This window comes from Haemaphysalis longicornis, unplaced genomic scaffold (genome assembly GCF_048455015.1).
Source record: "Haemaphysalis longicornis isolate Haplotype H1 unplaced genomic scaffold, Haemaphysalis longicornis Haplotype H1 scaffold_2, whole genome shotgun sequence".
In the NCBI taxonomy this organism is placed as follows: domain Eukaryota; kingdom Metazoa; phylum Arthropoda; class Arachnida; order Ixodida; family Ixodidae; genus Haemaphysalis; species Haemaphysalis longicornis.
In genome coordinates, this window is record NW_027526295.1 from 60,648,475 (window position 1) to 60,719,978 (window position 71,504).

Genomic DNA, 71,504 nt, shown 5'->3' on the forward strand with positions numbered 1-71,504 from the left:
TGTCGTCACAGCCTTTAGTTGGTTCGGCCGCGGCAAACCGTGCACAGTAGTTTTTCTTCTTTCGCGATTTATACAATAATTACAGACTTATCAACCGGACAAACGATGAAAAGTGCGTTAATTTGAGCCAGTCTACGCAGTGCAAGCAAAACTGGGAGCTTGACAAATTCACTTCAGTGTCCCTTTCAATAGCGACGCCTTCAAACTACGTCACGAAGGAAATTGACCAGGAATAAACAAGAATAACCAGATGCGAATCCCCCCGTGAAGGTCAAGCGAAATCCGCACGCTGTCCATTGTTTTGAAGCCGGTCGGCGCACTTCTCGAAATGGGTTCCGCGCGAGATCTGTGAGAGTATAACTTTTTCGCAAGCACGTGCTGTGGGAAAGTTGAAAAACCCTTGCCGGAAACGACATGTTAAGGGGTGCCATTTCTTCTTATATTTTGGCGCACACTCGTTACCTCCGCTTTTACTCACCCCCTGTCTCCGCGTCGGCGAATTATTGAATACGAGTTGTGCCGCGCTGAGTAGACACCACGGAGTAGTGGTAAGGACGCCGTTGCTTAGACTACACTGCCAGTTGTGTCCTGACAGCGTAAAAAAGCGGTGCCATTTCTGCCAAACTTCCCAACACGCGGAGGACTATCGGGCCCTCCTCTAAGCTTTCCGTGACAGCCGAGATATGACCCTGGTGACATTCGGAGACTTGGTGTGCTGTATAGGTAAACTATAAAAATAAAATCTATCCTCCGTAGAAGGCACGGTTTAATTCCGTAACGAAAATGTAATTAACAATGATGACTGCGAGTAAAATAATTCCTTGGAACAGAGAGCAGTCAAAGAGGAAAAGAAAATACAGGTGCGGTTTGTTCTGAGGCCATGCAAAGCCGCGCAGATGAATATATAACGAAAATGGGCAGCCTTCCGAATGCCCCCACCCCATTCAGTTAGATGCCTCCCAGAAACGGCACACGCTTGTGGGAGCCATCGGTGAGCCCTTGGAACAGTTGAAGGCGTCTGCAAACTGCGGCATGTGCCTCAGCGGGACGTTGCAGCGGAACTTGGCGGTGGACGTCGCTTCCAGGAGGTTCACTTGCGGCCCGCTCTTGTCGCACAGCTGGTAACAGAAGGCCACGAAGAAGAGCTGCTCCTCGTTCAGCCAATCCAGGCCCTGGAGCTGCTGTCCGGAGGCGCCAGAGACGAAGGCCCGGTAGGCCGGGAACAGGCCCATGAAGTCGCGAAGAGCGGCCCACGTGTCAAGCCGGTCTTCGGTGGACGCCGCCATTGGTTTGCGGTAGGCGTCCTTGATACACTCCTGTGCATTGTGGGTCGAGGCAAGGCAGTCACATTCCTCAATCAACATCATCACGTGACGCGTAACTGTCCGTAACCTGATGCGAGCTTCAAGCATTGAGGGCAGGGGACGCCCGAAGTGTCCTTTCAAAGCGGTGCTTTATGCGGCTACGGTTCTGTGCATTTAGATGGCATTTTTTTTTAATTTTTATTTCTTGGCAAAAACCAAGGGGAGGCTGAGACTAAAGGCGAACGTGTCCTGACAGAGGTCTCAGCCACCCGATTTACAACGTGCATAACAATACGTCTGTTCACAAAATAGCCGTTTACGTGCACACTTCACTGCAAATATCGCCGATAGACGATAGTCCTCTACCGCCCCTGCCCCGTGAATGCCTTTCTTCTCTGCCCCTACTTCTTCTCGATGCTTCCCCTCCCGTATCAACCCTCACACGGTAAACACGGAGGACGTTAGCTCAAGTCGATTGAATTTCCCTTGATTTCACTTCATGAGCGCCATGTATTGGAATCTTTTATTACTGCTGAACTTGGACTGTCGCCACGACGTCTAAGCTCGAGTGGGCGCTTTTCTGTATTTTTGGGTGGAAACATGTCTTTCAACACCTTTCTTTATGTGCTAACGCAAAACTCAAGCACACATTTTTTAAACTGAAAGTACACTACACTCATGTAATAATGTTACGCCGCAATATTGTCACGTAGCCAAGGATGTCCCAGATTTTCTGAACAAAAGTTTATTGGAACGAAGTTGTGCTCCTTTGTGAACTCAGAATACGCGAAAGCGACGAATGAGCCCTCAACAAAATGACATGTACGGGCAAGTGTCGCCGAATCGAATGTCGCAGCTTTTGCCATGCGCGCATTTATCTTTCGGTGTGAATCCTTTGAAGAGCATGGAATCGGATCTAGAATATCGGTGATCAAAGGCGAACGTTATATTCTCGTGACGACAGGCGATACACTCTTAATATAAAATTATATAGCCTACGCGGCACACAAAAGAGACAGAAACGCGTACCATTACTTTTAACTAGATAAAACAGCTGGACTTGGCCAGGCGCTGGCAACAAAATACATGAATAAACACATCAGAGGGTATATATAGTTCGGGGCATTACCATGCCCCTCCCCCTCCAGGAGTGGATCGAACTGATGCTACAATTAAAACGGTTGTCAACACATAAAGAGCCCGTCATATTTCGTAGTAGGGCTTCAGGCGAACCACCTGGACGAGTTGGGGCCGCGCGTGTCGTAGTGAGGCAAACTTGTAGATAAGGCGACCAACAGGTCGCTAAATTTCGTAGGTTCCGAAATGCAATCGCAGGAGCTTCTTTCTGAGTCCGCGTTGACAAATGAGTTTCCAAACACACAAGTTTTCATGTGTGATACTCGGCGTCTCGATGTCGGATGTTATAGCGTACGGCATCGACCAGCTACGGGTTTGTTGTACGAACTCAAGCCAGCTGACAAGCCTCCTCCGCACGTTGTAGGTCTGATTTAAGTCGGCGTGGAAGTCATTGTCTCCTTCGTGCAGCAGAATGGCGTAGACCATCATAGTCGGCCGTCTTCCGTAAGCAAGATGGAACTGTGTCATCTGTGCAGTTCCCTGCATAGCTGTTTTGTGCGCGAACATGAGATAACGAAGGGCTTCGCCTCCCGTGTTGTGTTCAACGTCAACATACGTTGGTAGCATGTCCGGGATTGTCTTGTTCAGGCGTTCCTTTAACTCGTTCGTTTCGGGGTGGTATGACGCCGTTCTTCGGTGATCCGTGTTGCTGTAGCGTAAGCTTCCTTACACCGCAGTAAAGACCGTTCGGCGGTACGTGATTACGACTTCAGAGCCTCTATCCCGCATAACAATTTGGTGAATGAGAACTCTTCGGCTTTTTGTACAGTCCACTTCGTTAAAGCGACGGTCTGGGCGTAGCGCGTCATGTCGTCTGTCGCTACGACAATCCACTTGTTCTCAGATCTCGTGACACAAGGAAGCGGCCCAGCAGGTCTATTCCCATCTTTCGGAAGGGACTTGATTCGACGGCGATAAACTGCAGAATTCGGACAGGTCTCGTTGGCAGCGTTTCTCGTCTTGATTTTTTTTTCAATAGTCCATGCTGTGTCGAGATGTCCGCGAGAAGGGTTGTCGTGGCACGCTTGCAAAATTTTGCCACGAACGTCTACGGGGATGACATAAATAATTTGTGCCGTAGCGGATTTGAAGTTTTAGGGGCGAAGCTCGGCGTCGCCTATCGTCGTCGTCCTAATCGTCGTCTGATGTAGTCACGGTACTAAAACATCGGGACACTCGTTTACGCTTCGTGCTGGAGCTCTTCGTAACGCGTTCTATGAAAAACACCGGACACTCGTTTACGCCTCGCGCTAGATAGCTTCGTGCTTCAAAAACGAGAGACGAGAATAGTGCAGCAAAGGGTACGAGAATGGTACAGCAAAATGGTACGCAGTTCGCAAAAGGTAGCATTTCTCTAGTGTCCAGATGTCTGTATGTGGTCTCTACATTTTGTTTCCACCCTGCGAACCAATCCTGGCGGTATCTTCGCCCTACGACCACTTCATTTCGTGAGGTAGCGGTTACCCAGGAGGTGTTGTGAACGTGCTCATCAGCCCGGGCGTAGTAGTCTGAAACGGACGCTCAGCTGCGTCAAAACAGGCCCAAAACAACCGCCGCTGACGCAGACGACAAAGCCGACGGATTGGGTTCCGCCATCGCGCCCGCCTGGCTGATCGTTTCCACGCGGCGAAGGCTGGTTAGCAGCGCCCATTCGCCCCGCCATCCACACTGTGCTTCGCGAGTGAGGGACATTAAGGTCCCATCGCAGAGAGCGAAGTCTGCGCTGCTCCGTGGTAAAAGACTATGTTCGCCGCTAACCAAAACCACGTGACATTTTCCAGGGATGTTAAAACCCCATTTGCAACCACATGCTCTCTGCTTCCCTTCCGTGGCTAATCTGAACCGCGTGACATTTGCGCGGGAGGTTCAAACGTTATTTGCAACGACACGCTGGCCGCCGGCGGAGACGCGCTGCGCGATACCAGCAGAGTAGCGCGCGCCGCACAGTGTTCGCTGACCGCGCAATCACCCCCTTAGACGCAGCTGATATGCGCCGGGACCGAGGAGACTGCAGCTCGCGGTGAGCATTCGTTGTGAGCACTCATTGCGCAGAACATCAATGCGCAATGAGTGCTCACAGCGTTCTTGTAATTGAGAATACGAGGAGGCTTGATAGCTGCGACAACAAATGAAATAATACGCCTTCAAAAAAGCACTACAAAAAGATTTCTGTAGTCTTCGGTCAAAACGCTGCGCGGCCTGGTGCCGGCATTCCAAGAAGTCTAACAGTAAAAAAAGGTTTCAGTGGATGATGCGCGAGCAGTAGAACGCGGTAAAATTGAAATGGGTTAAGTGAACCTCCACTGTGTTTGTAGTTGGAGGAGCGCGATGGAAGGGTGAGAGGTGGATGGGAAAGAGAAGAAAGTCATTTACGTGGCAGGCGGGGCAGAAGACTGTGGATACGGTAAGCACGAAGTTAGCGCTTATGGAGGTTACGTCTTTCTGAGGTTGCCTCCTTTTGTACCCTACACCAAGCCATGTATTGAGCAAGTCTTCTTTTTGATAGCATCACGTCGAATAAAAAATGTTGCAGTTCCGCTAAAGGCGCAAATGAAGCGAACAGAGCACAGAAATAGATATATTTGAGAAATACCACGAAATTCTGTTATCTTAAGCTCACATATACACGTTGTGTTCTCCAGCCCCCACAAAATGGCTACTAACCCACTGCACGCATCGAAATTGCAGCCTTGCCACGGTAGGATCTTCCCTCGATTGAAGAGACCCTAGAATAAAATGTTTGTACGCAATGAAGCGTGGGCAAGTGACGTAATGACCGGAATGTCATGTCACCTAGGGGTAACTAAACCACGAAACGTGGACGTTCACGTTCGACTCTCAGTGGCTGCTAGCTGCATGCGCGTCCGGTTGGAAGCGGGGCTCACCAGTCGCTTGGTGGCCTCGTCGTGCACTTCCTCCTTCCGGAAGTATAGCTGCAGCAGGCCCACGAACGCGCTGGACACGGCGGAGCCGTGAGCCCCGTAGTTGATTCCGGGGAGGCCGTGGGAGCCGAAGAACGGGGTCATCAGTAGCGCGGCCGGAACCGAGAGTGAGTGCTCGTCCGAGCTGAACGCCAGCTGGGTGCTAATTGGGTGGACCAGGGGCTCTTGCATATTCGGCTCGCCCAGCTGGCACGACCTGACCGTGGACGCGGCAAGGGCCCAGGCCTGGAGAGCGTTGTCGGCAGACACGGGCTCCGTGAAGTTCCTCAGAGAGTCTGCGGGCCAACAAGTAGAAGTATGGCTTCGACTACTTCCTCGGACTGAGGGGTCCCTCAGCCCGCGCTATATTTTCTTTTTCAAAGCGGAGGCAGTACAATCAACTGTGTCGGCATGTATGCCACGTCGATGCCACGCCGAGCTTTCCGACTGACCCGTGCGGCACTCCCCTAGTTGGCAGTCACGGGTGGACGTGGAATAGCAGCGGATACAAGCGTGGTCCATTAAAAAATACCTAGTCCCGATAATAAAGTTATACCAATTTTCTCGAAAACGCCAAACAAATAATCAAGATAATGTAAAAAACAGGCGAAGCAGTGGCGACATCCTGGAGAGGTCTCTATGGCCTCACAAGATATCACCATTCTGCTATTGGGGACCATCCAACAAAGCCATTCCTAAGAACCATGACTGGCGATAGAATTGGGCCTCTTTTCCGCTGCGAACGCTCAGTTATTACGCCGACAACTATGATTTTGTGCTGGCCTCTAGGGCACTCTGTAGCCCGAAATTTTAAAGTTTAAAGTTCCCTCCCTTTAAGCCTTCTCTGTATTTAAACTGGAATACAGCTAAATCAGTTACGTAAGGCTGATTCTTTTAGACTGAGCAATGTTGTGTTTTTTTACTGATGGCTCCTTTACGGCTTAGCATGTATAAAATTCAAATTTTATCGGTTTTGCGGGCCGAAACTACGCATGGCATGTATGAGGCGCGCTGTCGTGGAGGGCTCCGAAGGAATTTAGACCCCTTGAACATCATTAGTGGGCGTCGAAATCTCGACACACGGGCGTTTTCCCTTTTCGCCTCCAGAGACGCAGCCACCGATCAAACCCACGCAGCTGCGACGGTGGAGGAAGGGATATTTCCTTTGGTGCTTGATTTCTTAAGCCTCCAAAATGTTGCAGCAAGGGTGTCGTTGTAATACCCCACCCCCATTCCCCTGTCTTACGCCAGTCTGCCTTTAATAAAGGTGTTTAACATTGGCGTCACCAATGTTAGATGGTGACGTCTCATTCAAGTGCATTGCGAATGTTCTGACTGTCGATATCGTCCTGATTGGTGCGCTCCAGGACACGCCGTGGTGAAGTGAATAGAAGGGTGCACCCGAACAAGTTTATTTATTCCGGCACACCCGAGAGCGCCCGCCCTGCTCACTGAGACTCAAACCATGCAGCATACATGCTTAAATTCCTTTCGTCATCCTGCTTTACACAAATGCTTGCCCCGACTCGAAGCCAACGCAAGAGTCGTGACCATCGGCCACGCACCAAGAGTCGTAAAAGCGTTCTAACAAGCGTTCTAAGCAGCCCATCCGCATTAAGAGAATGACGTCTACACTCGTGGCTACTACACTTAATCGCCCAGTCGCTCACCGGGCTCGTTGTACGCCGGGTAGCCAATGAGCTGGACGTTATCGCCAAGCTGCCGCCGGATGCGCAGCTTCTGCCCGGCCGTCAGCCAGCTGGTGGTGTCGACGAAGAAGAGCAACGAGCGCATGATGGCCTTGGACATGGCGGCCGCCTCGCGCGTCGCGCGCCCTTTCGGCGGCACCACAGTGTCCAGGTAGCGCCGCGTGAGGCTGTAGTGCATCAGCCGCTCCAGCAGGGGGAAGCAGTAGTAGTGCCGCAGGGACTCGGGCTGCACCAGCGACGCGTCGGCCATGGGAGCCGCCCGACGCAGAAAAGTCCAACTTACGTACCTGCAACAACGCCAGAACAAAGAGCCAGGCGGAAGAATCATTGCTGCACGTTCACGCCACCTGCCCCCCCCCCCCCCCCCCCCCACCTTAAGATCTCGCATGCGTTACTATTGCGTGCACTTATTTGCCCGAAAACTGGAGAGGTATCAGACCGAATCCAACGCACCCTATGTTACCGCAGTTTTTTGAATACCTTTGTAAGTTGCGCTTAAGCCTAAACATCGGCGAAGACACTATGTAACACGCCTAGACCGAACGAATAAATCTGGCAGCATGCAGAGAATTGTCTAGTATTGCAGAGCATTCGTACGCCGCTTGCCTACACTGTTAGGCGCTTTAGGAATTTGGTATGAGTACGCAGATACGGGGAGTCATTTCATTATTTGTGTGTTATATTTCTTTTCGCCAAAGATGTAAATTTACACATTGATAGCGATCAAGTGATTGTACTTCGCCAATTATCTATGTTACCGCTGACGCAAGACGTAGTGCATGGTTGGTCGTTATCCTTAATTTCTATTTCTTTTCGTATTTCGTATGCCTAGAAAGTCAACGTCTCTCTACTCATTAATATGAAGGGGCGGCATTGCGCTGTCCCCTCATCCAGCAAAGGCAGGGAAGCAATCCCGACGTACGCGCGTGCCGGCGGGATTGCTTGCGTGTGTGTTGCAAAATCTTCCGCAAGAGAAACAAAGGAGGAATGCCGTTGTGTCTTTATTATAGTGTTATTTAGATGTTCAGCTGTGGTAACTGTATAGTTTATGACCTGGTGTATGACCGTGGTTATAAGGTGGCGCAGACTGAGGAGAGTTGGTAAAAAAGGTTTGAATTGACAATAAAGAAACCGCGAAAGTTAAGCTTTCATATGTTTGTAAATAAATATCGATTATCAATTCTGATTTACATTTTGCAAAACGAGCACAGATTGTTTCCTCTGTTGCGGAACCGTTACAGCATTGGAGAGATAACACAGCTTTTCGTTAGCGGGATAATGAGTAATATACTGTTGCACGTTTCAGTCGTTCTGTGACAGCAGCAGAACCATTTCCGTACCCCTAAAGGATCCTTATGACGGATACGCACGAGTTTAGTTGAGTTTACTTATGTTATCGTGTAACGGCGAAAATATGCGATGTGGCTTCCAGCGTGTTTGATCCGCAACCATCCGCAACCACATACAAAAGAATCCTCGCTATAACGAAGTTCGTTTTGTTCCGATTATCCCTTTATCAAAAATGATCCTCGGACACAACCGAACCTATGTGTGCTGGCCCCACATGCTTTCTTCGCTCAGATAACCTCATCCAAGAAGGTTCATTGCCAGAGCAAAGATTTCCTTGTAAAATAAAATAGTGCCACACGTGTTGTTTCACATTCTTTGCTTGTTCGCAAACAATCTGAGGCTGCAGACGGCACAGAGTGCTCACCTGTTAAGCTGTAACGTACTAAACTTGGCGAATATCTCATCGAGAAGCTTTATGACGTCGTCGGACGCCACTATAATACAGTCATCTTCTTCAAACTGCACAGCCAAGGCCTTGCCGAGGTAAAGGAACACGTCGGCCACCGACACCTTCCCTGCAAAGGGTCCACCGTGCCTTAGCACGAATTCTTTTTTCCTGGGCAACCACTGCAGGCCACGGATCGAAGTCGTCACGAACGAGTCCACGTTGACGATGTCTGAACGATTGCCTCTGAAACATTTTTCCCTGTGGCAATGGCCAGTTCTTTTCTGACGTACTCGATGCTGGAGAACAGCTTCTCGATGTAGGGTGCATACGAATTGAAGTCGATCTTCTCGAAGACGAACACGTTCTTTCCACGGAAGGAACCGGGATGTCCTCAACGAACGTGGAAGAGCGTATCGACGCCGTAGCGAACGTTGAAGTGCACTACCTGTCTCAGTGGATGTTCGCCCGGGTCTTCGTCGAAGGTCACGCCCTCCATTCGCAGAATTTCTCTCAGCGCTTCTACGTCCCATCGCGGCGTTAGGCAGGCCTTGTACAGCGCCAACACCTTCGCTTCAGAGGCGTTCGAGGCCAGGGCGTGCGGCAGAACACTAAGCACATTTCGCATGAGGCCGATGATCCTTTTTCGGTGTTCGGACTTGACGCTCAACTCCTGGGGCCGTGCGAGAATCCAGCGCTTGCAGACGAAGTTGTAGAAGTCCGAGCAGGGATAGTCGTCGTATGAGATAGAGCTCTGAAACATGCTGGAAAACTGCTGGCAGCTGGTAGAGTCGCAGAAATTGGACGGTGCAAACGAATTCGTCCAGCCACCACCGTCGGCAGACACACGTGTGGTCCTCTCTTCTTCCGCCTGTACCAGGGCACCGGCCTTGTTTCGGTAGGACACCTCGAGCACGTGCCACAGGCCGTACATGACGATCGACAGGACCGCGCCGGCAACCAGCGACAGTATCATGCCCCGCTTGACCCTGCCCTGCGAGAAGTGAGAGGGTGAGGCTGAAGTTTATCATTTGCAGCTGGCTGGCTGCGCGCGATTAGTACGTATAATCGCCGTCAGTTCGACTTAGTGAACTTTTTGGTTTAAAAGCTGGTAGCGCAGTTTTCAACGTGCAGGTCGCGCTAACTTGGCGCAGGCGATGAAGTGACTTCAAGCTCACTGCAAGAGCATTGAAGGCGTTTGCAGATGTCAGCCGTCTCCGAAGCATCGGATAATTCTCGCGCCGAGAATTCTCGCACCGAGTGCCCGGAGCACGATGCACTTGAAACCACAACGGGCTCCCAGTTTTCTCAGTTAATTAAACGTCTTTTTTTAAATCCTTAAACCCCACTTTCTTCCACTCAATATGAGCCACGACCAAGCTTACACAGATTAAAAGGGCCATGCAGACAATATGCAAGTTTGGTTCATTCAAACGATTGCCTCGTTAGAAAAACACTGGTGCAACTTTAAACACAACCGTCACTCAAACCAGCTATATAATGCGAAAAAAGAGAATGGTCATGCGACCCACTATAGCTAATTTTTCCCGCAGTAGAACCTATGACGTATTTGGGGAGCTGTGCGATTGGCTGCGGCCGGCAAAATCGAACGAAAATTAAGCAGGGGTTATCAGCTTGCAGAACGAACTTTTTTCACTTAAATTTAAATGCATATTATTTTTATAGCAATACTACAGCTTATGGTAAACTATAAAAGTTACAAATGCACACATAAACATACTGCTGGCTTTATGCCGTATGTGCGTACTGTGTATAATATGCCGGTTGTAGCTGCACAGCCGTCCCCCGCATTGAGCTTACACTGGTCAAGTCGCATAAGCGACATAGTATTCTGTGACATTGTCGAGCATACCCAATGTTTTACGAAACGAGTACTGTCAACTGTAACAAAAATTTTCCAGCCACAAAGGCGGTCAAAGACAAGCGAGGGTGGGCCGCGGTTCCGTGTGGTATGGTGGCGCCACGTATACTCGGGGACAACTTAAGACCGACAACAGTAGTTGCTACTGCACCTCATCACTGCAGCCGGCAGTTTCTCCACGCGCCGCAAACCGTACCTTACTGCGGGCATTTTGAACGAGACGCGAGTCTTTTTTGTAATTTCTCGCACTTATTCTGCTTTGAAATTCTTGCAGCGACTCTAAAAAGACCACATAGTTGCAAAAAAGAAGACGATGTTACGCATTAAGCGCAATCTCGTTTCAAAATGCACGTTGACATCCTCGTTCACATCGGGTTCGTCACTTCGACGGAGTGCTACAAATATTGCCGGTAAGTTGTTCCTGAGTATAGGAAGACTGCCAGCAAATAAGGCGTTCCACAGTTTGCCGCAGCTGTAGTCCGGATACTGTACTTCCCTGGGTACGACATCGCAGAAGTCACGAAATACACGATTCAGCTGGAGATTCATGACTCATAAGTATGGTTTGAATTGTTCAATTTCGCGGTGAATCGTTCGGTGCCAGGAAAGCGCCGGGGCTATAAAAAACACCCAACCTTTCGAATAAAAAAAAACTTGTATTTTGTCTGCACGGCCCTTGAACTAGTCCGGGAAATGTTATTTATAGATGCCCAATTATTCTTTCTGTCTTGCACGTAAGTAAGCATTCTTTCGACCTCTCCCATTAGTAGATGCGTATGTATATTGTAAATCGTGCATTAGAAGAGCTTGTAACAGGAATTTTAAAGACATTACTCGCGTTTGTTGGCGTCTTGACGCCGTGTCCAACGACTCCCTACACTATATACTATTGTTGGACCTCCTTCCTTTTAGCTGTAGCAAACGACGCGGCACCATCATCAGTCTCATCAGCACCGACGGAGCGGTGACATGGCCTCGCGCTTTAACAGCGCCACCTCCATTAAAGCCCTCATTCTAACATGACGTGTGGTTTTCTCTCTCCAACGACGGCTTTGCAGCCGAGGAATATCGGGGTTCATCACAGTTATATGCAACACATCGAGCGTTTCGAAAATTTAAACAGTGTTTATGAGCACGGCGTTTAGAAACAAATTTACGAGCCTCTAAAAATGGCGTGTAGAAGATTAATAAATACCCTGACTGCCATAAACAACTGTGTTTCAATGTGTAAGACACTGCTTTATGGGCCCTTCGTTTGGCAACTAGTACATCACCTAAAGTTACGGAATGACAAAGGCTACGTCTAATCTCACGGCAGCCGTGAGAATTACCTCCGGGAATATCTCACGGCAGTGTTCATAAAAGCTAGCTGGCCTACAATTTGCTGAATAATATTACGTTGCAATGTAACGAAACACAACATACTCTCACCGAACCTAGCAGAACGTAACCGAACACGTCATAAGCTAACCAAATCCAGCCGAACTGCAACAAACCTAATCAAACCCAGCCCAACGACATTCCTTATACCTCTCAACTCATACTAAACGTAATTGAACCCATTCTAGAAGCCCTGTGCGTTAATCTCTTGATATAGTTAAAACCAGAGTAATAAAGAAGTATTAACAAAATCACGATGACCCAAAAAACTGAAAGTTAAAAAAATCGCAGCAATGACGGACTGGAACATGAGCCTTCTCGTTTAAAACCCCTACTATACCACACGCCGCAGGGGGAGCGCTGTGACAGGGCTTTTTGAAGAATACTTATCCCATAGAATCTCCGCATAGCGGGCTTAGCCAATGAGAGACGACTGCCGTTATAAATTTCTGAAGGTAATTCTCAAGGTTGCCGAGACAATAGACACTACCAATGAAAAACGGCAGCGGTGTGATAGTTTCACCCTTAAACACAGTCAACATTGCAACATTGCATGCGGGCTGTATTTTTTTTGGCGCGCCCACGCTATTTGAGCACACCACACCTGCCCGTAGTGCTGCCCAGTTTCCATACCTAGAAAAACTTACATATCAAAGCATGCCCTGAAAACTGCAGCGGTCACAAAATTTACGTCATTTCTGAACGATGCAGGGTTGGGTGGTATCTGACATGGTATAATGTATTACGTAGGACCGAGTTGGCGTGGGTCGATAACCATAACCCAAATCGCTTCAAATGAAGCGTAGGGAAGGAGACGCCAATGTGCCTGCATGCTTGGAGATGGTGGTTCGGTGCACTCAACCAAGGAACTAATGCGAAGAAATTAGCTGAAGCAAATGCATATCGTCACTGCAACCCAAACCAATTTATCAGGAACGACTTTGGTGCAGTAACACCGAGCAGCTAGCCGCTTCCTCCCCCTCTTTCCGTAGATTTCTCCCAATTGCCACAGACCTTATTTATACCAGAACGTACAGCACAGTCTCTGACGAGAATCCGTGCACAATTGATATTAGGAGAGAGTGGGAGGAAGAGAGAGAGGGAGAGAGATGACGTCCTCACCTCCACGTTCCTGTGTTCATCTGATTCCTCCCCAGCGAGTTGGCTGATGACGGTGCGCCCAAGGCGCTGCAAGGACCAGCGGCGGTGAGCCGTGTCCAGGGCATGTTGGCCGCCTCCACTGGAATCGTTGGGAGTTCCAGGCTTCGAGCGACTGTCGCTGACCCCTGCATCCATCTTCCCTTCGCCTGCTTCTTCTTCTTCTTGTTCTTCTTCCTCCTTGCCGCCAAATGCGCACGTGTACCGAGCAATTGGATGCCCTTATTGATAAACATACGATGATGGGAAAAGAACGGATGAAGCAAAAAAGAACTTAATTTGCTAACAAAAAGAGCACACAGAATTGACAAAGAGCAAAAATTGGCGCAGATCGCACTAGGGGCGCATGGTTGCAAAGCTGGGGGTCGGCCTAGCTTCTTCCCACACTGACACCGGCAGCCAAAAGAGATGGACCAGCCGGACCCCAGCAGGGCAAAGCCATTTTAGAAGGCACTGCAAACCAAAGACCACTAAATTAAGTACAGTGATTTATTCAGTAGCAGTCGTCGTCATCCTTTCGGCGTCGTCTTCCGACGGCGCAGCTGCGAAGGGCAAATCCTCTTGTAGCGCGTCCTCGCCTTGGTGGACCTCCACTCCTTCGTCAGCCGGTCCGGTGGCCTTATCTACGTGTGGGCTGTGGAAGGATGAGCCATGCCGCACCGCGGTTGCTGCACGACGACGACGACGAAGGCGGACCTCCTCATGTGGCGCGCAGCCCACACGCAAGCCTGCACGACGCCGGGTGGTCGTCGCGATGCACGCGCTCGCTGTTCTCGTTATTTTTTTTTTTTTTTTACAGAAGGCGGGCACGACCTTCGAGCAGTTGCGGCAGCCGGTTCGCGGCACGCGGTCACGTGCGCTTCGGGTTTTCTGTTTCCGCTGGACAGATTTGTGTCAGCCTGAACAGCTCGCCTGTTAAAATAAATGCTCTTCAGGTGGACATGCGATTGGCGCATGTCCACTTGAATATATATTACAAAGGAGGATCAGTTATGTCTGGAAACAAAGAGGGGGGAGGACTGACGCCGTAAGCGAATGATCCGAAGATGCGAATGATCCGGATTGTGTTGAAGTTCCCGTGCCCATACTAAGCCAGGTGATGGACGCTGTCGACCTTCTGAGGCGGTTTACTGAGGCACACGACGGCGTTGAGGACGCTTTAACTTCACTGGCCAGCTACGAGAAGTGCGTGCTCACGCTGCTTAGGGCGCGCAGGCGAAAAACACAAGGTTTTTCTCGAGGCAATAAATTTGTCGTTCTCGTGATTTTATGAAGTTCCCGACTTAACGAAAAATTTTTAAGGGTCCCGGTGTCTTCGTTAAATTGAGGTTCATCCTTGGTATGACTCCACCATCTCCTCCGACTTCCCCCCCTCACGCATCGAGTATAACCGCCCGGACTGCCACGTCCCTGCCACCAGTGCCCACCTCGTCCTCGTGTGCCCTCAACACCCTGCTCCTGTCTATTCTTCAACCCCGAGAAGTTGGAATGCTGTTCGGACCTGCAAAAGCAATGCAGTATCATCGAACGAGCAACACGATCAGCGGTAGCACGCCATACTGAGGAGGCCAGGCACCGTTTTCTTTTGAAGACAATAGTCTTTCTGGGGCTACTTAATCCTGAAACTTTTGGTCTGCTTTTCAGAGAAAGTTTATTGTACAATACACACAAAGCCTTACACTACAAACACAGGACACAGAAGACTGATGTAAAATTCCTACACGTAGAGGGGACTTAATATTCCGGACCACGCCAGAGCGTCTCAATAGCCACCGATGCCCCCTCTGGAAGCCCGGCGCCTGCTGTGGAGACCGGCGCGGCGCGCATGCGCGTCCTTTTTTACTCCATCGCAGGCAGATTTTCTCGCTTCCTGCCGCGGTGTTGTGATGGTCACTGAGGCACCGCACAGCGTCACCTTTAGCATTCCCTTCATCCACATGCATAGATTCTGAGTAAGTATAGTAGAGAAGAAACTGCGCCTGGGGATCCACATCGTCGTGGGGAATTATGGGAAGACCCCCGCTTTTGACTTAGGCCTGACATGACAATTAGATTATTAAGCGGTTTTTGGTATTTGCTTTTTTTCGCTATGCATTTACACGCCTACGAGCTACGAGGAAGCCGAAATCCTCCCTGTTTTGTGGTAGCCGTGTTCGGTGAACAGCAGGCAGTGCGTGATCGTACCTGAGGTTGGTCATGCCGCAGTCGAAGGACGTATGACTGAGCGCCTAATATGCCGCCGCGAATTTTGTAGCTGACGAAAAAAAGAAACAAAACGTACTTCAACGAAGCCAAGATACGACAGACACGGGCGCCTGCGGACGTCCATATCTTGTATTCGCCCCCGACTGCTTAACGCCACGTTTACTTTTTTCTTCAAGTACGAACCAACTCGCTCAGCAAAAAGTTGTGTTCAACTGTAGCTGACAATCGGTTGACCGGTTCGCCACGAAGGCGACGTTTTCACCGGCATGCTCAAAAACATTTCGGGGCTCGTCAAACAACTTATTATTAGAAATAATGGTAAACTTAATAAAAGAATAGTCTCTAAAAAGTTTTCTACTAAATATTATCATTGTCGTTAACTCCCAGCTTGGTCTCCACTTTAGTAAGCACAACCGTCCCGGCAAAAATACGCTTTACTTCCTTTATCCTTAGTTTTTAAACAGCCTATTTTATTTTCCACTTGCATATTTGCACACTATTCCTCTCGTCTTTGTAGGACTTTGTTTATATCTGCGGTCACCAGAACGTTTCAATCCAAGCCAATGGTAAAACTAGGGCGAGCGCATGATGTTATGGCGGCCCATAGCGATACAGACGGCCTTGATGTGCGCCGCATAGACGCTAGCGCCAGATTCCCCACAAGTGTACACTGTAAAAAAATTCTCTAGTTTACGGAACAACACGGAGGTAATGTATTGCTGACCACTTTCCGTGATTTCGAAAACAGGCAGGCAGTAACACGGACTCTGTGATCGTATTAGGGACCCTATCTCGGGCCTTCTGGAATAGTGCCGCTGTACTGTAACATCACCCGTGGGGGCATTGATCTTGTCTTGCTTCGGCTCATCTCTTGCCGCGCAGTAAACGAGTACAGTTTGCCTTCGGCTTCTTGTCGTCATCTTCAAGACAGTAGGATTGGCGGGCCGCTCACTTCACCACGCTAGCACACCCATGACGGGGGCGACAGAGCTCGGCACGAGGACGCCTTCCCGTACCCAACAACTGGATGGTAGCGGTCGGATGGAAACTTCGTAACACCTGGAGCCAGCGGTGCGAGATCCAACACCACGGACGTCAGGCCGGCTTTGGACTTCACAGAATTCACGGCAGTCAATGGCAAGCGCGGGACGTTTCTTCACTGAGTTTTACCAGGCTTCATAGGATCGCTGGTAGGCCGTGTGCTTTTGTCTCGAGGGTTATTCGTGCAAAACATTTCTGGAGCAGTGGGAAAGCAGTACTCTAGACCGGCCATGAATTTGAAGGCGTTGAGAAGAGAGCAGTTGTTGGAGCTTGCAAAATAGTTGCGCTTCGATGTTTCGGATGCGCAGAGAAAACCAGAGCTGATGCAGGCTATATTCGCTGTTGGGGCTGACGAAGAGGAGCTGTCAGAGTGCATTGAGCTGATCTACGACAGGGAGACCGCTAAACGTCAGGCTGCAGAGGCAGAACGCGAGGAGAGAAGGCAAGAGGGAGAACTTGAGCTCGAGGAGAAAAATTGAGAGCAGGAACTTCAACGCGAGGAGAGAAAGCGAAAACGATTGAGAGCGATTGAGAGGCACGAACAGGAATGTCAACTCGAGCGACAGCATGAGTTGGAAATGAAACGTCTTGAAACAGAGGCATCTAGAAGTAGGCGTGATCATGACAGCAACGCGCAGTCTGCGGCGACTGAGGGACCTACGTTGCGAATGAGTGACCTAATCGACCCTACAAGGTAGAAGTAAACATCGATCTTTTTTTGGTCAATTTCGAGCGCACGTGCGACAGGGCCCAGTATAGCCAAGACACATGGCCGCAATAGCTGTTTACGCTTTTGCCGGGTGAGGTATCCCACGTGATGGCCCGCTTGCCAAAAGATGAGGCGGACGACCACGAGAAAGTCAAGTCGAGCCTCCTGCGTAAGCACAGGCTGTTGGAAGAGGCGTTTCACGAGAAATTCCGCGAATCCGAGAAAGCTAAGGGCCAGTCATTGGCGGGAAACGCACGAGAGAAGAAACAACAAAATAGGCGGGACGAAGGGCTTCGTCTCGTCTGTATTGTTGTTTCTTCGCTCGTCCTCATGCGCATTCGCGCTTCCCGCCAATGCAAAGTATTACCAACTCACCCAAGGGCCAGTCGTACTCGGATTTCGCCTATAAGCTAAAGGTAAACATGGAAGAGTGGTTCAAAGAGGCAAAGGCATTCGGAGAGAACGACAAGGTTGAGTGATCGGTCTCGAACTGTTTTACCACCGACTGCCGGAGTACTTGAGACTCTGGGTGTAAGACCGACCATGGGTAAATAGTGTGGATCATGCCGCTCAGCTAGCCGACGAGTTTGTAGCGCGTCGAAGTACGCAGGGGCCGAAAGAGGGCTCAAAAGAGTTAGGCAGAGGCCTCATAATCAGGGCCGAAAGGCACAGCGGCCCAAGAAGACTGTGAAGCTAGAAAAGTCGTTTTCTCAGGTAGTGAAACCGACCGGAAAAACGAATAAAAAAAGACATCCCCCTCGCGAGGGGCACGATAAAATGCACAGCATTTCCGAGGGGGTGCGCCGGCAAGTCGTATCTCTCGATCGCGGGACCCGTGTCGCCATCTTTTGGAGGCGCGGGACAACTTGTGGCGCTTTCGAAATAAACGAGAAATGAGTGAAGGATATAAGGCGCGTTCGGTGCATCGAAATCTGTGTCGGCTTCGTGGCTCGGTCGGTAGTGCGCCGGGCACCTTGCGTTCCGCCCGCGGCGTCATGGGTTCGAAACCGGGCGTCGGAAAGTGTTATTTCTTTCATAGTGTAGTGGCCTGGCTGCGGACTACGACAAGGCGCGCCTGCGGAATACGACAAGGCGCGCATGCGGACTGCGACAAGGCACGCCAACGCCGCGTGACATTGTGAGTTACTAAAATTCTATGCATATAAAAGAGCGCAAACGCTGAGGAGCAACGCCGAAATAGGCTTTTGAAGTGCGCAAACTGGCTATGTGTTACAACTGCGGTGAGACCCGGCATTAACTTGCGAGTCGCAAAAAGGGCAAGCTTGTCTTTCACGTGCTAGACCGGAGTGAGGACAGCAGGCAGCTTGTGGAGCCCGTGATCAGCGGTAAACCGTACTGAGTTCGTCGCGACTCCGCGGCGACGGTAGACATGATTCACCCTTCGTACGTAGAACCGGACCCACTGACGGGACAGAGTGTTTGGGTGAAAGAGGCCGTAGCAGAACGGAGCGTGCGCCTGCCGATTGCTGAAGTCAGCATCACAGCTTCGTGTGGTGAACTTGTCACTCAGGCGGCGGTATCCCCGCAACTTCTTCCGGAATACAGGCACCGACTCTCGAACAGGTCTAATCAGCTGTTACGCGAACAGGGTCAGATATTGGAAGCACTTCCACGCAATCAGCTAAGCTCGCTGTGAAGGGATCAAGTAAGGATAGTGTCGTCAGCTCTGGGAAGAACGGCGATTCTCTGAGAGATAGGGAAGATAAGGCGTTTCCGGAGGCTCACGACAGAGGGCACCGCAAGTTCACTGAGAGTAAGGCCTCTACGGAGAGCGGAGATGTGTCAGCGTCGTGTTCGGAGTGCTCATGTTCATGGGAGGTCTTAAAAACGGCTGGCCGCCAGAACGCGTGCAGTTCGCAAGCTAACGAAGTTCCGCTGGAAAGCTTAAACCGGGACTCTAGCGAAAGGAAGCAACACGAGTCCGTTGAAGGGAAACGTAATTCTCCGGAAGCGAGTTCAGAACCCAGCAACGCTGTGGCAGAGTAGGACTTCATTGCTGGCCAGTTGGTTAATGATGTACGAAGGAATAAGTTTGCGCACAAGACGAGGACGAAGAGACGAGAGGACAGGACGGGCCTGCAGTCGAGATACTGAAGTAACAAAAGCTTGATGTGGGCGAGTTGGTACATACTGCTAAAAAATTAATCGTGTTACGTGTTTCTTCTTCGTCCCTGTTTAGCGCCGGTTAATTTTTTAGCGAGACACTGAACGGTTTTCACGGTGCAGCTAAGCGTAACGACGCCGCCGCAACTGAGCGAGCTGTTTGCGTTCCACCTCCACCTCAGATACTCGATGTCGAGCAACGGCTGGCCGAGCTCGTAGCGATTCCGGTGTCGCCTGGAGTTGAGCAGTCTTCTGACACCGTGCAGCACGCACCTAGTGTACCCCTGGCAGCCGGCAAAGAGAACGAAAACACCCTTCGGTGTTCGCTTACGGTATCGCAGGTATCGAACTCTTGCCGTACCGTAAGCGAACACCGAAGGGTGTTCGCTTACGGTACGGCAAGAGTTCCAGTGCGCGCCTGCTGTGTGGAAGCGCCGTGCGCACACTTTGCGCGGGGTCTCAGCGGGCATCGCAGCGGCCGAGAAGGAAAGCGCACGCCTTGCTGGAGCGGTAACAATTAAGGCAGTTTTCACCGCGTGCTCGAGATACGTCTCGGAAAAGAAATGATGTCCTCTCGACCGGCCGCAGTCGCTTTCAGCGAACCGGCGCACCTAAGGTGCGATTCAAAAAGGGAAAGCTCACGGCAATGACCAGAGCTGAAATCACAGCTCTCAGTGCGAGAAATGGCTTGCAGACGCCTGACTTTCTCAATTGCATTGTTTTTTGAAGCAGGTTTTGCCCTTTAAGATTACGTGTTTTTTTTTTTTCCGGGACATTTCCATTCCCGCGAAATGTCACCTTTCAAGTTTATGTGCTTGGCTAAACTACTCCTGGGCTAAATTGTAACTAATGTAGTTAGTTTTTCGCTTATTTTACCGCAACTAAAAGCCTGGTTTAACTTTAGTGCGGATTTGCCTTCGCACTTGTCCGCGTTGCGGATTTCTTCTGGTGTTCTGTTGCTTGCCTAACCAAGCCAGAGACGTTCTTCGGGAGCCACTATTCGTCCAGTGACCGGCCCGGTGGAGCTCCAGCATCGTGTCATACAGCCCCGGAGTTGAACGGCTCTCGAGAGCTTCAGTTCGAATGCATCCCTCCAGATAATGTTTGAAGACCCTTATTCATCGGAATCTCGGGCCGCCGCCGGCGGAGAAGCTCTTACGAATCAGCGCGCCGCTGTGCTTCAAGCTTCGTGCAGCACTCCTCGGCTGTGTGGCGAAGCCTCCACTACGTGCGCTTTTCGAATAGGCGCCTCTGTGTCGGTGACTCAGGCTTGCAGCCTCGGAGCAAGAATAGGACAGGAGGGGAAACGGAGCATCCTGGGGCCGGCTGATAACGTAACATGCACTTGACGAAGGTTAAGTTTCCGGAATCTGGTGGCAAAAGAAGAAACTGTGCTGTCATTGCCGCGTCCGGGCTATAGCGGAGGCGCGAGCTCTGTTCCCGCGTGCCCAGTCCAGCCCGGCCGCGACCATGGAGCAGCCGCGGCATCGCGTCGGCATTTCTCCGCGCCGCACAAACATTCTGTGGCCGAAGCGAGTGCGTGCGCTTTCCTGCGCTTCTGTGGGTTGAACACATGGTGGGGTGTTCCAATTGATGACAGGCGCCTTATCATCGATAATGCTGCTCCGACGCTGGTTTTGTGGTTTCTTTAAACGAATTCTGATCGATATGCTGTATGCCTGATAAGGCTGGTACATGCGCTCGGCGTCTTAGGCCTTGCCTTTTTTTTTTTTTTTGAACGGAGGAAACCATTTGTCAGTAGAGGTTGCTGTAAAAAGGCCCAGTGCGACGCTGTTTCTGCAAAAAGTAACTTCAAAGTGAGATTTATGTTCCCATGATTAGGTGCTCCAGCGAGCGGCGGCGTGGCCTTATCTCGAGTGCGGTGCGCTCTAAGGGAGCCGAGTGCGCCGGACGCTTTGTTGATTAGGCGACAGAGCACTGAAAAGGGCCCGCATTCGCCGACGCAGCGTGACCATGCCGCGTTCGCGTGCACGCGTGCGCTACGTCGGAGATGAACGCGCCTTTCATGCTGTTGCGGCACGCAGCAGCTAGAACGCATAGCGATTCATACCTTGTGGCGAATGCTGCAAAACAACAGTAAAGCTTTAAATAGGTTCAACCAGGTTCCACTGTCCATTCTTCGCCATCGCAGCTGCGAAGCCTTGTAGCGCGCCGTAGTTATCATTATGACATTATCTGGTCGTTCGATCGCACCGGCTGCAATGGGCGTTCCCTCTCTATATATTCTAGCTCCGTGCTTACAGCCAACGGTTCCCAACACGCCGCTACATGCCTGGGAAGTCCGGATCGCTGGCACCTGTTTGTCTGCATGATTCAAACTTCGGCGCTGGCAAACGAGGCTTGTAGAGACACCTCTGAAGGACGCAGAGATCTCCTCTCGCCCCTCTCTCGGACTCAGCGGGCGCCGCTACCGAGCGCTCATGAACTATTGAAAGAGCATTGTGTTTTTGTACTGTTCACGCGCCATGTGCAAAAAACTAGAGGGACTTGTTTGACGGTTAGCGATTTGGGCATAAATAAGATTCCCCTAATCGCTGCAATTCAGCCTATCGCGCACCCCCACTTACGAATACGAAGCACCTGGAGCGCCTGCGCTCCGATGCTACACTTCTCCAACGAGTGGAATTTATTCACTTGCCAGTGGTATTTACAGAGCAGTGTAGAGCTGTATGAGAGCTCTAGTAGGGCCTGCCAATGGACAAGTTGTGTTTACTAGGGTACACGATACCTTCATTGATGCTTTCGACTCCCCTTCCCACATATTCCTATAATTCCCAAAGGCCTCAGGCCTATTTCTAAATAAAGTGGTTCAGTCATTCGTTCCGGTTGGAGCAGGAGCAGTGAATCAATCCTGTAACTCTGCTCAAGTCCAGTACTGTAACCTCGCCCATCGCGGCATTGTTCTTGCCTTGCTTCGGCTCATCTCTCGCCGTGCAGTAAACGAGTTAAGTTTGCCTTTGGCATCTTGTCGCCTTCGGCTTCTTGTCGTCATCTTCAAGGCAGCAACATTGCCTGGCCGCTCGATTCACCACGCTACCACATCCATAACTGGGGCGATGGAGCTCGGCTCGGGGACGCCTGCCCGTATGCAACGGGGCGCAATCATGTGTCTTGGACAGAGTTGCCAACAGTGAATTCGGGCACCAAAATGACCATGACGAAGCAAGCATGGGCATCAGTACCGTCACTCTGAATTGTAGCTTATCTAGAAACTCTAGGGACAGCAGCGTTACGGAAGGGGAGCCTTTGGTTCAATATCCCGAATGCCGTCTAATGAAATGACGTGTGAGTTGACGGTATGGGTGGCTAAATTCGTACAGTTGTAAATAGGGAAGCGTAGATGAAATATAAAATAATGTGGGGATCGCACTACTGCCTAGTTCATTAAGTTTTTTCCTGCTTAACGTAGCACCGTATTATGTAGCCACTGCCATATCGGCTATCAGCGAAGCGGGAGCTCTTCCAGCACTTGTATTGGGCGTTTCGCGGAAAGCATAGGCTAAGAAAGCCTATCTCCGTTCTTTGATGCTTTTTTGATGGCCGCTCGGTTTCGTGTCTTGCCGCTGATAAGGAATACTCAAATCTTATTTTTATTTGGGCCCTGCACGATTATCTTATCTTGGCCAAGTGTTCCACATGTGGCCGCAACCACTACAGTGGGAGATTGTAAGCCGCCGTAAAGATATCACTTTGATTGTTTGGTTCTTCAGGGCACCCCAGCATTCTTCGGATAGCAAAGGCTTTCAAGGAGTCAAATGCTACATAGGCGTCACTGCGTTGCCAGCAGCAGCTCCAGGACACAGATGCAACTTGCTCCGAACATTTCCTGATCAGTAAATCGCCTAAGATCTTCAGGTAAGTTTCCAGTCTAGGCATAGGTAATACTTTATTGAAGAAGCGCTGCCTGCGCATTTCATATAAAGAACTAGTAGATCCGACGCACATTTTGGTACCTGTGGGAAGCGAAGCACTGTCTAATTTTCAGGCCTAATTTTGTCGATGTTAGCGCTTTTCTTTGTGCTCCAGCTTATAAAATGTGTGCCCGGGTCTCAAGTAGTTCGTTTATTTCTCATTCACGCTTCCATCCTATAGCCCGCGCGCGTTACTAAGCAGTCATTGGGATTGCCATAAACTCGTCATTGTCAGTGGTTTCATATCCTAGGAAGAGTCGTTTTTGGTCGTAACGTGCTCATAGTAGGCGAAGGTCAGTCAGACCACTATCCCGCGAGGAAGTATCGATCTCGTAGGCAAATAGGCCTATACGAGTAGGCATAAATGCAGTTGTTGTGAACGATCACGTGATCTGCTGGACGCGAGAAATGCAGTGAACATCACACCCCCGTGAAAAGGGGTTGTGACAACACAGCTTGCGACAAAACAGCAGGCGTCAAAATAGAGTACAAATGAGCACAGTATGAAACACTAGGAAACAAAAATCGCACTGACAAGACAGCGAAAACGCCAAAATGGCACCTTAACGTAAGAGCACAGCGACAAATAGCACGCTGAGGCGCTGACCCAGCGACAAGCCGTAAGAGTAGAGTACCGAAAGAATGCGGCAGCTAGCGGTGGTTTTCCCGTACAATCTAAGACACCTTGTACAGTCTAAGATACTATGACACTTCGATCATATCTGCGCAGGACCTCCAAACGAGGGTCGTGCGGAGCGGAATATGTTCAGCTTCCTGCATAATGCCCACTCGTTTTGAATTTCCATCATGGAGATTAGACCGATCCGAATACCAAAATTTCATTTTCTTTTCCTCATTAGTTGTTTTTCACCGCCTGGCTAGTGTAGCCGAAGTAAGGTTTTAACATTTTTTGCAAAGGCGCGTCCGTTGAATGCGACTATAGTAGACATATTTTATCTTTGAAATATGTCCCACCTTGTGAATGCGGCTGCTTGAAAATAAGTTTCAAAGGGCAGTGTGACTGTCAGTAATTTTTTTTTTGAACCTGCTCAGTTGTAATTGTTCTCCAGTACACATTTAAGAGTCCTCTCTCCCGCTCTCTTTCAGTTGTAATTGCGCTTTGGCAGACCTATAAGCTAGGACGTCCACGAAACCTTATTATGACGAAAAAAAAAGTTTAAAGATTGCCCCAGTAAATTTTTGTCAATCTTTATCATTACCTAAGTGCTTGGAACCGACACGAACAAGGCTTAATAATTCTCACAACTTAGGCGCTGACTGTAAGCACTGTATGCGTTGTGTCCCTGCAGGGTACCCTTCGTATACGCCTTCGTATTCAGATTGAGTGAGTTATTTGAGCTTCTTTCTTCCAAACAGCACTAAACAAATAACAAGAAAAACTTTTCACCTGCCCAATTGCCTAGAACTACCGTCGATAAAGATGTTTCTGTTGGGGCCACGAAGAAGCGTACTGTACAGGCGCCACTGTACAAGCAGCTGTTGACATGTTTTGCTGAGACTGGCCTATAGAGTGCTCTGTAGTGCGTGAAGGCGCGCGCATTCCGTCACTTCTTTTTCCTATCCAGTTTCTTTTCTTTACTCTATATGTCAACTGTCAACTTCAGCATGTGGATTTCCATTTCTTTGATGCCCTATGGCAGAAGGACGCATTAAAGAAAAGCGCCGCCAAATCGGCAACGTGCGGTCACGTTGCCAAAACCCGTGCGGCTTGTACGGTGCTGTTCACCGGAAACGCGTAGTAAATTACGATTGGATTCACATCAAGCGGCACGGGCAGAGGGCCGGGCGGAGGTGGAGGGGAAGGGGGGGGGGAGAGAGTGCTTTGCTGTTTGCAAAAATAATCGGGTAAAGGGATGATTTTCAAATAAGGCTGCAAGAACACAAGGGGCAGTGTTCGTAGCCGCCGCACAGCGTTTTCGGCGTTTTATGTGCATTAACGTTGAGGAAACACCTGGGGATTTATGGCGAGTCAATTTTTCCGAGGAAAAGCATTTGTCTAGATTAGGAAGAAATTCCACAGTGACGAGAATCAATACAGGATGCGTGGTTACTACGCCACAAGCGGCCGGTATACGTATATATATATGCAACATGTTCAAACCGTGGTTGGTACTGACCAACAGGGACATCATGAAAACGTGACTAACACAGACGCTTACGCTGCGCGAACTTGTGTATTATGAATTTTCTTTGTTAACGAAGCTCAAAAACATTTTACTGTTCTTTTTTTTCAGGTGTTCATTTTGTGTTCAGCGGAATGAAGGCCAGTATCAAGGATGGCGTTGTGCACTCGCCTCATCCAAGCATTGAAATCCCAGTCTGCTCTTTCTACGCTCTGGCCAAGGAGAAGTTAGGCGCTGACCCTGACAAGACAGCACTGGTTAGTTAGGGGCACTGTCAACCGGGTTAAAATTACGTAGAGTGGAGATTAAAAGGAATGCGAACAACGGAGCGCACAGCCTCCGAGGTGTGCTGCATCATCTGTCTGCGAAGTCACTGAACGGCGCGCATGCGCACTCCGTGGAGAGTGTTTGAGAGTGTGGCCTACATTTATGGGAAATGCTTTGTCAAGAAGCGACACCGGTGGTTCATTTTGAGGCGCATTTTCACACTGCCTCGCCACTGAGGAGAATGATCGTCGAAGGATATAATGCTAGCTGCAATCAGCCTGCTGTGCGCTTGGCTCCCAAATGCAGTAGATAACAGGCTGCTCAGTGGCGACAGAGCATAAAAACACGCCTCGATATAATGACCGGCGTCGCTTCTTTATCAAGCATTTCCACTAAAAGTAGACCATACTCTACTCTACTCTACTCTAAAGTTTACTGACAGTGCAGCCAGACTGTGCGGGATGCGTCGGAGGCTGTGCGCTCTGTTGTTCGTATTTCTTTTGATCCCCCTGTAGAGGGCGCGACAAAACTATACGTACCCAGAGAGCGGTGCACAAGAACTATTGGCGCGACTCCTTCCGGCCCAGCGCCTGCTGTCCAGATAGCTAAGTACGCAAGCGTGTCCTCATGTCAATGAATATCAGTTTTCTGGATTCCGGCTCCAACCCATTGTTTCTTTCCGAAGTAGCACGCGGCGGCCCCTAACACGGCAGGACGAGTGAGCGACACGATTCGTGACAGCGTGTGGCACGCGGTGAAGCCACAGTGCCGGAAGCTCCGAGACCCTGAGGCACTCTACTAATCCTTACGCATTCTCGGCCGGCTACCTTTCAGCACAAAGACTGTAACGCCCGGAACTTACACAAATATCCATATTCGGCAAAGTTGACGCACTTAATCGTTTTAATATGGATGATAAGGATAATCGATCGTCAAGGTAATAAGGATAAATTTTCTGGAACCGGAAAACCCAAAGAAATATAGAATAAAAATAACGAAAAGCAAGAAAATCAGCAATGTATTTCATACATACTGCCGCTGCAATACACGCAAAAGTAAAAGGCACAAAAAATGAGAAGGTAGAAAAATTACAAAAAAACACCCGCTGTGTATTGACATGCGCTTGCACAAGAAAGAATAATTGGGATAATAACCAGTTTAATCGTAACAATATTTAATGTCAGTACACGACCACGAGGTCGCGGGTTCGATTCCTGGCCGCGGCGGCTGCATTTCTGATGGAGGCAAAAAGCAAGATCGCCCGTGTGTACGAGATTCCGGCGTACATTAAAGATCCCCAGGTGGTGAAAATTAATCCACAGCCCTCCACTACGGCGCGCCTCATTGCCTCTGTTGCGTCGGCGCGCTAAGCCCCACAATCAATCAATTGGTCTAAAAGTCTTTCAGTTAGACATTTCTTGCTCGTAGTCAACCTCGCGCCTCATTGGCGCCGGAGAGGAACCCTGGCAAACACACGCCGTGTGTTCAGTGTCCTCTCCATCACAGCAAAACTGGCACAAAGGTGATGTTCCCAGTCGGGTCTTCCAAAGGAAGTTTCTGGTGTAGGCTACTTCAAAACGCAGTCGACGTAGAGTACACTAGGTTGATCGGGATAGACCGAGTGGTATTCAAAACTAACATTACAGGCCGATATTACAAACGTACTGCACGTCCGTATTGCGCCAGCGCTGTAGTTCTGTGCGCTATCCCATAGTGCTAACTAATCCGTTGTCATGCTTCTAAAAAGGGAGTTGTGATTTTAGGCGTGTGGAACAGCCCTCTCACGCGAGCCGAACAGAGATGACGTTGCCTTCGTTGCCACTGTGTCTGTGTAAGCTCTGCCACAAAATAAATGTATTTTAAAGAGGAGCTTTAATGTCCTCACAGATTACGGTGTCCGCCAATGCGCCCTGCAGGAAATCCAACTTTCTCTGACGATGATGATGAATGACCGTGGGTGACGGGAAGGAAAAGAGACGCTTCCCGTAGTCGAATCGAACCTGAGCGCCACGCGTTATGAAGCCGGTGTCGATCCAACTGCTCCATTTTGACATGGTCGACGCGAACGCCACCCAGCAGGTACCGAATCGCACCGTATGCCCCAAACCCAAACGTTAGGCCTCGATAGTTACTGCGGGTATTCTATAAAATTGGCGCGTACGTTTAGTGTAGCACGTACTCTCAGTGTGGGTTTGGCCAACAAAACAATTCATCACAAGAAAGCTTCGAATTCAACTATCATTGTCGTTAGACGGAGGGGTGCATGATTTTTACGCAGTGCCTCTGCATGTGTTTTCTTGATTTCGTTAATGAGATGGCATTGATGACTTCACCGCTGTACAGGTGTCGCAGCCTAGAGCGAGAGGCCACGAAAACATTTACCTGAAGACTTTGAGGGCACTCAATAATACATTGATTATCTGCAGCGCAGTTTACTGTGCGAGTTCAGCTTTTGTAGCCGATGTTCTGTGGGTGAGCTTCTGGCTTACACAAGCGCCCGCGTACGATATCCTCACACCTATGGCTGAAACTTTGGTAGAAACTGCTGCACTATCATTCACCATACCAGCAAGATATGTGCTGAAAGGCGAGGTCAGTAAAGGCCGGTGGAGGCAAAGCTGTTTTTTGGGTGATTCCCACGAGTGTTGTTGGTATCGGCCTTTTTGGAGAACGTCATGGTGCCACCTTGCTCGGCTTTATACGCGTTATAGTATGGGGGTTGCAATTCATGCACATGAAAACATTCCTACACGACCGGTTTTTTTTTGCACAATGAACAAACCACCACCCTCCCCCTTCTGTTGCTCGAGGTTCAGTGTGTTTCCAGTTTTGATCATGTATAAAAGCCGTAGCGGTTTCACCAGCGCTTAACGATTGCCGCTTTATTTACTGGCGACATCTGCACAGCTGGAATAGGCAGTGCAAAATACGGAAGTTTTTTTGCAATGAGAGGAGGGTTAGGAACTGTTTCTGTGCACCGACTTGAATATTGGTGGCGCCTATAAAAAACGACGGCTGGGTAAGTTAAACAAGCAAAAATAAAAGGGTTTTTATTAGCCACTAAATCGCAGTTCCTAGCGTATTTCACAGGCGGAATGAGTACACCGTTGAAATTGAAGCGCGATATAAAACAGGGACATAAAACGTGGACGACATCGGCGCTTGCTATCAACACTGAACTGTTTATTTTCAGGTACGACACCGGCGCTTACTATAGACTTTTCTGTTGACAGTAAGCGTCGGCGTGTCGTCCACCTTCTTGTTCCTGTTTTAGTTTCGACGATGTACGCCCACCAATTAGCTCGTCTCTCAATTTTACTTCGGACTGAGTAAGTGGGAGGAGGAGGAGGAGGAGGTAAACTTTATTTAGTCAAGCTCTGTTACGGGGACGTGGTGGCCGTTGGCTTTACCCTGGCTGCGACGATGGCAGCCCGATTCGTAAGGGAGGCTTGAACCTCCGGATCAGAGCTGCCCAGCGCCCTCTCCCAGTGCTCGTCGCAGGTGATGGAGGGAAAAGGATCATTGGGACAAGCCCACATGGTGTGGGATAAGGTGGCGGGAATGCCGCATGATGGGCAGTTAGGGGAGGGAAATAAGGACGGATGAATGCGATGGAGCAGCGCGCGACAGGGGAGGCTGCCTGTCTGCAGAAGGCGCCACGTGCGTTCTTGCACGTTGTGGAGACTGACGTGAGCAGGGGGATATACACGGCGGGCGAGGCGGAAATGTGTCGCTATGTCGTGATAGCTGAGTAGGCTATCTCTAGCTGATCTGGCACCGTGCGAGGGGACGAGGCTGGGGCCGGCTCGGAAAGTGAACCCTCGAGCAGCAGAATGGGCCGCCTCATTACCTCCTAGCCCGGCGTGAGCAGGGGTCCAGATCAGTTCTACTGAGGTTGACATATTTTTAAACTTCAGCAGAATTTCCGTAGTTTTCTACTGTTCGTTAGAATCCTTTTGTGCTCCTGCAAACATGCGTACATACGTAAGTACATACACACATACATACATACATACATACATACATACATACATACATACATACATACATGCATACATACATACATACATACATACATACATACATACATACATACATACATAAATACGTACGTACTTACAAACATACATACATGCACACATACGTGCGTACATACATACACACACAAACCCCACACTTCTGACGTTGTTTTCTTCTCAGGTGGACGACGTCACCAGCCTGTCTCGGGCCCAACTATTGGCGTGGATGCAGCGTTTCGCTGTAGGCTTTCGATCGCACGGAGTGGGGCCGGGCGATCGAGTATGTGTGCACCTCACCAATGGCGTCCACAACCTGGTGGCCACATACGGATGCATTCTAGCTGGTGCCAGCATTGTATTGGCGAAACCATCGTTAACAGAACGTAAGAAGTCTATTTTCACTCTTTATGAAATAAAAGCAGGAATATACTCTGCTCTAGGACGCATTGGTAATTTTCGTTTGCATCTTCTGGTTCCAAACTGAAACTCAATTCTGGTACCACGCATCCACCTTGTTATTTTTTATATTTGAGTGCAAATTGGCGGTTGTAAAACACTTTATTCAAACGCTTTACCACTAACCCAATGGGAAGAAGAAAAAATTAGAGGAAACAAATTAAAATAAAGCTTATAAAGCAATTCCTCAATTTTTCTAGATCTGCTTGTTTTGCACTGATGATATTTCAGCTCTTGTTTACAGAAAACTTGCTGTACGATGCCATCATGGGTAAGGAGCACATGTACTCAAAACTCAAAATGTACTCAGAACTCAAATCATACTCGAAGCTCAAAATGGGCTCAGAAGTCACTATGTACAACTCAAAATGGACTCAACACTTGAAATGAGCTCAGAACTCAAGTGTACTCAAAACTCAAAATGAACTCAGAACTCAGAATAGACTCGAAACTCACTCGGTCTCAGGCGTACTCAAACTCAGTCGAGCTCAATCTCACTCGGGCTCACTCGGTTCAAACTCACGCAAGCTCAAAATCACTATGCCACACTAACCGCGCGCTCACTCAGACTCATGCGTGAGTTTGATTCCAGATAAATCTGAGTGAGTGGACTCATGCGTGAGTCCGCCGAACTATGGTAAGGAGTGGGCCTCGCATATTTGTCGGTGGCGAGTGACACGGCAAGATTACCGCTATTATCATTCATAGCCGAGCGCTATTTGTTTCAGTAAATCAGTGTCCACTTGCTTCGGATCACGATGCGGTTGCGGTGCGTGACTGTATTTTGATTCCCACTAGTCGGACACCACCATACAAGATGACTAAATTTTGTGGCGCTTAGGCATAGGTATGTTACCGGCACATGGAGAGTGTACCATATATGATGCATTTCAGATAGGCACGCGTTAGAGAGTAATTTTTTCATAAAGACATCACTGGACATTTGAATCCACAATAAAGTACGAATATATTGTACTGGCGTTTTCTTCCTGAGCAGGTTCCGTCGGTGCTTTTTAAAACGATGCAGTCGCAGGTAGTAACGGGGGAGGCTCAGTACTGGAGACTAAAACTTTAGGCACGAAAAATCAAGGCTTTAGGCGCTTGTAATTAGCACTGAAATGTGCCATTCAGGAATTTATACGCAACAGATACTGTCGTTGAGGCACACAGAGGCTCAATTTGTGTTTGCTTTAGCAGTGTATTTTACCAGCAATTTTCGATTTGTAGTAATAACAGCCAACAAGGCTTGTGGTGTGGGAAAGTAATTTGACTTTCTTCGTGAAAATAAGGCATAAAAGAGTTGCTAGTTGAACAGATTTACTTGAAATGCAGGGTAACTCAACAACAAAAGAAACGCTGAAGCGCCATAACAGACAATATCCATCTCAATGATTTTCTGCTTGAAGTTGTACCTCCTTTCAGTCGATAACTGTGTGCGAAAAAACAACACTCGACGTCCATTGAAGTTCTTGGAGCGTGCACGCTTAATGACCGTATTCAATCTGGAATATCAGAATTTTCGCTGCTCAGAACCTCTGGCAGTTCCTGTAGCACAGGGAATACGTGAGTGTTATGTTAGATAGAATGGCAGAATGTCAGACAGGAATGGCTCTATCAGCAACCAGTCCTGGAGGGTGGTGGCGGTTCTGTCCTGGGCCTTTGCAGTGAGCTCAGCATTATGATTGAGAGTGGCGCTGAATCTCTCAGTTGCGGAAATGGTTATAGCTAAGAGTGTGAAATAAGCACACGGTATGTGCCAAGCCACGTTCAAGAGTAGCCTGGTATAAAATGCTTTGTCCCTGTCCCGCGGCGCTTTCTAGACCGCAAAGCTGTTAATACCACCGGCGCGTGTTGTAGTAGTAGTTTTACGCCTGCAGCCCAGCTTCAAGGAATAATAGCGGTCTCTGACGGAAGAGACAGAATCGGTTACTGCTACTTGAAGACACAACTGCGCCTCGAAGAAAGATCGTAACTGCAGGTATTTATTCTTTGATACAGCTGAATATCCTCCTCAACTCTTCACAATTCCGTACAAATTACCGGGCCATCCTGTTCTGCAGCAGCAGGTGATTAGCGAACCAGCGAGAATAACATCATTCAGAAGCTATGCACAATATACCGATTATCAATATGAGATAGCAAGCAAGAAGCTTCGCAACTATTTTTGTTTACGCCAGCTTTCCAAATACCCCCGAAGGTTACCCGGCACGGCAAATGACGGTTGGAACGACTAGAGTACTTGAAAGGTGCCGAGATGGTCATTCATATCAGCTCCTTTCTCGTTTCTTTTTCATCCTATACGTGCTTTATCTTGCCGGCCGGAGGTGTACCCGTGATCAGCGGATGGCTGTGCACGTGTTTGTGGTGTCATTGTAAAACTGCTGTGTAAGATTCGCACGTGGTTCTCCTCTAGGAGGCATCTTTGACCTTCAGGGGACATGTGCGCGACTGTGCCGCGTCCTTTTTTTGCTTGCTTTTTTTTTACCAAGAAATAGGGTACATCGGCAAAAGTTCTCGCCATTGGTCCGCGGAGATTGCGCGTCAGAAAGATATAGAAGAAAATAGCTCCTGTGGACAGGGGTGACGTCAGTGAGGATGGCTGCAGTGTCACGGCGTGCCTGCTTCTGGCTTCTCGGACGATGTGACGAGGTCGAGGTGGTGGCGGCTCGTGCGCGGTTTTCCTTTCTCGGCGGGGTTCTCGCAAATGGCGTGCGACAAACACCGGGTTGTGGGCTTCTGAAGCAAGAACAGAAGCAGAACATCCACTCGAAAAACCAAGAAAGGCACATGTAACATAAAAAGGTATTTTTAGGCGAGAAAAAGCCCGTATAGCCAAGATAGGCACTTATAGGCAGAATAAATGATTGCTCAAAACGCTCCCCCTCCTTTAGTTAATGCGGATATGTTAAATGGGATCGATACCGACTCAGAGGAAAGTTAGGCATTTTGCCTTAAGTTCCCTTCTCTAGTACTCACCACCATGCTTCAGTGGATGTTTGAAAAGAAGTACTTTACTAAGCACCTTGGCAGCCTGGTTGCAGAAGAAAGAAACTTAATGGCTTGACCTTGAGCTCTGCTAATAAGGTTTTTAAAATTAATGCTTGACCTTAACGGGTTCTTTGGATGAAGGATTAGAATGAAATACTCATGTGTAAACATAACCTTTCAAAAGCGCTGTGGCATCCTTGGAGAAGTTTTTTTTTTACTCCTCGGCGGTGTCGTGGGCTAGGTTGGTGGGATTAACCCTAAAACTAAAACAGACCTGGTAAGTTGATTGTAGTCACCTTCTTTCGAACAAAATTGCTTCGAGGAGGGAAGTGTGTGGAGCAGGCTACTGAGAATAAACGACATGGATACTGCTAATGAATACGTAATCAGAAGATGTGGCTGGAAGGAATGCGATGGCGTTAGGCCTTCTTTCAAAGAAATTCGTTAGGTCGCTGAAAGGCCGTGTGCTTGCAGTGTCATATTCATGTAGTAGTGAGAACAAAGAGTTGTGAAATGTCCAAATAACTGTTACATGCGCTGGCCGCATTTCATTATAAACTGCTCGACAACCATTGATATCCGCATGTTCTGGGCTCCTGGCCACGCCGCCATGCCCGGCAATGAAGTGGCTCATGCCGCGGCTTGCGAGTTCATACACCGAGCCATTGCCGACAGCGGCCAATATCGACCCCATTAGGATCCACCCCATCCACTGTGTGGCTAGACAGGGATTCTCGCCCTTTACAAGAAAACTCGCCGCAGTCTCCCCCCGCCACACTGGCGCCTCGCCATAAACAAAACAAGAACTCGGTGGCGGCTCCAGACGAATACCTACACACATCCAACCTGCCTTCCCACCACCCAACAACCTTCCCTCTGTGCTTACTGTCCCCAGCCTGGCACCCTCTACCATATAGCATAGGAGTGCCAACGTACTCCAGACTTGCCCCCACTTCCCAACACCACCCTAGAGCAGTGGAGGGCTTCCCTGGGCATCCCAGACCGGGATAACCTGCTCAAACTGGTGACCAGAGCACGGATGGCCAGCCGAGGTCAAGGCATCCCGGACTAGGGATGCCTTGCACGGGGAGAGGCCCACACATCAGCCGCTGCTCGATAAATAAAAATATTTGTCCTCTCTCTCTCTACGTGAGCGAAGTCACTGCCAGTAATAGCTACGAGCTGGCTGGGTTTCAACCCTCCATACAAAACCAGCACCAGGATATCTTTGTTCCCCAATACTTAAGAAAAGATATTTTGTGTGTTGTCATGGTGTCACCATATGGGTATTAGAGTACCGCAATAGAGGCACGCAAGTGGCCAACGGCAGTCATTTTGGTGTTCACCAGTGTTGCGAGATTTCCGCTTCTACGACCTCGCCGCTCACTTTGAACGTGTCATTGGTTAACAACACCGCCGAGCATACAGCAAAACGGCATCTTCGGACACACTCCAGATGCTGAAATGCTGCTACATGCGTTATCCTTCGCTCGCGTTCGGAACGACGTCAGTGGTGCGCAGCCGCAGACCAGGGAGCGCATGCTAGGTCTAGCAGAGTTGACTGACTAAAACGCATAAACAACATTGTGGTGTCCATGAACCGTTGCTGTGTAAACAAATGTCACGTGATGCGAACTGACCATTGATCATGGCGACGGCACGGAACAATAGGAAAAAAAGAGTGCCGATACTTTGGAACCTTATCTAGTGACACTATTTGATGCTTTCTCCTGCAGGTTTGCCTGGAGGTCGTTTACTAAAATGATGGTGTTAAATCGTTGCATTTTCTTTTTTAACCCTTCACAATGTGTTATTTTGTTTCTAAGCTATATTTAAGATTCCTGCCTTTTATTAAACAACATGGGTGACGTGAGCGCATCGGTCCTGCTTTTGAAAGGGTGTAGGGGAGAGTTCGTTTCGACGTGAAGATTTTCCCCTTTCTAATTGAACTCGGGCTTCAGAAATTTGCATTGTATGATATTTGTGAGTATCTTACGGGGCCTCTATGTTGCAGGCGAACTTCGTTATCAGGCGGAAGATAGTGACAGCACGCATATTCTGACAGACGTTCAATTTACGGAGAAAGTGAAAAGAGCAGTTGCTTCACTGAACATGAAGGTGAGTCAAGGAACACGGTGCCAATTGCCTTGAACCTCTACAACGGCAATGTGACAACGTAACGAAGGGATCAGCTTAAAAGGAATACTTTCTGGGGCGCGAAATAAAAATCTACGTGGATTGTTGCTAAAATATGTATACAAAATAAAGTAGCTGTTGCTCTCACAAGGGTTTCTAAGGAAACCGAAATATAATTATAATTTACTGAGGCGCAAGCCTCGTGCGCCCCAAGAGGAAAAGAATCCCGCCTTGTGGGCATCGGATGATAAAAAATATCATTTGCGCAATTTCACCGCGCGTAGAATATAGTTTAGAAATTGTACCAAGAGTAAACGTATAGCACACGAACACAAAGCAGATCTAACTATGTTTTGACTTCAGGCTAGTTGGTTCTGCAAACTAAGGCAAAAAATTTCGTCTCACGTCATTCTGACATATGTCTGCCGTCCTTGTACGTTTCTGTTTATATTGCCCGGTGCAATAAAAGCGTGCCAGTTGTTACTCAGCGCTCTTGTATGTGTCCTTCGTTTCTGATCCTCAGTAAAGCGCTGTTTTGGCCGTATTCAGACAAACCGGCATCGAACTCTTTGCTGCATGGGGTCGCACGACTTGTGGCTCTATTGTGCACCAGGTGAAGCAGTCAGTTTGCCTGGTTTGTTTGCTTCGTCTGTCAGTATAGAAGGCGTTACAGCCTGACGTGCACAGACAGCTTTTGCTTGGGCTAAGCCTAGGCATCCATGCCAGTATGCCAAAGAGTATGCCAAAAATGCAGGGGATGTACAATGCCAGCACAAGAAATAGCACTTCCGCGTTTAAGTCTCCAATAGACATGTAAGTGCCGTGAGAATTTTACTGCACCAGAAGTTCTGGATTGTCCTTTCTGTTGGTTACGGCTACATTTAAAGTAAGGAGCTAGGAGCAATTCAGTTTATTTTTCGCGCTGTCACAAGCAGTCAAAACTCCACGATCGGGAAGATCACAGCCATTCACACTTTGAACGCTGTGAGTGGCCACAGACTTTCGGTATATAGATCAGCTGCTCAGCACGAATGAGTTTGAATTGCAAATTATGTACTTGAGAACACTAAGGGAGTTGTTCGTTGCTAAATGTGTAAAGGCGAAGGGAATGGTTCGGTTTGTCTAGGTGTTATGTGGTTAGGGGCGAAGTGACCGTGAAAGTTACTTGAAAATGGGCGCGCGAAGAAAAACCAGCGATATGCGGCTTCAGAGGGGAGAGGTGGACATCACATACAGTAATTATTTGACTCAGCAGCCTGTAGAGGGTACCAAGGCCGTCATGTGCAGCTTTCCCGCTCATGACACTCCTTTCAACAGTAATTACTGTGTAGTTATTTAGCGAAATGGAAAGTTCGTCTGCGCAGCTAATATTCGGGGTGAACACTTGCCTTGTGCACAGTCACAAGTCTCACACGTTGCGCGACTAGGTTCCTGAGTCATTGAAACTATCCCATAGATATGCATGGGGAGTAAGATTTGACAGCGAATTACACAAAAAATATTCAAAATCCTGGAAACATTTTTTATGGTTTTCATCTTCACGTTGCCTTCTTGCTTTATGCCAAATGTCACTTTCCTGAAGTGGTTTTGCTAGGTTCCTGAGAGGTAGGAATTGTAAGCGAGAAAGCTGGGTATGTCAGTGAGAGAGTGATGTCCATTATCAATGTTTTGGGTGGTGTGCATGGCCTTTGTTAACACCCACTACACAGATATTACTACATTTTATTTTAATTTTTAAGTTTTAGTTAACTTTTAGTTAAATTTATTTTAATTTCTAGATAACTGATTTGGCATTAATGTTTAAACTACACGCTACCTTACGGTCTAAGCTCTTGGTGCAACAGACAAGCAATACCCGTAGTCTTGGCATGTACAGCCGCTGATGTTACGAAAGGCAGGGTAGCAGCACACTATCAACAACGCGATTGTGGGCTAAATCGAGGCCTATAGCGGTGAGGAGCTGACATTGAATACCGCCACCGCGTTTGTAGTGTATTGTTTTCAGTACACATAATTTCCGTAGAGTGATCACTAGGTCATCTTTGCACTGTGAGCGGTAAAGCCCTTACCCGACTACTCTGATATACACGCGGTCTGTAAAAGGGCATCTGGTCATCGCCACAAGCGTCAGTTTTTCAGGACCCACCACGGTGGCTCAGTGGCTAAGGCGTTGTGATGAGCACGAGGTCGCGGGTTCGATTCGCGGCCGCGGCGCCCGCTTTTTGATGGAGGGGAAAAGCAAAAACGCCAGTGCGTGCGAGATTTCAGCGCACGTTAAAGATCCCCAGGTGGTCAAAATTAATTTGGAGCCCTCCAATACGGCGCGCCTCATCACCTACGTCGCGTCGGCACGTTAAACCCTACAATCAATTTCTCAGGGCACCCGTCGACACTTCTGCAGACGATGGGGCTGAAGTTCCTCCCAGGGATTTCTAAATAATCATCCAGCTCGATGGAAGGGATTATACTTTCTTTTAAAGTTATGTGCTACAAATTATGACATCAGAGGTGGTTGGTACCTTATGAGAAGCCTAAAGTGTGCATTATTTGGTCAGCTTTTCAATTGTGGTCCTTGACCTTCTTTTTATGTGACAATGTCGACGTGAAGTAGAAGATACTACAGGCCTTGCTCACTTCACTTACCCATTTTCTGGTTCGAGTAATCTAGCCGTTGAAATGTGGCAGTTTCATGTCGGTATGGGCTGTAATCTCATAGAGGCATGGAGGAAACCCGTGCTAAATCTTAAGAGAGATTTAGAGAAGGATATATATTCATAATAAGCCCATAAAACCGTTGCCTGCCTTGAAATCAAGAAGGGAGTTACCTTCCAATTAGCGGTACCTTTGCTGCACCGGTGGAAGTTGAACGCAGCCAGCTGGTACCTCTGGGGGCACTAATTTGTGCCTTAGGATGTGGTGGAAGCTGTCAGGTCTCATCTGCCATTATATCAACGCGCGGCCCAACTGACATGTGAATTCCCCCAACTTATGCATTCAAGCAGTGTACGTAGGGCCCATCAAACAATCTAATGTTATCAGCCTTCTTTCCTTACTATGGGTCAGCTATGATTGCATGTTTAGGAGCCATTATTCTAAGCTCTTTATTTTACTGCTTTTATCATTACTCTGTGTAACCACTCCCCTCTACAATAGCTTATGGCCCTGAGAGTACTGAAATAAATAAATAAATAAATAAATAAATAAATAAATAAATAAATAAATAAATAAATAAATAAATAAATAAATAAATAAATAAATAAATAAATAAATAAATAAATAAATAAATAAATAAATAAATAAATAAATAAATAAATAAATAAATAAATAAATAAATAAATAAATAAATAAATAAATATTGATGAGGTGCCCGTTCGCGCTGCACAGCCCTTAATGCCGCTAAACAGCAAAGCGCGTGAAAATTTCCTGACTTTTTGACGTGTGCTCGAGAGCTGAGGAATTAACGTGATGGTTTCTAGCCGTGGAAACACGGGTGACTGTGGAAACTCCAAAGGATGCCTTTGAGGTGCACATAAAGGTTCCTTTAGGATCAGCGGTGACTGAGAAGAACTTTCAAAAGATACCCCTATCCCCATTCAGTCATTTGTCGGAATAATATTACTAAGATGCCGTGCACACCCTCACAACATTGACGGTGTACATAATTTGTAGTCCGCTTCATCGCAAGAGCTCAAGGAGAACTTAACCTCAGGACAGAACAGTTCTTTAAAAAACGCAATCACACAGCAAACACGCACAGAATCGATTATATGGTTATGTTGTTTTGGCAACACCGGAAATGATTCCCACTAATTAATTAGCACCCATAACATCGCTCTACCATAACAACAGTGTCCCTCGGCACGAGGACACTGCAGTAACAACTCCCACGTTTGGGATCTATCCATAACTTCCATCCAAAAAGGCGAAGAAAGATCTACTTTACATCAGCGACACATTATTGGAAGAATTTCTATTCCTGGAAGATTTTGACGCTTGTGGGACACTTTCTTTTGCGTTCAACTTGTCAACTTTTTCATTTTACACATTGGTACAGAGAAAACATTGGTTGCAAAATCACCAGGGCGATTTGTAGAGCCGTTATTAGGGCGCCCATGCAATACGTTTGATAACAAATAGCGACTGTGGTTTCGGGAATTCATTTCAGAGCGTATAGAAAATCTAAATATTTCATGTTCTGCAGCCACGTGTTGTAGTTGGTGAAATTTTCTTTTACTGGTTTACTGCAGGGCCTGTTCAGCATGGGTCGAGCAGAAGGCTTTGCTTCGGCCGCCGAGTTCTCCGAGTTGGAGGAGAAATACTTCGAAGAGTGGCCCGTGGAGAGCCCGCGGGAAACCATATTGGCCCTCTGTTACACCTCCGGAACCACCGGACTGCCCAAAGGGGTCGAGATCACCCACTACAACTATGTGGCGTGCTTCTACACGTCTATGTAACGTTACATACTCCATACTCAAACTCTTTCACCCACCGCATCGCAAGATGTGAAGCATGCCTTGTGTACGCTCAAAATGCAGCTGTATGCAAGCGTACGCCCGTTCATAAGTCCACAAAATAATTCCGCCCCATAACCTTCCGAATTCGCTGAAGCTTAAGACTTTTTTACTTCGGGCGACATTTCACGGTTTCAATTCCAAGCTACGGAGTTTAATTGGTTTTTTTTATATTACTCATTGGTAGGGCTAATGTACCATACCTAAAAGAGAAATAAATTATGCCAGAACACTCCGCATGCCACGATTTCAGAAACATTATTTCTACAGAATGTCAGGGCTATCGGTGTCGTAATAATCGTCTCCTCTCTAAGTATTGAAATGATGAGCCGGTAAGAGGCCGTTTGCAGTCATCCCACACCTCAATGACGCAAGTACAATAGAGCAAGAAATATCCCGCGAAGTGTCTGCTTGTTATACAACTTTATTGGTGTAACAACCACAAGTGCCTTCGCAATATGACCTCGAATTCACAGCATGTGCGCGCAAAACAGTGATTGATTTACTGTTACCTTTTAGAGAAGTTCCTAATGCTAGGAGTTTCAGCACTAAAGCGACCATGTACACTAAATACGAGTGTTTTATTGGAAAGAACTAGCATTTGGCAACTCACTCATGCCGACCCTAATATACCAGAAGGAAGAACCCAAGGAATTCTCTTTCGTGTACATGTTTAAACGCGGAAATATGTTCACAAAAAAAAAACTGTTATGAAACTGCGTATGATTACAGATGTATTCATGATACTGCTCCTGGATTCCAGCACCTGAGTCGAGATTTTCAGGGGTTACTGTGAAGAGTCCCGCACAGGGGATAAATCGTCCTCCTCTGGCTCGTTCACATAGTCAACGGTGTCACCCTTGAGGAACTCCATCACGCGTGCCTCTCACCATTTTCCCACATTTGTGAAGTTGTCGACCTCGACCCGCAACATTGCGATTAGCGATCCGTACAATCACGCTATAAATGAGATGGCAAGTTGATGACAATAAAGACGCGCCTTGAGGTACGCATAAACCGATCAATTTTCGTAGAAGCTGAAGCACATAAAAATTACAAGGTACCATTCTCCTACCAGAAACGCCCAGTTGTTGGAAAAGCGAGATACATATTAAATTTGGAAAAGCATTACTTTCTGGCCTTTTCTGCTACCCCACTATGCAGGATAGCAGAAACGGGATGTAGTGTATTTAAACGATTGTGTTAGCTCTGTACGTGCCTATGCCCGTGCGGACAGTTTTCTTTCCGGGGCCACTCGTAAACCATGTGCTGTGCTAAAAAAAAAAATAATAATAATTGAGGTATGAAGCGACCGCAAGACATTTGTTATTTGTTATTGATGGTTACATTTCTAAACATATGCACAGATCGCCTGTATGTTATTTATCAAATTTCCTACAGTTGTCTACGCGATGTGTATCTTCTGTTTTTCAAAATGAAGAGGCAGAAAACTAGAAATAATTTTTCACAACGCGGCTGCAACTAACGATTGCTAAAAAATATTTTGAACGAGAAGAACTGGGCATTTCTTGAGTTTTGTTGAATTATTTGGGTGTACAAGCGAACTAAATTTCATTGTAGTGGGGATACGCCAATGCGTGTAAGAACTGATAGCAGCAGGGAATAACAGTGCACAGTTGTAGACCGTGCACTGATCCCCCAATAACATTTCTATTTATTTTTCTTTTTTTCACTTAGGTTCTGTGCTCAGCGTCGCTGAACTCGGCAATACGCCCAGCGTTCTTTATTACGTACCTTTCTTCAGATCGACTTAATTTGTTCTCTCAACTCCTGGCGCTTCCCTATTTAGCAAAAAAAAATTCAGGGAAATTTGCACTCACGCGCTAGACTTCAATGGCGAAGATGTTCTAGGTGGTCATTAAGGGACAACAAAGATGAGTTTTAGTATCGTTGTGATGCCATTGTTGAGACCTCGGCAGCGTGAAATTTTAATGACCTGATGTTGAGCAAGGCCAGAGTGAGCTCGTTGTATTGGTCGACGTTTTCGTACGCCGCTCTGCAAGCGCGACTTGTCGTTCTAGCGGATGCTTTGCACGCCGAGCCTCTCGAAGCGCGGCCTCTTCCTCGGCTGTGTGTACTATCCGCGGCTGAGCCATGCGGAATCAATGATCCCCTACAGCACCTTAGACATTCAAGTCGCGGCTCTTCTACGGTACAGAGCGCATGCGCATGACGACACGAGGACGTGCGAACGCGGGGAGTTCGGGCGAACGCTGGAGTTTTTTTGTGGCCAATGTTGGGTGATCTCCTTAAGGGGGCACGCTACGCTTGACGAACGTTCGCTAGGGACAAGCAGCGAACGCTGGAGTTTTTTTTTTTTTAACAATATTGGTGAATCCCCTAAGTGGGTTTTGCTTTGCTGGATGAACGTGTGCTCGAGGCACGCGTGCACGAGTGCTCAGTATTTTCTTGGCATTTTGAACTGTGGACACCATACACAGACGATTTGCTCAACAGCTTCGTTGTTTAAAAAAAACGCCTCTGACTCTCCGCAGAAAACACTTTCCATGGGGAGAGTCGGACGTCATCCTAGCGATGTCTCCCATCACGCACATGTCGGGATTCTTCGGCTTGGTCTCGGTGCTCAACGGCACTACAAGCGTCATTACATCGTCCACCATGACACCTTCAGAAATCATTGACGCAGTAGACAAGTACCAGGTAACGGGGCAGAATTCTCGCACCGTGCATCCTGTTGTATATGATTCCGTGCGCAAGGAAATTCATCGCTTTCGCAATTCGTCTCAGCTCGTAATGTAATTGCGGAGAAAACGAAGACAAGAACAAGTCAAAAACCATTAAAACCACAAATTCCGCACCTATTGGTCATACTGCATAAAATGGCGAAGGAATATTTCGCATCGGCCGTTTCCGTGTCCAAGATTGATTCAGCAATGTTTCGAGGCAATCCTAACGCCGTACGGATATTGGTGGCACTTGGAAGTAGGACAGCTGCCGTAATTAATGGATGGCTATAGGAACAACGGTTAACATTTCGGAAGTGTTCGCGTGTAGAAGGGGCATGGGACCCATTTATCTTAATTTATTCCGGTTTATGTGAGACCTGTGACAAATATTTTTTTGGCGAACATGCTTTGAAGGATCTTCAAAACTGGAATTCTCTTCTTGTTGTTTGCTTCCAGAATGCTTTTTGGGAACTGTTGTAAATTTTTCTATACATGTGTTACTACCTAATTCTTATGTTCTATGAAATGTTATTTTACTATGTGCAAGTGTAAACTTGTGTTTGTGTATTATGCTGGTTGCTGATTGTAATGGTTTCTTGGGCTTCATCAAGCTGTTTATGCAGCTTTTACTCAGGAAACCATGAAGTCTTATCAAGGAAATGAAAATTGAGTTGAATCAAATTGAATCGCCTGAAAGTTTATGTCCTTGCTCTACGTTACTTACTGTTCCATGTAATGCTCCTGAAAGCAAAACCGCATTATGCTTTGCTTACAGAACTGCACTGCACAAAATTTACGCTGCCCGTTTACTCATAATCGACGAATAAGCTCAAACTCAACAAGTTACATATTTTATCAACTCCACCGCAGACGACCGCGGCTATCGTGTTCCCGTCGCAGCTGCAAGCTCTCGTGCGTGAGATGAAGCTAACAGGACGCACTCTGCCCACCATGCGCGAAATGGTTGTGGGCGGTAGCGTTGTCCAGGAGACGCTCACCAAAGCAGCGCGGGAGGCCTTCGCAGACGTCCGGAATCTTCTCAACTTGTATGGCATGACCGAGTCCTGCGGCCTGGTGACATCCCAGACAAAAACCGGCAAGGCTGAGGTTGCAGGTACCGACGTTGGTGTGCCAACGACGATGGTCCAGATAAAGGTACCGCTGTTTTAAAATATCTCTGAAAAAAATTTTTTCACAATGTAAAAAAAATTTTTCACAATGTTCGTAGTTATTTTTAGTATCCACTTTGTGCGTTCATGCTCAGGGGATATCAGTCAATTCAGAACAGTTCTATAACTATTTTCACAGCTTGTTTGCCCGCCTCCGCTGCACTTTGGCCCCTCACCCAGTGGTGTTTATTTTAATAGTAATATTCGGGTAGTCGACAGTTACCATCCAGTACTCTTGCATATAAATACTGTTTTTTTGGGGATCCTAGTGGAGGAGCAGCAGGAGCATGAGGAGATAAACGTTTATTGGAGCGGAAAGTGCTGTTGTGGGTGGCCTCCCTAGTCCGGATAGCCGCGAGTCGTGGCAGCTGCTCTTGCCCGAGACACAAGGTTAACCTGCGTCTCTAGCCGGTCAGTCTAGCTGGTCAGCTCGCACTCCCACTGCTCCAAGTAGGGGGAAGGGATGGGATTTGGGTGGTAGAGGCAAGCCAAGAAAAGGTGGTATGTGGTGTTCGGGTTTTGCAGGACGGGCATTCGTAGGGATACATGGTTGGTGATATGTTATGTAGAATTGTTGTGTTGTAGTATGTCTGCGTTTGTAGTAGTCGCCAAAGGCGTGCGTCGTTGGTGTTGAGAGATGGGTGAGGAGGAGGGCAGACGTGGCGGTTTCGACGGTAGTGGTACAAGATGTCCGTGTAACGACTCGGGTCTGGGAGGTGATTCAGGGATTCCGGTGGGTCTTCTCTGCGTTCAGGGAACGCCCGGGTAGTTAATTAGCGGGAGGAGGAGGATAACCGTCTTTATTGTGGGAAAAAGTCGTGTGGACTCTCTAGGAGGTGAAGACCTCAGTCTAGGACCCCATATGCTTTGCCAGCCGCTACAGCCCGCTCCACAAGCCGAAGCTGGTCGGGCAGGCATGAGCTGGACAGGGCGCGCCTCCAGAAGTCGGGAGAGTTGTACGGATTAAGTTTGGGGAGAGGATGGGAGGGGCATCCTCCAACCATGTGGAAAAGAATGCAGTCTGCTCCACAAAAGGGGGCAGCCAGGGGACGTAATTTTTCGGGGTAGTGGCAGACTCTTTTTGGGTGGGGAAAGGTGTTTGTTTGCAAGACACGGTAGTTGTCGGCCTGCTCGATAGATAGGTGTCGGTGGTGCGGGGGAAGGGTGCGTCGGGCCAGGCGTAGATGTTGCGTCATTTTTGTATATGTCAGGAGGGGAGTAAATCTCTCCGAGGCGGTGTCTGCACTCCTCGTACGACGTGTCATTCCTCGCGCGAGGTCGTGCGCCATCTCGTTCCCTTTCACTCCCAGATGGGCTGGAATCCATATAATCTGGATCTGTCGCTGCGGCGGGTGATGGAGTAGCATTGCGCTGGCCGCAGCGTGAGCCGTTCCGGACTGGAAGTGCCGGCATGCCTGTTGGCTGTCCGTCACTACAGTAGTAGCCTGGGTAGAAGAGAAGGCAATTGCGATTGCCGCCTCTTCAGCTTCAGCTGGTGAGAGTGTTTTGACAGACTCAGTGATAGCCTGTCCTCCTTGGGCGAGCCTTACTGCCAAGGCGAACGCTGGATAGGAGGAGTATGCTGCCGCGTCTGTGAAGACCGCGTCAGAATCCCGCCTCTACTGAAGTGAGATGGCCTCCGCGCGAGCCTTACGCCGTCCACTGTGGGGCTCAGGGTGCATATTACGCGGCAAGGATTGTACTTTAGTGCGTTCTTGTGTAGGTCGGGGGAGGGGATCTGTAAGTGGGCCATTGTAGCCCGGTGTACTTATTCCCAGTCCTGACAAGACCTAGTGCCCAGCGTTGGTGAGAGAAAGCCGTCGGTATTGTTGTAAGAGATGTCCTTCAACTAGTTCAGACGACGTATTGTGGATACCAAGTTGAAGGAGTAGCAGAGTGGATGTGTTTGTGGGTAGGCATAGTGCGTGCTTGAATGACCTTCGGATTATTGAATTGATGCTTTCTTCTTCGTGCTTATTGAGCAGAGCATATGGGGCTGCGTACGTGATGCGGGAAATAATGAAGTGGTGCACGAGACGTAGCGCCGAATTCTCCCTGTAGCCGCGCCTCTTCGTAATAATTCGGTGCAGCGAATGGGACTCCTGGTTCGTAGTGTCCTACAGCCGAATTATGAGGATGGAGTTCCGTTTATCTTGCTGGAAGACCATCCCAAGGATCTTTATTTGAGGAGTGGGGAGGATATTCTGGCCCTCGAGGTGTATTCCGACCGCTGGAGGTTAGTCACGCTTGGGTCTTCCTGGTTGGACCACAAGGAGCTCAGACTTTTGCGGGGCGCACGAGAGTCCGCAGTATTTGGGGTACTGAGTGATCACATCGGCCGCTTCTTGAAGGCGAGCTTCCATGTCCCCCCACTAGCCTGTGGCCGTCCAAACTGTCACATCATCGGCATAAAGCGCATGCTTGATGTTTGGAAGAGCTGCAAGGCGTTGTGCCAGTTTGATTAGGGCGATATTAAATAGCAGTGGGGAGAGTACTGCCCCTTCTGGAGTGCCTCTGCTCGCCAGGTTGATGGTGTGGGACTTCACTTTGTCAACGTGGAGTGCCGCTTGCCTCTTAGTGAGGGATTCTCTCACGTAAGCGTACGTGCGTTCTTCGCAATGCAGCTCTCGCAGGTGGGCCAAAATGACTGAAAGGGACACACTGTCAAAGGCCTCCATAGAAGTCCAATGCCAGTAGTGCCGTAGGGGAGTGCCGGGTGGCAGGGGTCATAACTTGTTCTTTAATTTGGAGGAGAATGTCCTGGGTGTAGAGGAGGAGTCTGAATCCAAACATAGAGGTTGGTATGAAGTCCCGATCGTCTAGGTGACGCTGGAGGCGAGCGACGATGATATGCTCCATGAGTTTACCGACGCAGGACACTAGCGATATGGGTCGGAGGTTGTCAATGGAAGGGGTCTTGTTTGGTTTGGGAATGAGGTGAACGTAGGCGAGCTTTCATTCTGCAGGGATCTTGCCCTCTCTCCACACTGCACGCTGTGGTGAGGGACACGAGGGAGTCGTCATCGAGGTTGGCTAGTAGCCTGTTGGAAATTCCATCAGGACCTGGCGCGGTGTTTTTCCGTATCCGGGACAGTGCCGCTCATACCTCCGAGATGAGGATGTCTTGATCCAATGCGGGGTTCAGTGATCCATCGTAGTCTGTGTGGCTCTGTTGCGGACCGGGAGGGAAGAATTTTGCCTCGAGTTTCGTCAAAAATGCGTTGGTTGAGTGATTGTGCAGGAAGGCCCGTAGTTGCTTTGATGACGTTGCCTTCGAAGAGGAGGGGTCCAGGAGGTACCGAAGAATTTTCCAAGTTTTGGACGTTGTTCCCGTGGTTGCCCATGGCGTGGCAAAGGGAGAGCCAACTCTCACGGCAGAGTTGGCTTGCGTATTTGGCCGCGTTTTCAGTGAGCTGCGCAATGCGGATGCGGAGTTTGTTATTGTGCCGCTGCTTTTTCCAGCGCTCTTGGAGGCTGCGTCCAGCTCCCTTATTTGTAGAAGGTGCGTGTCTACGCAGGGATTGTCGGTATTTGTCTTTAAGTTAGTAGACAAGCGGCTTAGTCCTGAATAGTTTGGGCTATCCATGCGGAATATTGATCTTCCTCCGTCGGATCTGCGGTGTCCTCTGTTTCTACGCGCGGACCTCATTTTTCGGAAACCGCGGCAGTCTGTCAGGGCGGCACGTCCTACTGTGCGGACTGGCTCAGGGCCTCATATTATTAATTCAATCAGAAAAGGATCGCTGCCCAGTTACTCTTACTTGTTTCGCCATACGCACGTCCCCTGCTGGTTGCTCAGGGAGAGGTCTGGCGTAGTATCGCGAGAGGCGCTTGTGCCCATCCGAGTGGGTATGTTCAGCTCGTTGAGTATCAGCCACGCCATCTCGTCTACGTACTTGTGAAAGTAGTAGCCCCTTGGATTAGCGTAAGTGTAACCCCAAAGGAGTGCGCCGCATTTAGTCTCCAGTGACGATGAGTTGGTGCTTGTAAGTTGGAAGTTAGGAATGGTCTTTGGTTTCAACTGAACATAAGGTGTCCCGTATGCTGTGCGGCTGGTCGGCAGTGCTTGGACGATACAGTACGTGCCTTGTTTTTTTAGGCCATGGCGCTGGGTGGGGATGCGTCGAATTAGATGAGTTATTTGTGTAGTCATTTGGTGTAATTGTGGTAAAAATGCCACCCCCGATCCATCTGTGTGAAAGGAAACTCCTGAATTCGGAGGGTTTGGACTTGTGGTATGGGAGCAGTGGCGATGGTCACGTTTGGGTCCGGCGCAGGTTTTCGGGTTGGCCGTGTGTTCTAGCCCGGAGTACGAGAATTGCGGATTTGTTAGGGGCGCAGGTGAGTCCTCGTTGCTCCAAGTATTCGAGCGTGTCGTTGATAGCTTGTTGGAGGTTGTGTTGCTGTTGTCGAGAGGAGCCGGTTGTCGTCCATATCGTTATGTCACCGGCGTACAAGGCGTGCTGCAGGTCAGGAATGTTGGAGAGTTTGGCAGGCAGTTCAAAACGGGCGATAGTAAATAGCAGACTTCCACTCTGTGTCGTCGGAACGGAGGCAACACCCCTGCCCGCCTACCACGCTATTACGACGGGACGGGTCGTAGTCGTACGTGTTCGACCATGCTACAGTGTCTTCCGTATTTTTTTTTAATTTGTGCGAGTCAGCTGTACGTGTATGAAATATTCACACTCATTGCGTTTCTCGATTTCAGGTGGTTGATGTTGCTACGCGAAAGAAACTCGGTGCGCACCAAATTGGAGAGATTGTCTTCAGCTGTCCAACGATGATTAGGCGTTACTACAAGAGGCCCAGAGAGACGGCCGAACTCTTCGACGAGGAGGGCTGGCTCAAGTCAGGTGAGGTCAATGTATCTTTTAGGCAGTCCTTTTGTATTCTCCCTAAAACTGAACGGCGTTTTGTTACACAGGTATAGATAGGGCACTCTCCTCTTCTAGAATTCTTAGACAGTATTGTGCTCAAGTCACGACCGGCAAGTGCCTTTAAAATGCAGTTTTTAGGGCTACGCAGTCACAGGAATCTTCAGACAAACTAGTAGGGCTTGTGCACGTGCGCTTTCGAGCACTCGTGGAAACTATCACCCAAGGATAAAAGGTCTAGGGCTTTGTGCTACCAGTAGTCCGAAAGAGCGCGTGATAAACGCTCAACAGAAGTGAAACCAAAGGGCCCCGTTATTTATCTGCCATATTCTGAAGGACGGGGGTGAAAGTTTGTCATTTGCTTCTTTCTGCTGCGACAAGTTTTCACCACGACAGATCTGAATAAATCGTCAAAATAACTTTTTTTTATTCTTTTCGCGTTCATCTACGGCATGTCGCAAGACATCAGTGTCATTCACTGTCCACTGTCTTGATATACCGGCCTAACTAAGCTATTAGAGAGTTATAGCAGATTGGTAAAACGGTTCCGTTACGGTACGCGGTACCCGTTACCGAACCGTACGGGAAGGCTACGGTGACTGGGAGCTACTTGGGTTGCACGTCGTATGGCAATTCTTCGTGAGTCTGGCGTTTCCTGTGCTGAAATATTAGTTTTGAGTTCTCCAAAGCGCTAAAGGTAGTATTAAAAATATATCCAACGCCCCTACGGAGTTTCGAACTAACGAATCTACGCCATCTCAACAGATTGCGCCAGATGGTCAAGCTGGGCTCTCAGTACATACGGCTGACTGCTTCTAGTTTTTCGTTGTATTTGAGAGTCCCTCGCATTGATACCGCCTGTTCCACACTCGCCGATTTGTTGTGAATGCTAGTTATGTAGCCGGATCGCCTTTATTTACCCTAAAATAAGCTATCGTACATGCGTCGCTCGACGACACAAGACAAGCCAGTTGGGTCGGGGCCTTGTTTCGCTTGCTGCTTGAGCTGTCAGAATCGCGCGGATTTCACTTGTTGCTCCATCATTTTTCTTAAACGATCTAATATTTACAATGCGTTTGACTGGGCGTGAGCCAAACGTGCGTCTACCAAACTCTTCCAAAGCGGCCGTTCGCTTTGAAACAACAGACACGGTACGTATCCGTACCGTCCGACCAAGTCACTCCGGTTTACGGTAGTGTTCTGCGCATGCGCAGTGGTGTCCAGACGGTAGACGTTACGGTACCGGAACCGTTTTTCCGATCTGCTATAACTCTTTATTGTGAAAATTTCTCGGTGCGAGAACATCTGATGTCTTTCACTTTGTACTCACCAAATTCCTAGACACCCTTCTACGGATTTTAACGGATCTGCGGGTGCGAAATCGGAATCAGTAAAGCATAGGATGGGCGCCTTCAAGCCTAAGACAACTTGCGCTATCCTAATCCGTAGCATATTTTGCGCAGCACCTCCACAGCCAGTTCCGTGTAAAGGCTTGCATTTCCACGAAAATGCAGATTTCGCGAAAGTTCCAAATGTAATCGTTATAATACCGTAAATGGTAACTGGTCGGGCGAAATCTCAGAAAATAAAAAATACGAAAAATATTTAAAAATGACGCAGAATGGCAAAAAGTATAACGCATGGCATTTCGACAATAATGCAGATTTGGTGAAAGTTCTACCTGTAATCGTTTTAATAGCCTAAATGGAGATAAAAGGTCGAACGAAATTTTGAAAAAAATATATAAAAAAAATTCGGAAGATGGCGAACCTGGTAACGCCCTGCTAACCACAATAATGCAGATTTCGGGAAAGTTCCAGCTGTAGTCGCATAATTTGTCGGACAAGATTTAGAAAAACCAAAAAAGTGTGCGGAGCAAAAACTCCCACTCAAGACAAGCGGCATAACAATTAGTAAATGAATCTATAAATTTTTGCAGACATTTTTTACAGCAGTCAAATTTACGGGATTGCGTCACGTTGTCTGTATTGACACCTCAGTCACGATGTCTCCGTCTGCGCAAGCAGATGCCATTCCTGGGAAGGAAATATTTCACCATTTAAAGAGTACTTACAGGACGTCCCCTAACGCAGAACTATTCCACTAATGAGAAGCGTTTCGCAACCGCAGAAGTAAACTGTCTTTTGGTACTGCAATTCAAAGCTACAGGATTCACGGTAAACCACGAAGAGCGGCGCACTTCACCAGCCGACCACTGACCTTGCCATCTTATTCAAAGGGTTGTGCGAAAAGAACCATGAGAACCTCTACCGCAGCTGACAGAATAGCACTAGCCGAGCACTCGAAGTTAATCAATAAGCGCAAGACAGCTGACATACGGAAGTATAATATGGAGAGGATCGAATACGCTGTAAAGAACGGAGGTAGCCTGAAAGCAGTGAAGAGACGTCGTGGCATGGGGAAAAATCAGATGTATGCACTTAAGGATAAGCAAGGCAATGTCATCACAAATAGGGATAAAATAGTCACAGTGGCTGAGGAGTTCTATAGGGATCTGTACAGTAGCCGGGACATACAGGATAATGCCGAACGACACAGTAGTTCAGAGGAGATAGACATCCCACCAGTAACGACCGAAGAAGTAAGGAAGGCTTTGAAAGAAATGAAAGGGGGCAAAACACCTGGTGAGGATCAGATAACAGCAGACCTCTTGAAGGATGGCGGAGAAATTGTACTTGAAAAACTGGCAAACCTGTATACGCAATGCCTAATGACCGCAATGGTACCGGAATCTTGAAAAAACGCGAACATCATCCTAATCCATAAGAAAGCGACATGAAGGACTTGAAAAATTATAGGCCGATCAGCTTACTGTCAGTCGTCTACAAGGTATTTACCAAGGTAATCGCCAACCGAATCTCTGCAACCTTAGATTTCAGTCAACCTAAAGAACAAGCAGGGTTCCGTAAAGGTTATTCAACAATGGACCATATTCACACGATCAATCAGGTGATAGAAAAGTGCGCTGAGTATACTGAACCCCTATATATAGCCTTCATAGATTATGAGAAAGCATTTGACTCGGTCGAAACCCTAGCAGTCATTCAGGCATTACGGAACCAGGGGGTAGATGAGCATTATGTAAGAATACTAGAGGATATCTACAATGGGTCTACAGCTACCATCATCCTCCATAGGGAGAGCAGCAAAATACCTATAAGGAAGGGTGTCAGACAAGGAGACACAATCTCTCCAATGTTATTCACAGCATGCTTACAAGAAGTATTCAGAACGTTGGAATGGAAACAGGTGGGAGTAAGGGTTAATGGAGAATACCTCAGTAACCTCAGATTTGCTGATGACTTTGCCTTGCTAAGTAACTCGGGGGACGAATTGCAAAGCATGCTTTCCGCACTAGGCGAACAGAGTAGAACCGTGGGCCTGAAAATTAATATTCAGAAAACTAAAGTAATGATCAATAACCTCGGGACAGCACAGCAGTTTGAGATAGGTGGCGAGGCAGTGGAAGGGGTAAGCGAATATATCTACTTAGGCCAAGTTGTGACCCCAGATCCCAACCATTAGGCAGAGATAATTAGAAGGATCAGAATGGGGTGGGATGCATATGGCAGACATTCTCAGATAATGAATAGCAGACTACCATTGTCGTTGAAGAAGAAAGTGTATGACAGCTGCATCTTACCGGTACTCACCTACGGGGCAGAAACTTGGAGGCTCACTAAGAGGGTTCAACTTAAATTGAGAACGCCTCAGCGGGCAATGGAGCGGAAAATGATAGGTGTAACATTAAGGGACAAGAAGAGAGCGGAGTGGGTCAGGGAGCAAACTGGTGTTAAAGACATATTAGTAGAAATTAAGAAGAAATGGACGTGGGCAGGGCGTGTAATGCGAAGGCAAGATAACCGCTGGTCATTAAGGGTAACAGAGTGGATCCCTCGAGAAGGCAAGCGGTGCAGGGGGCGGCAGAAAGTTTGATGGGCAGATGAGATCAAGAAGTTTGCGGGGATAAATTGGTCACAGTTGGCACAGGACCGAGATAATTGGAGAATATAGGGAGAGGCCTTTGCCCTGCAGTGGGCGTAGATAGGCTGGTGATGATGATGATGATGTGCGAAAAGGCCATACGGTGGTGTTGCATTGTATACCAAGTCACTGTGGCATCACTGGAAACGAGAATGGCAGGAGGTGCATCAGAATGGACCTAGATCGGATATACCAATCCAAGCCAAGACACCCACACAACACCGTTCAATGCACGTAAGCAGGCTGTCACCTTGCGTTGTTCTCACTCACAGAAACGGCAAGAATGGCTGTTCAGGCTCTATCAAGAGCAAAACTTGCGGTTCGCTGTTTGACTTTGCAGGAGTCAAGACACGTTGGTGCAGAGGCTTCGGCTCGGAGTAGCATTAACTCTCAAGAACGTGCACACAATCGGGCGTGGGGAAAGGCCGAAATAACTTCTGCGTAGTTGTCCTGAAATTTTGGCCGATGTCTTAGTGTCTGTCCAAAGTATACTAGGGAACGAAGGACTCTGAGGCAGCATTGCTCTGTTTGCACACACGCTTCGTGTCCGAAAAAAGATTTTGGCCACGTGGGCTGACGCCTGGAAGATAGAGAGAGGGAGAGAAAAAAACTTTATTGTGATGAAGTGGCTCGAGGAGTATGGAAGTCCTGATAGTGGTGGCAGGTAACAGGCTTAAGGTCCACAATAGAACAAAAAAATTCCCCGCATTTCCCCGAGGGGAAGAATGTGAAAGTTCGAATGCACGAGTTGAATTTGCGCGGTTCGGTAATGTTCGCGAAAGAGAGATCACACACACACACACACAACTACAAAGAAAGAAAGATGCATTTATTCACAGACACCTATTTGTGTTGTCGTTGTACTTGATTGCTAGAGCGGATCTCAGCTTTGAAATTTCGTGTCAGTACTCCTTTAAGCGGGTGCATTAGCCTTTCTCACGCCCGATTCCTGGCCATTCCCCCACGTGGGTATGTGCCATGTCAGCGGCCAGGCAGCGCGCGCCCATCTCCCCCCGTTGCTAGGGAAGACGAGGAGCGCGCGCACCCGCAGCTGTTGCTATGCGGACTACGGCCGCGGACGATTCAGGCTCGCTTAAGAAGTGCATTCGCACTTAAAATTTGGGCAAGATTCACCCCTCCTTGACGTCTTCTTCCTGACGTAGCCTCTCGTTCCTGTGGTGGCCATAGGCCGGTGCCTTCAGGCGACTTCTCCCGCCCTCTCGACCAGGAGGACCTGTAGCTCCAGGTCGGGGCTGCGAAGCGAACCCTCCTACCTCTTCTCAGAGAGGATATCGGGGGAAGGGTCCGGGGGCATGCCCGCATAATGTGATAGAGGTGGGCATGGCAGCCAAAGAATGGGCACGCCGAGATTGGGTAAAGGATTGGGTGGCTATGGGTCCTGGTGGCCTGACTGGTAAGACACTTGTCTAGAGTTTGCGCCAGACGTGGCATTATTCTAAGTTGAAGGAAATATCCGCCCAATGACAGATCAAGCGGAGAGGATCAATAACAACCTGGTGATACCGCGAAATTCGATCAGACGATCCCACGCGGACCTAGCTTCGTGGTAAGGACACGGGCTTGGCCCAGCCCAGATAGTAAATCCTCGGCTAGGTCATGGGCCACCTCATTGCTCTCGAGCCCAGAATGAGGGGGAGTCCAGATCAGTTGAACTTGGGATTGCCGTGGGTTCCTGCACAGAATTATGAGTGCCGTTGTGAATACGCGTCCCGCGGCAAAATTTAAGTTAGTGGTTTTAGAATCTGCAATGATTTCTCAATAAGCATGTCTACGCGCTTCTCCTTTTGGATAAATGTAACAAGAATGTTTGCGAGCGGTGACCTCACGACAAGACGACCCAGCATTAAAAGTTTTTCCGTATGGAGTTTTCAGACTATAATTTTGCATTATCTGCCCTATTTGGTTCATAGAATTTTCGTGCAATTTATCCCACATTGGCTTGTCCAGTGTAGTATTCAATATCTGAGGTACGATACTGGGAAGCGTAACTGGCGTGCTGTCAGGTGTGAGTGCTCCGCTAGATTATGTAAGCGCACAAAGCAGATTTACCGCATAGTGTATGGCCATAACGTGACCATCGGAGGAAACGCTGCTTACGGAGACACGTACACTAAATTTCAGGGCAGTGGAGTTGCAATCACCTGCATGCATATGCCGGCTTCGCGACGCCGGCCTGTGACACACACCTGGCGCTCATACCGACCGAATGTACCACACTAAGATCGCGTGATAAACGTTTACACTCTCGTAAACACACAACACTTGCAAACAGAGTGGCTGCTGCACTATCAGATGTTTTTCCAACGTTTAAAAATTGTAGATCGCAGTCTTGAATGTTCCCCAAAAGCAACCGCGTCAGTGGGGAGCGGGCCGGAGAATCCCGCGGCTGCTTTCTAAACGGGTCGCGAGGGGGATTTCAGTGGCGCCCCTAAAGGCAGCGCTCGAGGTGTATAGTAACGTAATATTAGCACAAAAGATACCTACGGCGAAACATTAAAATATTGTTATCGGCGTGGTATGTACACGTTAGCATTCAAGTGATGCAATCAAGCAGAACTTGAGGCCCGGCTACAATCGCTCGGTCGTTTCTTGGCGGTTACTTAGGGTCGAGGGCCACCAATCGCACAAACAAGATTATGTGACGTCATCAAGATGTTGCCGGAAAGTGTATAGGGAGTTGCCACTGCTTCACGAGTTTCTCTATTATATCGTTTGTTTGTTTGGATGTGACCATAAAATTGGTATCGTGGTTATCAGGACAAGAAAGCATTTTGAATGAAACAGACGAGCATTTTGCCGTCGTGCCAATCCAAAATCATCGAAGAGCCCTATGATTGGTGATTTTCGCAGGAGACGCCGGCTACTACGACGAAGACGGGCGGCTGTACATCTCGGAGCGGCTGAAGCAGATGGTCAAGTGCATGGATAACCAGGTGGTCCCTGGTGAACTGGAGGAACTGCTCCTGCGGAATCACTCGGAGGAGATCGCCGAGGTTTCGGTGGTTGGGCTGCCACACACCGAGTACGGTGAAGCGCCCGCGGCTGCAGTCGTGCTTTCGCAGAGTGGGAGACGACAGGACCCGGTGGAACTCGCCAAGAGGATTAAATCCACCATTGCCTGTAAGCCGTTGGGACGAAGTTTGTACCTCTCGGTTGGATGCTGAATGGAGACAAACAATATTTCGGGCTTTCTTTTCCTCCTGTGAATGACTACTCGCAAAAAAGGAGGTCACGATATACCGTATTTATTCGCATAATGGTCGCATTCGCGTAATGATCGCGCCCCTTAAGCTTGTCGTCAACATTCCATTTTTTTATTTCCCGCGCAATGAACGCCCTTGGAAATTGCCGCCGCAGTATGTCGTATGTGTGCCAAGTCTAGCTGATGATGATCGTGCTTACCTGTTTCCTTCCCTTTCAAAGCGGACTTGTCTACGTCATTGCCGCAGACTTGCCGATATTAGCGATATTGGCAAGCATGCATTCAATATTGATAAGGAAGAAACTCTCACTAAAGGCACACAATGTACTCACAAGACAAAGACAAAAACGCGCTCAGCTTCCTGCGTCGGCCTCCATGTCTGTGTTGATGTTACGCACTGTGACAGCGGCAGCCACGTATTGGTTACCCTGTTGTCACGCACCAAACTCGTTCCTGCGCGTTCCGTAATTGATGAAAACACTCCATTTGGCGTCACTTTGCAAAGCGGCTGGCGGCGGTGTGCGGAGTTTTATTATGTTTTATTTTTATTTTTAATATATTCATGACACCTATCGTAAACATGTTGACCCACAACTTGCTTGCCTTTTCTGTGCTCAATAGTTTTTCGAGATAAATTTACCCAGCGTAATAAACGTACCCCTAAATTTGCATCAAAGTTGTTGGAAAAACGTTGTGATCATTACGCGAATAAATACGGTATAGAGCCGTCAGACACTTTTCGTTCACCTTGGTATTTTCAAGTCTACGCAGTCCTTTCATAGTGGAATGGCTTTTTTATAGCGAGGACATCAGGGTTCACTTTCTCTCTACGTCAAATTTGCCCAACCTCATTTTCGGCCATTTACACCCAAATAGATTTGAAACATTGTTTAAAATTGACCCGGCTACTCAAATTCAAGTAGTAAACGCAGAACAAATATCCGCCATGTCTCCTGAATGTGTCCCACCGCAAACACGTTGCAAGTGACGTGTTTACAACAGAGTAAAATTGCAGGCAATGCCACAGCAAACACAGGAAGTTTCTAGAATTGTGGGGTAATGCTGACCCGAAACAAGATACATTTTCTGAACAGACGAAAATTGTCATTTTAAGAAATCGTTAGCTGTGCCTAAAAAAAAAACAATGGCCATCAACGCAATTACAAAGCCAATAAATGCTTTGATATTTAGTCATCGATCCATTGGATGGGAGCGAGCCCTAACCTGTCAGTGGTACCGAACCGCGAATGGACGTCTGTTTGCAGCTGCCACGAGGGCGCTCGCGTGGCAACTTGAGCTTAGAGGAGTAAATTAAATAGTTATTAGTTTTCTAGTGATCCTAAGTTTTAAGTCACGTTTTGCATTTACGTATTCGTGGTGAAAATCAGGCAGTATAACCCATATCGAGGCGAATACGATAAACGAGAGCCTCGCCATGCTGTCTACTAGTAAATAGCTGGCACATTATAGGGGCCATGAAGACAAAATGCAACTTTGGCTCATTCAAAAGATTGCCTCGTTATGATCATGCAGAGACCACTTTTAACGTAAACTTCATTCAAATAGCCTTGCTATATGATTAGGAAAAATGGGAATGGCCATGCGACTTACTAGCTAATTTCCCGCAACACAACCTATGATGTCAAACCAGCTAGCTCTGCGATTAGCACAGGCCGGCAAAAGCAAACGCGAATTACGCAGGGTTTATGAGCTTGCCGAACGAGCTATTTGCGCTTAAATTTAGGGCACATTCTTTTCATATCAGTATGAATGGTGGGACAAACAGTGGAAGTTACGAAAGCACAAGTAAACATAGAAGTACGGATACATAATGCTGTTGGTATAGCGCTCACTACGCTTGGTTTAGATGCACAGCACTGCGGGGCTTTGGAGTTGTCTCAGACGACAATAGCCGATGGACGCAAGCGACGTCGTCTTACGTGACCATATTTGTCGAGCGCACAGCATGTTCCACGAAACGATTATTTTCTCCATCAACAAAAAGAAGCCAGGTTTAAATACGAGCACAAACAAACCGAAGACAGAACACGGCTTGCCGCGGTGTGGTGGCGCCATCTAGGTTGACTAACAGTAAACAAGTTTCCGCTCCACACCAAGTTTAGCTGAAAGATATGTTCTTATGATATCATTGCAGATGTCGTTCGAACACACATGTTGGCGCGAGAATAAAAATTTTAGCTTAAATTGAATATTTCGCAGCGAATAAAGCGTCGTTTGCTTCCATACAAGCGCTGGGAGCACTATAGAACACGAAATCCTTCGAATAACACAAACTTGTATTTTGTCTTCATGGCCCCTTTAATGTAGATCTGTAGCAAACTGTCGGAGTAGCCGTGGAGTGGGAGTATATTGGATGCCGTCTGATTGCAGCAGTCTTAGCAACTTATCTTACTACAGACAGTCGCGCAGACGCCAATGATGTAACGTTGGAACTGCGCTTACGGGGATTAGCACACTTCGTTGGCAAAATAAAAGCAGCCGTTGAAGCCGTCGTGGAGCAACAAGTGAATATTTTAGTGAAGTATACTGTGTAGTTAGTGAGTAGTAACTAGAGATATTTCATGCTTCCAGGCCTCGTGGTTTCGATTTCATGGCTGTGCAAGCGCTCTAGCGGACAAGATTGGGTGGCCGCAAGCGTAGCAGCCAGACTGCCGAAAAATGAACGAAGATCAAACGTTATTATCTCCTTACTGGAACCGGAATCATGCATGCCTTCCGCAGGAGCAAATCACCGCTGTGCCTTATGCTTTACGTAGGGTGTGACCAGAGGGGACTAGAAAATCCACGGACGAGGATTCGATACGAGTGGCCTGATTATGATTATGATGAATCATGACGCCGGAAAGGCAAAAACAAGAAAACAGTGCCGGTAAAGGCCCAGCCACACAAACTCTAGAAGAGAGCGCGCAGCGACTAGAATTTATAGAGCTTAGGGAGGTGGTGTTTGCTGTTCTAGCCGTTCCTCAGTAAACTCATGGTAGTACTCAAGCCATGCTGGTCAACGTTTTTCGGCCCGCAATGTTGAAGCTGATGGGCCTGAGGAGACGAAACGCACACGGAATCGCCGCCAAAGATCTCCGATGTGACACACCACATGAGCGGCGGGCTTTGTTCATGGGCAGTGGAATGGCGTCAAAAACTAGCAGCGATTCTTTGAAATTATAATACCGTTGGAGGACCTGTAATGCATACGAAGAAATTCTCGCAATTCGGGGAAGGGAACTAGTTTTACTGCGTTCGTCGCGTAATGTCCAGACAGGTTTAATAGTCACTAACAGAACTAGGTAGAGAGGGAACTCCAAAATAAATATTAGTAGAAGAGCGTTCGTGAACTCAGCGTGTTTTTGGGTTATCGGGGGTCATACCGAGGTGCCAGGCCCGAATTAAGGGCAACTAGTGCGCGATTTTCAAAACCTCTGAGGAACCCCAAGTGAGCCTAAAGTGGTGCGCGTGCGTGCGTGTGCTTGTGCGTGCTTGTGTGTGTGTGCGTGCACGTGCGTGCGTGTGTGTGTGTGTGTATGTGCGTGAGCGTGCGTGTATGTACGTGTGCGTGCGTGCGTACGTGGGCGTTCGGGAATGATGTCTCTCATTGACTGTTCTCGACAGAGTAACCACGGCGTTTGTTCTGGCGTCCTATTCCTTCTCCGTTCCAGGTAACCTTGCGGTCCACAAGCACCTCTACGGGGGCGTCTTCTTTGTTGACTCTATTCCCAAAACGGAGACGTCGAAGGTAAACAGGCCAGTCCTTGCTCGCTCACTCGTGGGTGCGTAAATAATCTTCGACATCTCCATGGAGAAAGTTGTTAGTGCAACAAGAAAGCGCAAGAAATCTGCCACCAGTCACAGCCACGACCGTGAAGTGTTTATTATGAAATAAAAATTGGGTGCCTCGTACCTGCATTAGAGTCTTCCGGCCGCCTATATTGACCTACGCTACTTGCGTTGTTTACGCGCTGCTGAACAAAGTAACCATTTTGCTTCCCGGGTTTAGTTTTGGCATGTTACGCAGAAATTATCTTCCTTAATATCTTGTAAAAGTAGTATTTCCTGCCTCGCACCTCCGTGCACGCACGTTGCTCAGACCCGACAAAAAAATGCGCAGAAATCGCGCCGGCTTCAAGCGCTGTACTGAGTTGTCAGCGCAACCAGGTTACTTACTTAGCACGGAAGGCATCACGCCAAGTCGCCGGCCACTCTTTCGTGCTCAAGCTGCCCTCAGACAAGAAAAATGAACACGAGTGCAATAATTTATCAAAGGAAACGCGGTCAGAAAAATAAGAATAACGACAAATAAAATACCATCTTTTATTTCGTGTAAAATGTAAAATGTTCGTGGAGGAAATGCGATTAAGTTAATTCATTACTACATTTTAAGCAGGTAGCTATTCGAAGCGCACAAAACAAGTTTAAAAGGAAATTCGGTATTGTATGGATGAAATCGAAACCTGGGCTCCCCGAATTGGAGACGAGCACGCATCCTGGACTCCGCCACGGCTTTGTTTCTGGTGGTTTTTATTACAGGACATTAAAAAACCAGGTAAGCTTACACTCACGCGCAAGACTTGCATGGCGAAGCTATTGGGTGATAATTGACGGACACAATGTTGACTTTTTGTATCGTTGTGGTGTCGTGGTTGACATCGTGGGTATGGCATTTCAATGACCCTACATTGAGCAAGGCCAGAGTCAGCTCGTCGTTTTGGTCAACGTATTCGTACGCCACTCTGCAAGCGCGACTCATCGTCTCTAGCGGATGCTTTGCACGCCGAGACTCTGGAAGCACGGCATATTCCTTGGCCGTGCGAACTATCCGCGGCAGGTCCATGTGGAGTGAATGATCTCCTACAGTAGCTTGAACGTCCAAGTCATGGCTCTTCTACGATACAGAGCGCATGCGCACGACGAAACGAGGACGAGCGAACGAGGAACGTATGCTATGAGGTGTCTTTCTCGTTTCGTGCAAATATTGCCACGATACGGCTGCCACTGGAGCTTTTTTTGTGGCCATTGTTGGTCAGTCTCCCTATGTGGGTATGCTTGGCTTGACGAACGTGGTCTGAAAAAAAAGGAAGGGGAGAAAAACATGCTCCCCTGGTGGAATCCCAACCCACGATCTTCAGAGTACTGGTCTGATTCCGATGCGACACAAATTACCTCCCCGGTGCCGTAGATCCAAAGCCCCAGCGATGGTCGCTCCTGTGGACATACACCGTGGGAGGCCAAGACAGGTTCGAAGGGTGTGCGCTTGTATGCCATGAAGTGTCATTGATGGCTGTGCGGCAGGTTAGAGAAATGATTGTAGCACACTACTGCAGATAACCCAAAAATACGCTTTACTTCCTCTTTCCTTGCATATAAAACAGCCTGTTTTATTTTCCACTTATATAATACCATAGCATTTTTTCCGTTTTCTTCGCACTGTGTTCGTATGTACGTCCACTAAAACGGTTCAATCCGATCCAATGATGAAACTAAGGCGAGCGAATGGTATAAAGAGGCCTATGATGACCCAGACGGCCTTGTTGTGAGCCGCATGAACGCTAGCGCCAGGTTCCTCGCCAGTGTACATAGTAAACAATGGGGTTCGGTCGGCACCAGAATCCCGGGATGCTCGCCGCCGAGTCTGTACACAAAGCAGCCGTGTCGGCGGATTGCCTCGAAAGCGCGTCATCCCTATTTCATATTTGCCGCGCTTTCGAGGCGCTTTTTCAAAGAAAGTGCTACGAGTTGTGCCGCGCCTCCGCCAGATGGCGCCACGGGTCCCGCGACCGAGAGAAGACGCAGTGAAACATCCCCCTCGCGAGGGGCACGATCAAATGCAGAGCATTTCCGGGGGCGCACGACGTTAAGTAGTTTGCGTTACGTTAATGTTGTTGTACTTGTGGCAACTGCTGACGAGAGAGCGCTCGTCAGCAGTAATTTGAATGAGTCAACGATATAAGGCGCGTTCGTAGGTCCCATTCTGTCTCGGCTTCTGTGTCGGCTTTGTGGCGCAGGGCGTCTGTTCCGGTCACCGTAGAGGACGGACGTGAAATGTCTAGCTCCCCCAGTGGAGCGGTGTTGGCGGGCCTTCCGGCCCGCGGTAACAGGTCTTTTGCCAGTGCAGAATCTGTCAACGAGGAATACCAAGTCATTCTGCCCCACCTTCCCAGCGGACCGACCACCCGGAACACTCTGTTTTTGCATGAGGCCTTATCGGGTCGAAGAATTCCACGACATGTTGGTTGGTCTGGCATTGCTCCCCGAAGTTATCGCTTTGGGGGCGTACCAGATGAACCACTTGTGAGCGGTCACCTTCAAAGATGCGGAAGGAACGAAGAAGCTGCTCGCTTTGAAGGAAGTGACTGTGAAGAACCGCCGCTGCATCGTGATTGATCCGCAGAATCAAGAAGTACGTCTGAAACTTCACTGGGTCTTCACAATGTTCCCGACGAGGAAGTGCGGAACGCCCTGGAGCCCTACGGAAAAGTGATGGAGGTCACCAGAGACCGGTGGCGTGTGCAAGGCTGCGCGGCGCAGGCCTCCACGACGCGCCTCGTAGCTCTCAGGCTCAAAGCCGGAATAACCATGGACGACCTTCCGCACCAGGTGCGAGTTGCCGGCGACCAGGCGTTGGTGGTGGTGCCTGGAAGGGCGCCGCAATGCTTGCGGTGTCAGCAAAAGGGCCACGTGCGACGCCAGTGCAGGGTGACGAGGTGTGCGCTGTGTCGTCAGTTCGGCCACGAAGAAGGTAACTGTGTTCGCACCTACGCGAAGGTAGCCGCACCGGCAAGTGGCGAAGATGAGACCGAAGCCGGGGAAACCGCCGGGGGAACGCGCGTCAAGGACAACAACCCGGGCGAGACAAAGGCAGCGTCACCAGACGCGGCAGTAGCCGCGTTGCCCCAAGAACCTCGTCCTCGGGACGCGACGCAGTCTCTTTCACCGGTTCTTTCCACCGACAGTGACAGTATGGAGGAAGACCAGGGAGCAGCTGACGAACGTGAAGTGACGCTCACCAACACTGACGGCGACGGCGCCGACGAGGGGAACGCGAGCCCTGTGGTTGTGAAGCGTGCGCTCGACGACGTAATGAGCGACGGAAGCACCGCAGCAGCCGACAGCGTGGCCGCTGAGCCGCCCACAAAGGCGCCTGCTTTACGGCGGTCTTTGTTGCGGCCTACTCCGAGCGTTCCTCCCGAAAGAAGTGTGAACGGAAATCGACGGACTTGACTCCCTGTACCGTCGCCCCTAACGGCGCGCTGCAATGCAATAGTAAGCGCCACGCTGTCGCCTTCTCTGCACTAATCGACCACGAAGCTAATTAGAACATTGCGAATTGCAACTTCAAACGTGCGAGGGCTAAGCACAAAAAAGAAGCAAAACCAGCTATACCGCCTCGCTAATGAACTTGACCTTGACGTATTGGCGGTTCAAGAAACTAAGGTCGATGGTGATGAGCAGACTGACAGTATGGTGCGCCGCTTTACGACGCACTATGACGCTGTTGTAAGCCACGCAGTCGGAGTGTCAGCGGGCTGTGTGTTGTTTGTGCGCCAAAGTGTGGGTGTTGAGGTCAATGAGGTGGAGACTTGCCATCCAGGGAGGTTTGTGGTTTGCGATTTCTCGCTCTCTGGTTTGGAATGGAGGATTATATGCCTGTACGCTCCGAACACGGTAAACGAAAGAAAAACATTCTTTGAGGGCATGCGCCAGTACTGTGACAGCGACAAGGTACTCATCGTGCCAGGGGATTTTAATTGCGTGCTAGCCGCCGGTGATAAAACAAGCACCAAAGCCTACAGAGACGCAAGCACGTTAGCACTTGGGGATATAGTAAATGAATTTGCATTAGAAGACGTTGCCGAGGGTCTTGAGTGTGGGCAAGCGGTCACATTCACGCATTTTCAGGCGGCCAGTCATGCCAGACTAGACAGAGCGTACGTCACGCTCGACTTGGTGCCGTTGTGTCAGGATTATTGTGTGCGGCCGGTCACGTTTAGTGACCATTCTCTGGTCCCATTTTCGATAAAAGGTTCGAACAAGCAAGTCAAAAAATTTAATTGCGATCTGTGGAAGATGAATTCTAAATTATTACAGGATGAAGTGTTCAGTAGCAAATTAATGATGCGTATATAAAAACATAACGCTGACAACAAAATAATTCCTGGCGTGAAGTGGGAAACGTTCAAAGAGCAAACTAAAATCGACGGGGTAGAACGATCGGTAGCAATAAAAAGAGAAAAGAGAATTTAAGAACCTATTTTGCGCGAGAATCTAGAAAAATTAACGCGGGAAGAGTGCCGAATGCCAGGTGAGTTCACGGCCGAGATACGAACAGTGAAACACAAGCTAGATGCACTCGAGACTGAGCGCTATCGCGGAGCGATGGTACGGGCAAGGGCCGAAAGAATTATCGCCGATGAAGCGCCGACAAAGAGAGCGCTTGGCACCGAAAAGTGGCATGCGCGTCGAAATCACATTGCTGAAGTTGAATGGCAAGGTGTTGTTACTAGTGATAAATACGAAATAGAAAACTGCTTTCTTCAACACTACAAAAAATTGTTCGCATATAGCCCAGTTGATGTTGAGCGCTTCAAAAACGATTACCTTCATCTTTTGCCCAGACTTAGGGATGAAACAAAAGAACTGTTAGAACTCCCAATTTCAATAGGGGAGGTTACGAATGCAATTAAAGATCTGAACCCCGGAAAGTCACCTGGGCCTGACGGCCTCAGCGCAGCCTTTTACAAGGCCTTACGAAATGAATTAGCGCCAATTTTGACAGATGTGTACAATGAGGCTTACGATATTAATGTTGTGCCAACGTCTTTTACCGTTTCACACACAGTTCTTATTCCTAAAACCGAGGACCCCGCAATGCTGCGTCAGTCCACATCATATAGGCCAATCAGTTTAACCAATGTTGACTATAAAATATTCATGAAGATACTAGCCAAAAGGCTCCAGACAGTAATGACAGAACTTGTGGGACCACACCAAACGTGTGGTATTAGGGGACGCACAATCTCCACGAATATCCACACAGCCCGTTGTGAGTTGGAATGCTGCGATGCAACAGGAACCAACGTAGCGATGCTTCAACTTGACTTAGAAAAAGCATTCGACAGAGCTCCCCATGAAATATTGCTGTGCATTTTAGACTATTTGAATGTTGGCTCTGTTATTCGGAAAGGTGTGGCCATGACGTACAGGTGTTGCAAGACGCGGCTAATAGTAAATAAGGTTGTGGGAGAAAGCATAGAAGTACAGCGCTCCGTACGCCAGGGATGCCCACTTAGCCCGTTACTTTTTTGTGTGTGCATTGAAACACTTTGTTTAAGCATTATACGCAGCGACAGCGTACACGGATTTCGGCTGCATGGGGCAGAAGTTAAACTCTTAGCTTACGCGGACGATATTGCTGTTTTTTGTTCAGATGTCGAAAGCATCAATGCGGTAGTGGAAATCGTCAAACGATCCTGTGAGGTGAATGGGAGTGCCGTAAACTGAAAAAAAATGCCTGGGGTTTTGGCATGGAAACTGGCCATCAACCCCTAATCTTCGCTAACATAAATTGGGTCACCACACCGGCAAAGTACTTAGGTGTGCCTTTGGAGTTTTATAAAGACAGCGATCCGTATTAGAGGAAGGAAGCCGAAGTAATGAAAGAAAGGACAGAAAAGTGGAAATGGTGGAGCTTATCAATATTTTCAAGAACGACTGTGTGCAACTTATTTTTTGTAAGCAGACTGTGGTATGTCCTTCAGGTTCTTCACTGTTCCCGAGCAAATGTTCAAAGACTGCATCGTATATTCGCTGTGTTTATATGGGGGTCAAACTGGGAACGGACAAGCCGGACAAACCTGTTTCGTAGGGTCAGGGACGGAGGTTTGGGACTAGCACACTTGTTTGTACGTCAAATTGTAAACCATTTCTTGTTTCTCCGCGATCTTAAGGATCCAACGTTAAGAACTATCTGTCAATTACGCTTGGGTAGAGCGTTACCGGATATTATAGTGACGTCCAATGTAATACCGGGCGGCCTACATGGTTTTAAGAAAGAAGTTGTACTGTCATGCCGTTTCTTGGCTGTTCGATTTTCTTGGGAATACTTGTGTCAAGTAAATAGGAAAAAGTTGTATAAAGACGTCTGTGATGTAGTCCTCCCTGAACCAATGTACCGGTTGATGTATAGAGTAGGTAGGGGTAAAGATGTGCTTAAAAGAGTTAAGCGTATGCAGGTACCCCCTAGCGTAAAGACGTTTTTCTTCAAACTGCATACTGGAACCCTTTCTGTTAAGACGTGGATGGCAGAAAAAGAGTTGTTCGTTCCATGGGGAATTGACTGTATAATATTCAAAAAAGCTGAAAATATTGAGCATGTATTCATCGATTGTTGGGATGCTGTGTTCCTGTGGGATGTGCTCCAACGAACTCTGAAAAAGGATCTGCCTGCGGATGCCCAAGGTATACGGTACTTGCCTGTTGAAAGCGAGGATGCTATGCCTTACGACCTGATCATGCTTGTAGGATTGAGCTCTATTTGGAAAGCAAGAATGGCCGCAAGGTACTCTGACATCGATGCGCGAAGCGCGAGACAGTATTTTAGTGAGGCAATGAGTGAATACGTGAATACGTGGAAAATCAAAAATATGTGTCGAATCCGCCCGAATGTCTTGCAGACATGGAATCGTTGGTACACCTAAGGGACTTTTAAACACATGACGTCAACCAAAGTGAGGTTGACGGCTGTCTGTGAATGAATGTCTGTGTTTTGTATGTGCCAAAGCAGGCAATAAAAAAAGGCTTTGTGGCGCAGTGGGTAGAGCACCATGTACGTTGCCTTCCGCCCGCAGGGTCGAGGGATCGAAACCGGGCGCCAGATAGTATTTTTTTTTATATAGTAGGGAGGGGTGTGGTGCGGACTACGGACGTCAACGCGGGTGACATAGTGAGTTACTGAAATGCTCTGCGTTTAAAAATTAAAGCAGTTCCAGTCAACGTGAAAGCTGGCGGACGTGCACAGCAGTGCCACAGCTCATTACAGGCTGTGGCGCCGTCATCCGCTCCCTGCTACCACCCATCACGCCCTCCCCACTGTGTCTCAATCCTCTCTTCAAGAGGTTTTTTCAATCACAGCCTGTCTTGGCGCGCTCGGGAGGTCTGCGCTCGAGCGTAAAGCTTGCGAGCCCGTCCACAGCGGCCGCGGTTCAATACAAGTCAATTTTCCCGCCTTAGCAGTTCTCGCACAACTTCTCCTGCTATAGCTCGCATCCTTTTAATATTTTGTTTGTTGTTCTGCCTGCAACTGCAAGAGCTGAGAGAGAGAGAGAGAGAGAGAGAGAGATAAACTTTGATTGAGCGACTAGGGTTAGGGAAGCGTGGTGGACACCGGTTGGAGGTCGGCGGCGACGATGGCAGGTCGATCCACCAAGGCGATCTGAACGCCCGGGTCGGAGCTACCCAGCGCACTCTCCCATTGCTCGTCCCGGGTGATTAATGGGAAGGAATTGCAAGGACATGCCCACATAGAGTGGGCAAGTGTGGCGCGTTGGCGACATGCGGGGCAATGGGGTGAGGGGTAGAGGAAAGGGTGGATGTGATGGAAAACCGCCCTGCAGGGAAACGAATGAGCCTGAAAAAGTCGCCAGGTGCGCGCTTGCTCATTGCTGAGCTGGGGGTATGCCGGGGGATATTTTCGGCGGGCGAGGCGGTGATGTGTGAGTATGTCATGATACGCAATTAGGTGGTTTCTGGCGGATCGGGCTCCGTGGTAAGGAACTAGGCTGGCTCCCGCTCGGATTGTAAAGCCTCGAGCAGCGTCATGGGCCGCCTCGTTACCCCCGAGCCCCGAGTGCGCCGGGGTCCATAGCAGTTCTACCGGGGAACTTGGAGCATTTTGAGCGATAGTTTTCAGTGCCAGTGGCGAGGCGGCGCCCTGTCACAAAGGCCGCCCCCACGATCGTAATCTCTGATTCAAAGTCGGCCGTTCAAAATTTTGCAAGAGCGGAAGTTTGGTTCTTTTTGTGCTTGCTTTCATTTTTTTTCTTTATTACCAGTCATCAACACATACTTACAACACAAAAATAACCACACTGCATTTGGTACAACAAACACCGACATTAACATACCAGCCGTGCATCCGGCTAGGCTTTGTCATTTAATCATCACTTTAGAGAAATTAACGGCTCTAAAAAATCCAACCAATCTGGTACTGGCTGCTGGACTCTCAGCCCCTCAACGAACTGCGTGACACTCTCCCGCAGAAACTGCCGGGCCGGTCGGGCATCCACGTCGCCATGGAGCCACGCCATGCGCGCCCTCCATATGCTGTGAAGGCCCAGGAGCATTATTAAATCGTAGGGGACTCCTTCGTTATTCTCTGTGGGTAAATACAGTATACCATGCGGGGTAAGTGGGAAGTCTTTGTGTAAAGTTCGCTGCATAACATCCCAAAAGTGAACCGCCATCCAGCAGTGTATAAAAACGTGATCTATGTTATCCGGTTGCTTACAAATTGTACAGTCAGTACCCCACGGTGTATCTAACCCCTTTTCTTTTAACCATGTTTGCACAGTAAGTGTCCCCGAATGAAGTTTAAAAAAAAGGACTTCACCCCCGGTTTTACAGCCATACGCTTAACTCTTTTCAGTACATCCTGCCCTGGGCCTTCTTTGTACAGTTCTCTAAATCGTGGTATCGGGAACAGACTGTCCCAAACATCTTTATATAATTTTCTACGTGACACTGTACTCAAATATTCCATCTAAAAACGAGTTTACAGAAACCTGAGTGACAGGACAACTTCTTTAAAATATCCTGAAATCCTTCCCTCTATGTGTAAACTGGATACGACAAATTCCGGCAGTGGTTGTGCTTGCTTTCATCTCGTGTGTGCTAGAGCCTTTCTGCGCCATTTCGAACGCGGCGTCTTTCTTTCTTAAGGCGGACATCGTAAACCCCAACCCAATGAGCGTTCCGAACTAAATGGATGTGGGAGCTGCCGGTTAATTGCAAAAATTTTGCCTCGAATGTGCCTGCCCTTTTCTTTGCGCTATATAATTCGAACAGGTTTGACAACTGCCAGCTGTTGAGGAGTTCCGAATAGTTATAAACCGCTTGTTCAAGTATTCTCTCACTCTTCGCTGAAAGGCTGAATCCAGCGAAGAGCGGGTATCTTAGCATCGTTTATTATTATTATTTTTCTTTTGGGTATCTTTTCAAAATTTTATTTAGGTGCGTGACGCCGGGGGGCTCTGTTTGGGTCGGGCCACGTGCGTCGTCATGATGTTCCGGAATAACCATCGGGGATCAGCTCGTAGGTAAGTTGGCCGACACGTCGTACAATCTGGTAGTGTCCGAAATACGTTCGCAGTAGCTTCTCACTTAGTCCGCGTCGACGTATGGGAGTCCAAACCTACACACAATCCCCAGGGTGGTACTCGGCGTCTCGGCGTCGGAGGTTGTAGTGCCCGGCATCCACCAGCTGCTGGTCCGTTGTACGAACTCGAGCCAGCTAGCGGGCCTCCTTCGCACGCTGAAGGTATCCTCGGTCATCGGCCTTGATGTCGTCGTCTCCTACGTACGGAAGCGTGGCGTCGATCATCGTAGTCGGCCGTCTTCCGTAGACAAGCTCGAACGGCGTCATCTGCGCAATTTCCTGGATAGCCGTGTTGTACGCAAAGGTGACATACGGTAGGACTTCGTGCCAAGTCTTATGTTGAACGTCGACGTACATTGACAGCATATCCGCGATTGCCTTGTTCAGGCGTTCCGTTAGTCCGTTCGTTTGGGGGTAGCACGCCGTCGTTCTTTAGTGATCCGTGTTGCTGTAGCGTAATATCTCTTGTATCAGCTCCGCAGTAAAGGCCGTTCCGCGGTCCGTGATTAGGACTACCGGGGCTCCATGTCGCAGCACAATTTGGCTTATGAAGAATTTTGCGACTTCTTGTGCAGTCCCCCTCGGAAGAGCGGCGGTCTCTGCGTAGCGCGTCATGTAGTCTGTCGCTACAACAATCCAGTTGTTCTCTGATCGGGATGTAGGAAACGGGCCCAGAAGGTCCATTCCAATCTGTTGGAAGGGCCTAGATGGAACGCCGATCGGCTGCAGAAGTCCGGCGGGTCTCGTCGGTGGCGTTTTTTGTCGCTGGCAGTCAAGGCAGCTCCGGACGTAGTTGGTGATGTCGGATGCAAGGCGGGGCCAGTAGTACTTCGCCTTGATATTCCCAATTGTGCGAGCTGTGCCGAGATATCCGGAAGACGGGTCATCGTGGCACGCTTCCAAAATTTCGTCACGAAGATCTGCCGGGATGACAAGAAGGTAATCCGCTCTCGTTCCGGGGCTGAAATTCTTCTTCACAATGACAGAGTTTTTCAGGCTGAATGCAGGTAAGTTGCGTTTGAAGGCCCTCAGCACGGCGACGCTGCATCCTTGGAAGTAGTCGATCATGACGCGTAGATCGGGGTGGGCATGTTGCTGGGCGGCCAGGTCGCTCTCAGTGACGACTCCGAAGAACACGCTGTCTTCATCGGAGTCTTGTAGTGGTGGGTCGACGGGGGCACGGGACAGGCAGTCGGCGTCGGAGTGTTTCCTCCCGGATTTATAGACTACTGTAACGTCGAATTCTTGCAGGCGCAAGCTCCACCTACGAAGACGGCCAGAGGGGTCCTTCAAATTGGAGAGCCAACACAGCGCATGGTGGTCTGTCACAACCTTGAATGGTCTTCCATACACGTATGTGCGAAATTCTGAAATGGCCCATATAATCGCGCGGCACTCTTTCTCAGAGGCTGAGTAGTTTCTTTCTTCCTTGGACAGACCACGGCTGGCATAGGCGATTACTTTCTAGCACCCGTTTTGCTTTTGTATGAGGACGGCACCCAAGCCTATGTCACTGGCGTCGGTGTGCATTTTCGTCTCAGCATTTTCGTCGAAATGCGCGAGCACAGGCGGGAGTTGCAGGCATTGCTGCAGCTCGCAGAAGGCTGTTTCTTTGGCATTTTCCCAGCTGAAAGGGGGGCTATCTCTCGTCAAGCGGGTGAGTGGCTCTGCAATGCGGGCGAAGTTTGCGACGAAGCGCCTGTAGTATGCGCATAGTCCGAGAAATCTCCGCGCGGGCTTCTTATCTTTCTGTCTTGGGAAGTTCGCTATGGCGGACGTTTTCGCCGGATCAGGCGGGAGTCCCGCGGCGTTGACGACAATGCCCAAAAACGTGAGTTCCTCGAACGCGAAACTTTTCAGGCTTCAGCGTTAAGCCCAACGTACGGATGGCCTCGAGTACAGACTGCAACCTTGCAAGGTGTTCGTCGAAAGTCCGGGAGAATACCGCAACATCGTCGAGGTATACGAGGCAGGTGTGCCACTTCAGGCCTGCTAGCCCCGTCTTCATGACTCGTTGAAACGTTGCTGGCACCATGCACAACCCCAACGGCATCACCTTGAACTCGTACCGGCCTCCGGGGTTATAAATGCAGTCTTGTCTCGGTCTCTCTCGTCCACTTCAGTTTGCCAGTAGCCGGTCTTCAGATCCCTCGATGAGAAGTACTTCGCGTGGCAGAGATGGTCGAGGGCGTCGTCGATTCAGGGTAGGGGGTACACGTCCTTCTTGGTGATTTTGTTCAGTCGCCGGTAGTCTACGCAAAACCTTAATGTGCCGTCTTTTTTCTTCACGAGTACGACCGGTGCAGCCCAGGGGCTTTTCGATGCCTGTATAATGTCGTCGCTGAGCATGTCGTCGACTTGAGTCCGGATGTCTTCCCGA

The 71,504-nt window shown here is 48.6% G+C and overlaps 2 protein-coding genes across 2 annotated transcripts; one reads left to right on the forward strand and one right to left on the reverse strand.

Annotated features, from left to right (window-relative positions):
• Nucleotides 1-944: 944 nt before the first annotated feature.
• On the reverse strand, nt 945-13,364 carry LOC144167995 (membrane metallo-endopeptidase-like 1). The gene is made up of 7 exons (XM_077697097.1): nt 13,191-13,364; nt 9,255-9,800; nt 9,051-9,173; nt 8,786-8,988; nt 7,033-7,358; nt 5,327-5,658; nt 945-1,316 (listed from the first exon to the last, which is right to left on the reverse strand). The coding sequence occupies exons 1-7, from the start codon at nt 13,362-13,364 to the stop codon at nt 945-947; spliced, it is 2,076 nt and encodes a 691-aa protein (XP_077553223.1).
• A 9,661-nt stretch (nt 13,365-23,025) lies between these two features.
• Nucleotides 23,026-59,657, forward strand: LOC144168920 (uncharacterized). Its single transcript, XM_077697916.1, has 10 exons — nt 23,026-23,181; nt 25,493-25,638; nt 29,849-30,050; nt 35,126-35,229; nt 39,495-39,697; nt 42,275-42,440; nt 43,337-43,621; nt 48,347-48,491; nt 55,389-55,658; nt 59,415-59,657. The coding sequence occupies exons 2-10, from the start codon at nt 25,516-25,518 to the stop codon at nt 59,531-59,533; spliced, it is 1,617 nt and encodes a 538-aa protein (XP_077554042.1). The 5' UTR covers nt 23,026-23,181; nt 25,493-25,515; the 3' UTR covers nt 59,534-59,657.
• Nucleotides 59,658-71,504: the final 11,847 nt, after the last annotated feature.

Bases quoted from the DNA above. Each gene is read 5' to 3' on its own strand.
- LOC144167995 (XM_077697097.1), bottom strand. From the start codon at position 13,364: ATGGATGCAGGGGTCAGCGACAGTCGCTCGAAGCCTGGAACTCCCAAC. The intron at 9,801-13,190 runs GTGAGGACGTCA...CACTTCTCGCAG, and splicing joins ATGAACACAGGAACGTGGAG to GGCAGGGTCAAGCGGGGCAT. The intron at 7,359-8,785 runs GTGAGCACTCTG...GCGTTGTTGCAG, and splicing joins AGTACGTTACAGCTTAACAG to GTACGTAAGTTGGACTTTTC.
- LOC144168920 (XM_077697916.1), top strand. From the start codon at position 25,516: ATGAAGGCCAGTATCAAGGATGGCGTTGTGCACTCGCCTCATCCAAGC. The intron at 35,230-39,494 runs GTGAGTCAAGGA...GGTTTACTGCAG, and splicing joins TTGCTTCACTGAACATGAAG to GGCCTGTTCAGCATGGGTCG. The intron at 39,698-42,274 runs GTAACGTTACAT...GACTCTCCGCAG, and splicing joins GCGTGCTTCTACACGTCTAT to AAAACACTTTCCATGGGGAG.